Below are 72,089 nucleotides of genomic sequence, written 5' to 3'. Positions count from 1 at the left end.
GGCTATATATTTGGCGATCCAAATTGCTTTTTAAGTGCAAGGGACGATTTTTATCTCGACCCTTTTTACGTTACCTTAAAGTGAGTTAACTTACGTTTTATTTTAGCCATTAACGAAGATAATTTCCTTTGAGCCAAGGGTCGACATTTCGAGTACTTTACGTTCATCGACTTCGTATATTTTTTTATTACTGAAAATTATTTAATTAATTATTATGATTAGTGTATTTAAACTAAATTTTTATACAAGATAAAAAGTCAAAAAAGACAGAACACGACTAAAAAATGACTTTATAACATATAAGTGTGGGCGCAAATTGGAAGCGGGTCGATATACAACTCAAGGATTTTTAGTATCATTGTTTTTATTAGTTTCAATTTTGGCATCCGCAAATCTGCTCTTACTCTTTTCTTACAACATTTAGCAAATAACATTATGTTTTAGTTATAAAGGTCAAGGAAAAGAAAATGGCTCTATCGACCAAAGTACAGTTTTATATTTCAATCTTTTACTCCTTTGAAGCAAAAGATAGTTAATATCAACGTTGTCCATTGTTCTTTGTCATACAAAGATAGTCATAAAAATGGAAATCTGAATAAACGGACACTTTGTACAGTCTAGATTGGATCTAAATCTATTTCCGGGCTATTTCTTTATAATATCTTGTTTCATGTCAAAGTTCACATCTTTCGTCGTTTTTACAATATTAAATGTATTACAGATTGAGATAAATAGGTCTTATTTGTATTTTTTGTATCTTGCAAATGACTTAGGTGTAACTTGATATAATAAAAGTATGTCACTATTGGTGGTTGATATTATAGAGTACTAGCTTTCGTCCGTGACTACGTCCGCGTGGTGTTAAAAAAATGAAAAGTAAGTAGACTATGTGTTCTGCCAGACTATCTTCTACATGTATGCCAAATTTCATCGAGATCCGTTCAGTAGCTTAGGCTACAGACTTTAACAACTATATATCCATCTAAACATTCGCATTTATAATATTAGTAATATAAAGTAATTTATTTTCAACTGTTTTGTTCTGAGTATTTAAGATCCTGTATGTGTAATTGTGTGGTAAAGGTATGTCTTCTTTTGCAGGCTCTGAGTGGACATTCCGGCCACGTTCTTTCACTGTACAATTGGGGTGGTGCGATGTTTGTATCCGGTAGCCAGGACAAGTCTGTGCGCTTTTGGGATTTGCGTACTGGTGGATGCGTTAACATCATCGCACCGCCAACTGGGCTTGCCAGTAAGGTAAGAATATGTGGTTTTAATGATTTTTATGTATTAATGTACTTTTGTAAAATGATTTAGAATGCGTGGGAACAACCTTAGAATATCCGTAAAGTAGAATGTCAATTTATGGTTTCCTCTTGTACCAGTGATAAACTAGCGACTTGATATTTATTGATTTTTTTGTTTATGCAATGTCTAAGTTTCAAAATTAATAATTAAATAAACACCTCATTTCCCAAGTCACTACTTAAAATAAACTACTTTATTGAACTTTATTAACTTTCTCGCAAATCCAACTGATTAGAGATTTAAGTATTTTTTTTGTAATCGGATCAACACTTTACCTACAAATGTCAAATGGTTATTGTCCTAAACGACCTACTAAACGAAGATGTAGGCTCACAGCTAACTACGAGCCGTCATAAGATTACAATCCCTAGTAATACATAGATGATGTCTCGGGGTTCAATATTGTTCAGGGTTCAATCTTGTTCAGGGTTCAATCTTATTCAGGGTTCAACCTTGTTCACGGTTCAATCTGATTCAGGTCTCAATCTTGTTCTGGGTTCAATCTAATGCAGGATTCAATCTAATTCAGAGAACAATCTTTTAGGGTTCAATCTAATTCAGAGTTCAAACAATCTTGTACAGGGTTCTGCGGTGGCATCACTAGCTGTAGACCCTAGTGGTCGTCTGCTTGTGTGCGGTCACGATGATGGTTCGTGCGCACTGCATGATGTCCGCGGCTCCAGAGCACTTCAACGCTTCTCTCCGCACTCTGGTGACGTCAGAAGTGTTCGTCTCTCGCCTGGCGCTTATTACTTACTTACTGCCGGGTATGATGGTCGAGTTGTGCTCACAGATCTACAAGGTACGTATTCTACTAGCTTTTTACCGCGATTCCGTCCGTGTGGAATAAAAAAACAAAAGTGAGTAGCCTACGTATTGTTCCAGATTATCCTCTACATTTATGCCAAATTTCACCGAGATCTGTTCAGCCGTTAACGCTACAAACTAAAAAACATCCATCCATCCATCCATCTATCTGAACTTTCGCATTTATAATATTAATAAGATAAATCGATTTTAACCTCCTTTTTTGGGGTTCAGAATATTCATAGATATCGACAGACCCCAAGTTGGAGAATAAATAATTAACTTGATTCATATCCAACGTTATTTTCAACGTTAATATCTATGCGATAATTTTTTTCTTTCATTTGTTATCTTCATATATCTTTATTTACTTATTTAATACGAAATATATTTTACAAGATTTGTATAAAAATTAAAATAAAGTAATAACTGTAATTATAATAATTAGTTTTTTTTTATAATTACGGTTATAACTTTATTTTTATGAAAATCATGTTAAATATGTTATATATGTCGGTTGAGCTATCACGATATCAGAATGGCTACTAGTCGAGATGACATGTGGCGGCCATGGGACAGTCGGATTGCAGGGACACATTCACAATGCTCCTCAGTCAGGATATCATCCATCTACCAACCTCATATCGTTCAAACAATGTTCTCACAATGATCCCTATTTTCAGAATCATCTAAGTTCTTTTAAAAGTCGCTCGGCGGCGCTCGTGTTCTAATTGTGACTTAAATTTAAATTGATTTCTTCTTCTTATTGCGACATATATTAAATCAGTAACTAAAGATATATGAAGATATACAAGGTAATACGATTTTGTAAGTTTTTTTTTTTAATTTTAAATACTGATTTTTTTGTTATTCAGGTGATCTAACGTGCGCGATGCCAAGTGTACCAGTCGCTCGACATCCTGATAAGGTGATATCAGCTAGATGGCATCCGGATGACTTCTCATTCCTGTCCACGTCAGCGGACAGGACCGCCGTACTTTGGACCATACCACCAGTGTAAGAGCACGCACTTAGAGCTCTATATAATTTGGTCCTTATTCCAATTTAACTTGATGTTACTTTAAGACACTTTAATTATAATCTCATAAATTACTGATAAATGTATTGATATCTCAAAATATATAACTATGATAAATAAATCCTTAATATAGAGACGAGTAGAGGACTTAAGGCCTCCGAAGTTTTTTGACTTGCATGTTTTAAAAAAATAATTTTTTTTTAACTAATTCGATGTATGAAATGTTTGGCTATGTTGAATTTTAAACATAATAAAATCTTCATAACATATCCCAATTTTAACGAAATTTATACACACAAGGTGTGTTACTAATGTTACAAATCCAAAAGTTTGGATAGATATATATTAAAGTTTGTAGCCTAAACTATTTTATTTCAATGAAATTTGACATATATTTATATAGTCTGGAACACACAGGCTACTTGCTTTAATTTTTTTAATGCCAAGCTGACGAATTTATACAAGTAATTTTAAATCATTTTGGTTAGTTTTCATCAATCATTTGGTTGTATTTATTTCATTTAACATTTTTAAATCACGTCTAGATTTTTTTTTTATAACATAAGGTGGCAAACGAGCAAGTGGCCACCTGAGTTTATCTGACACACCTGAGAGATACCTTTGGTTTACCTTTAAAATATTTCTCGTATTATTTCCGAACTATTTAACAATTTACTTTTAATTATTTCCTTATTAATCATGTGAAAGTTTTAAGTTATAATTTTTTTCGAACAAAATATAATTGAGTGATATCACTTAGGGCCTGTCCCACCACTGGCTGATAGAGGCTCAGATAGCTTAAAAATGACATCACTGTTAGTTTGAGTGCTAAAATCGTACATCTCATATTTTTGACCTACTTCCCAAAAGAAGGAGGTACTCTATTCGTCGATATGTTTTTTTTTCTTTTTCATCATGTGTGTTACGGCAAAACTCCGCCGCTAGTGGACCGATTTTGATAACTCTTTTTTTATCCGAAAGATAATGCTTGCAGGTGGGTCCCATTTTTTTTGTTTGATTTTTGGAGTCAAAGACTACGACGTAGTTAAATAGTTTAGCTCAAAATCGCGCGACGAAATTTTGAGTCATTTTTGCTTTCTTTTATAGGTTTGATTGTTATCAGACTATTAACAATTTGGTGGGACAGGCCCTTAATAACTTAGTTAAGGCGTTCCCGCGTGCTTCATATAGTGGAAACACTTAAATATACTTATTTAGATTAAATAATATTTAACTCGAATCTTTGAATATGTAACTGACTTTTTTTGGAATATTTTTTAGAAAATAATTACGAAATGAAATCTTATAGTTCTAATTTGGCTAAAAGCACGAAAATCTTGTAAATATATATTTTTTAATTTGGATAAAATTTGTAAGACTTGAAGTTTTTAACTTTTCAGTTGTTACCTCCTGATATAATATCTGGGGGTTTTGAGTCAAGACTCTTTGTAATTTATTTTTATTCCAAACTTGTATTGATTGCAGTATATAAGTAACTTGCATGTTAAAAATAAATTATTCAGATAAAGTATGAATTAGGTAACCATTAGATAGGTTATTTTTATTGTACTTCATATTAAAAAAATATCGATGTTATGGATTTTATGGCTTGTAATTTTTATTGTTTAGAATCTAGACTTTATAATAAACACTATCGATATCGCTAATATTTTATATTAAAGTAAATTGCACTAAATAACTAAATTACTTTAAGCATAGTAAATACTTAAATTCTGAACAATTTAAATTATAAATCGGCAAAATCTTATAAAGCTTTACGTAATTTTTTCAAACTTAACGCTTAGTAATTTTTATATATATAAAATTTTACATTTTAATATACGTAATTGATATACTTGCTTAGTTTATTATGCCGCTTTTCAAACTGTTCTATAAAAATAAATAAATATACGCATATATATTGAAACATATATTTGTTGGTGGAAAAGACGGGGAATAGTAGTGTAGTTTAGTCACTCAGAGACAATAGTCACTAAGGGTGTTCGTTAATACATTGAAGTATAAAATACATACTCAGGGACTCACTTAGTGACTATACTGGGTGCGAAATTTAGAGTATTAATATTAATGTAATGATAGTAATAGCTGAGAAAAAAAAACAACTTGATACATGAAAATCTTTTTTTCGATAATATTGTCACAACTTTGAAATAGTCATAATACTAGTTAAATAAGATTACACGCAGTTAAATTTAAGTTAAATTTGTCTTTTATTATCGTAGGCTTTCACTGTTGGAAGATTATAAAAATGTATTCTCAGAGGTAAATAATAATCAGTGAAAACCCACTTTATGTTGATCAAAGTTTTTCTACCCCATTAAATACTGGCTTTAATGTTTTAATTTTTATATTCCATGTCTAATTTTTTTTGTTTATTAAACTTTTTTAAGGATAAGAATATTACTTAATAAGATATAGGTACATGTTAAATGCAATTAAGTGTAAGGCTTCGCACAAATATAACTTGGAAATACTTCGTTTTGTTAGCAATTAATATATAACTTAAAATCATTATATTTGTGCTAAGTGTTCGTATGCACTATGTTCTGCATGTATTAAATATTACATATTCTATGTATTTCCTTTTTGATTTATGTGTTTAAAATGTAAGCCAAGAATCGCTTGCGTACGTCGTTGGTATTAATCGAGATCTTAATTAAACCGAATTTCGTTAATATGTATTATTAAAGATTAAAATATTTATTATTGAAATCGTGCCTTATTTTTTCTACCCTTTCGTCAACTTAGCCCTAAAAATTAAGTGATTACGAAAATATCGAACTCTCTCCAAATTATACTTCATACTAATATTATAAATGCGAGAGCTTAGATGGATGGATGTTTATTAGAGTATGTAGCCTAAACGGCTTAACGGATTTCGATGAAATTTGACATAGATGTAGAGTATGTCTGGAAGAACACATAGGCTACTTTTGATTTTTTTAATTCCACACGGACCGAGTCGCGGGTAAAAGTTAGTTTGAAATAATCATAAGACGCAGTAAACAATGGTCTATAAGTAAAGTAAACTACCGGCCGTATGTTTGTACAGTTAGAACCTTAAAAGCTATAGTTTCAACATTTTTAAACGAAACTTAATAATAATCTACACAGCGCATGTGACAAGGAGAACGTTAGTTATGAGTGTGGAAGGGTACATCGGTAGAGGTAGACGTAGAAAGAGATGGATGGATTGTGTAAAAGGTGACATGATCAAAAAGGGAGTGATGACTGAGATGACGTACGATAGAGTTATGTGGAGGACAAAAACCTGTTGCGCCGACCCTACGGGAGTAGGATAAGGGGATGATGATGATGACAGCGCAGCTTATAAATGTGTCTGTACGAAAAAAGTTGTTTAGTGATACACGACTGGTTCCTTTTTATTATGTTCCTGTTTGCACTCACTGGTATCGTGTATAATTAGTTATTTGTACGAAGAGGCGTAGTTTGTCTCGAATGTATGAATGTAATGAACAAGGCATTTTTTTCTGAAGTGGCACACCGTAGATTTCCACTGTACATTAGCAAATATCTTACAATTTGTCGATGATGTTATGAGTACGTTAGCGCAACTGCCACGCAAAAAATCAAGATACACTGCTCTGATAGTTTTATTTCCTTTTCTAGAGGAAATTGCAATTTTATGTGTAACGTAGTAGAAACAAAGTGTAAAAACGAATTGGACGGATATTATAATTTTGACCACGACACGAGTAATTAGGACATTTTTTTAAAAATGAATCGCCTGTTATTTTTTATTCTGCAATATTTGCAGAAAATAAAAACAACAGGCGTCCTTTGACTACAGTTTCATTCAACAATACAGTGTAAAATGTAAGTTATTGGAATAGTAGTGTTAACCCACAAGCTTTAAAATGGAATATTTCCATACCATGCCACTATATTACACTGAACAATTGGCATCTATTGCATTCTTCCCATACTAAAGTACAACTTGAGGTTACAATTGTTTAAATTACATAAAAATTTCCTTTATTGTAACGTTGTGAAAAAACCTGGTTCATCGCATATTGAAAGATTATTTCATTCGGCCATTTTTCGTTATTCGTGAACATTACTATGAGTTTATGAAATGCTAAACGTACATTACATAATAACTGTATTTGACAATATCAATTTCAGTTATTATATAATATCCTAACATTTAACTAAGGAGCTATGGCAAAGTTTGTCGTGGACTATAGTAAGAAATGTTAAAATAAAATTTAATAATTTATTTTCATCCTAAAAAAACAAACCGATACAAAAAAACAACAAGACTTCAATAATTTACTTATATCCAACCTTTGTAATAATTTAATTACAATTTTAATAAAGAGGTACGATTTGTACTTTTGTATGTATTGAAATAACTCAAATTAAGTTATCACCAGTAACAATTTTTTTCTAACTTTCTTAGTTCCACGCGAACGATGTCGTGAGCAACAGCTAGTATGTAATTGTAGTGTAAAGTCAGTATCTTAAATGTAACCTTCTTTAGTATAAATTCAGAACCTGAATTTTAAAAGAATGAATACTTTATTTGAAATAAGACGTATGTCGTTAAAATGGCAAGTTATGTCATGTGTTATCACATTTACGACGTTGGTATAAATATTCGATAATAAAGAATAACGAATTGAAAGAAAAAGTCGTTTCGATAAGTGTTATTAAAACCCAATATTACGTGTTTTTATATAGTTTAAAGGTAAATTCAGTTATTGTTCTTTGAAGTTGACCATCTTTGTAAAAAAGATATTTATAAAGTTTGTTGTGTTATTCAAAAACTGAATATTCAATGCTCAAGGATGCGTTATTCTCAACAAAGGCATGTAAGTAGCTTTGAAATAATTTGTTAATGTAGATGAATTTTGTAAATATCTCCGTTTTTAGATAAAAATGTGTATAATGATATTACTTTACTGACTATGAGTATATCTTAAGAAAGTCGTGATAAATTAAGTTACACGTCAAATATCCAGATTGGAGAGGTCACGTATACATTTACTGTTCTTTGCTTTACGCTTGTCATGTGAACATGACCCGAGGGAGCCTTCGTTTGCGAAAGATTTATTCGATAGAACAGGAAAATATATCTCATTTGATTCAGGCAGAAACTTTTCTTGGCAATACCTATCCTAGGACTTTTTCTTTAGATTTAAATTGAATAGATTGTCTAGAACATAGAATTACAACATTTGAATTGATTGATCGTTGTTACTATGTATTTTGACGTCTTAACAATGAACTTTAGAGATATATAAGAACGCAGTCGACTTACGCAGTTTCTTTATCAAGCGCAGACATGGCGGGTAAAAATTATAAAGAAAGGAAAAATGAAACACGATTTAAAAGCATAATTCTCCAATTGACTAATTGATGGTAGAATGTTTAGTATGTAACGTTCTAATGTTACGAAATTTATATGTATTTTTAAACTCATATAGATTCAAATAGGAGGAATCATTGCACGGAATTTGTAGAAACGCCGGCGGGACTGTCTAACTTGAAAGATGTAATATTAAAGTTTCTAGTTTCATATCAAAAGACAAATCTATACAAAATGTTGTACACTTATACTGAAATATTTGATGGTCAATGTATTATACAATACCACAGAAAGTTCTTCTTTAAATGACTTAGGTGATACTTTTAATTGATAATCTATCGATATGAGAACAGTCGAGCTATTATCTCTCTTTTACGATTCTCTTAACAATCGGTAAACTTCTAGTTCAATAAAAATGGTTAATGACATTTCTTATTACCCCGTAAATATAAGCACACAGACAGAAACTGAATTTAATTAACGGAGGTGAAACATTTTTATTCGAAATGTTTAAATGTATGTGATTAGCGTCATCTGACATTTACAAACAAACTGTTATACTTCATACTAATATTATAAATATTAAGCCGAAAATGAAAAACTATTAAAATATTTGGATTTGGCTCACGAGATTACCGCCATGTGGCGTGTGAAATCGACTACCATTATTCCGATAGTCGTTTCGGCACACGGGCTGATAGCGAAGAGCTTCGACCAACACCTCAAGAAGCTCTCGCTAGACAGTTGGATTAAGGGCCCGATTCAAAAGGCGGTTATTTTAGAAACCGCACGACTAGTGAGGAGGTTCCTGTCTCTGCAGCCCTGACCACTGGTTGCTTGGGTCATCGGATTCCGCAGCCGGTGGACTTCTATTTTTTTTATATAATATGTTTTTTTTTTTATATAAAATGTATTATATATAAAAATAAGAGAATAAAGATATGAGATCTTATAAATATTATAAAGTTTAGATGGATTTATGTTTGTTAGAGTTTGTAGCCTAATCGGCTGAAAGGATTTTGATGAAATTTGGTATGTAGAGGATAGTCTGGAAGAATACATAGGCTACTCACTATTGTATTTTGTAATTCCACACGAACGGAGTCACGCATCACTTAGATTTTCTTGAAAATATAAATACAAAACATGTCTCGATGTATGTTTTAAAACCGTCAAAATACATGTACAAATTGTTCAAAACAATAAACTATATTTCCTTATGTCTGTAAACTTTAGGACTTACGCTAATTTATGCTCGTGACATCATCTAATAAATTTAACATTTTATTTAAGATTTTTTGCATGTAATAAACATTGAACCTCACAAATAACGCGGTATCAAATTTTACTTACACTCAGTTTATTACTAAGTTTAATTTTGTACCACCGTTTATTTGTAAGGCTGTTAGTCTATAGTACTGTGATAATGTAGTGTTTTTATAAATCGGTTCAGAAAATTTTAAGTTTATTCGTTACATTATAATACTAAAAAAGATAATATGAGTGTAGTTATATACTCGCACGTATTTAGTCTCCGAAGCTAACATCAGTAACAAGTACATTACAGTTATGATTAATGATGTGAAGCTTATTTGCTTCGTCATCGTTATTGTTCGCCCCAAAGTCAATTCGTAGATAGAACAAAAAATACTGCACTTTACATAGTATTCAATTTTGTTAAACAGCAAAGTGGTTGAGCTTCCAAATATCTGTAAGATGCTAAAGCTTAACTAAATATGTGCTTTATTTTAAAAGCGCAATAGTCCTCTATTGCGCTTGTACAGTAAAAAAATTTACAGATCTCCCTATCGATTCGTTGTTAAATAAATTGGAAAAGGGACAAAGGATTGAAATAGATCTAGATAAGATGTTTTTGTATGAGTTTCTGCAGTGAAAACACTGTTAGAAAAAATGTTTGTCTTCCCAATATTAAATGTAATTAAGGTTAAAAACCAGTGAGTTGGCGCAAACTTTAAAAAGGTCACGTACGGATCTCGTGTCGAAAATTGCTAATTTTATTACAGCGTAAATAATGTTATTAAGATAGGACTTCGTTAGCGTTACGTAAATGTTGTCGTTTAATAATTTGTTATTGGAATATTTTGGTAGAAAAATAACCTTGATATTCACAACTTGTCGACATAGCTTGTCTGGCTGCGATAAATACAAATAAATCACATTTTTCTTTGTCTGTCGCCTTTTATATATGATCAAATATTATTAACTGTGTATGTTGAAGTGACCTCTTTATCTCACCTAGTTTTATTATAATACTTCATATAAAGCAGTGTTATTTGGTCATTTGCTCAGTAAGTATTCGTTCTCTACGAAATACTTATATTTGATATAGGGAAAATGTCACGTGGTTGCTTACAAATAGAATCGCTCAATACATGAAGCTTATATTCAACAAGCGTATAAAAATCAATATTGTAGAAATACGATCCTAAAATTCGCTACGAAAGCTCACAGCGGGATGGCGCAGAGGAAGCGTGCTGGGCCCATAACCCAGAGGTCCGTGGATCGAAACCATGTCCCGCTAAACCCCTTTTTTGTTTTTAAATTTTCACTAAAATTAATCTTTTATGATAAACAAAATTTCTATCGTTTTATTTTATATATTACCTTATATAAGTTTAATTTTTTTTCCAAAAAGTTATCATTAACATCAACCAAGCAAGCTAAGCTGAACCATATTAGGTAAGTCCATGTAACTGGATTTACGTAGCACCGCTACGTATTGTCGTAGCCGCTGCATTCACTCTATTTAGACGTTTCTTTTTAAATATTGATTTAACTTAAAGATTGATTTAACAATTATAAAAGGTGATTAAATAAAAACAAAGAAAATATTTATTGAAAATATGGAAACGTATCTTTGTTTTTTATGAACAAGAATAAAATAGCATTTTAGTAGAATAGGGATTGTGAAATAAAATATGTTAGAAATAAAGATTAAATTTTTTGCGCTCTATAGGAATATGTAAGCTTCGTGACTACTAAAATATGATAAATAGTACGTAATGCATGTTTAGCGAAATCGTGAAAAGCATACGGATTTCGTGTTTGTATACGATTTATTGTTATTAAAAAGTCATACAACAGTTTTATTATCTTGAATATCTGTTGATTCAGACTGTGTATAAAAGTTTATTTGACCTCTGTGAAGGGCAACTGTGCGATAACTGTTTGTTACGTAACATTAGATTGCGGGGTGAATTGCTAATGAAAGGACCGTGTTTTTTTGCTGAAATGAAATTGTATTTTTTTGGAGTTAGTCAGTTTTATATCTTTTCAAACGGGATAAATAGAAAAATAAAGGTATCACTTGACGGACTACCAACTATTGTTTATTGACCAACTTCCCAAAAGAAGGAGGTACTTAATTCGTCTGTATGTTTTTTTTTTTTTTTTCTATGTGTGTGAAGGCATAACTCCGCCGCTAGTGGACCTATTTGGATAATTCTTTTTTAATAATTTTAAATATAGTAGAAATTCCCTAGTTTTACGTTAAAGAGTCTGAAGCGTATTTTGCATAGTTTATCATTACAAAGGTTAAAGGTGCAATTCTTTGCCATTTGAATTTTTTTTTTCTCTAAAACAGATTAATCAGAATATGTTAACTCTCTTATGTTTTACAATCTTTTACAATCTCAGCAGTTATCGTGGCACAATACATGAGTTTTGCCTTCACAAAAAATACAATCAATTACTATTAGATTTCTAGTTATGTTCTAGTGACTGTGTTCTTGACACAAATTAAGTTGCAAAAAAGATAAACGCAGTATCTTATGAGATTAAAATAAGAACGTGTGTCCGCGTTAGGTCAAGGTGATCTACGACAACACTTACTGATTTTCATGAAACTTTTCCCGATAGATATCCGATGAATACGGAAAACATTATAGGCTATTTAATTCCACAAAGCTGTGTCTCATAGCTTAAGTAGTGAAAGATAAGTGATTACTTATAGACTTAGATTATGAATTTGGTCACCTGTTATTTAATGCAACTACCGGGTTAAGAAGGCTTATAATAGACAATTAAGAATTCAAATATAATCCATCTTTTGTGATTATGGTGCACACAATGCACTTGCCTTGGTGTAAAGTGCTTTGTATTATATGAAGAGGCTTTATATTGATGAATAGGATTAATCTTATAATACTAAAAGGCTTTATTGTATAGTGACAGACCTGTTATCACGTTATATTTGATCTTTCCTAATATCAGTACCCGTAAATTGTATATTGTATCAATTTGATTATGAGGTGGGTTTTGACCTGTTTTAGACATTTTTAACTAACCTTTTTACTTACTAATATTATAAATGCGAAAGTTTGGATGGATGAATGTTTGTTAGAGTTTGTAGACTAAACTGGTGAGCGGATGATGAAATTTTCCACTGATGTAGAACATGGTCTGGAAGAATACATAGGCTAATTACTAAGTTTTTAAATTAAGTATGTTAATAAAAAAGGTTATATTTCACGTCTTACTTATAATATATAATGATTAAGTGTCAATCGATTTGAAAAAACAAACCTTAGGCCTACATCGTCAGAACTACGGCGTAGCAATTTCGTAGCTGCAAGCTACAAAGATTCATGCAATACAAAAAACACTATGAAGTCAATCGAAAAGCTTTTTCAATTGTCTATTAGTGACGAAAAAAATAATGTTTTAATGCAGTCTTTATTTTGTTTTAGTCTCAGCAAGTTAAAATTAAAGCATTTTATTTCTTAAAATGATTAACTTTGTAAAAAAAAGAAAAAAGTGGGTATTAGCGGAGCGTGGTTTCGATCCACGGACCTCTGGGTTATGGGCCCAGCACGCTTCCTCTGCGCCACCCCGCTGTGTGCTTTCCTATTTAATTTTACGATTGTATTGGGACGTTATTGATTAAATGCCTACGTGGCGTACTGTTTTATCCTAGCAGCCATGATAAAACAGACCTTTTTAGGGAACAGATATTTAGTATTTTGAATTGTCTCTAATTTTTAATGTTACAGCATGTTATAAATTTTATTCATACCACCTTACTGTCGTAATCTTCTGTGATCAATTCGTAGCATAATCAAACGTAGCACTGCTACGTGTTAAAAACTAACAGTAATTATTAAAAACATACGACTTAACAGAATTTCATATTGTTGATAAAGTGAATAAAATTTTATATAATCTCTAGAGTTTTGTATGTTGTAGCTAAGAACTTTAGTAATGTTAATAACTTTTTATCAGCGCTTTAATGCGTTTAATAAATTTTAATATTGTCTCTATTATTGCTTATGTGCAATATTCATTTTATAATATACAAGTACATTGTGTTAACGTTTCTCGTTAAGGCACATACAATTTACAGCATTAATTATTATTTCACACTAATACAATTTACGGATAAATTGGAAATTAAACTCTGGGGAAGCGTGAAATTAATTTTAGCACTATTCATGTTAAAACATTTGTTTATAGATAAACGCTATTGAATTTACAAATTAAATTACAAATTATAAATAAACTATTTCTGATAAAAAAATTTTTTCGTCGATACATTTTTATGTTATTGTTTTTCCTGTGCGAAATAATCGCAACGAGATGGAGCTCTGAGAAGGAAATTACAAGCCAATCTTAGGTTTGTCAAATTTCCTTTTATTGCGCTTCGAAGCTTTTTTTATGTATTGAAAAAAAATCAAACAGTTTTAGGATTTCATGGCATTAGAAAAATTAAATTTGTGCCATGATAAATTTATAAATCAAATGAATGTGAAGTTTTAATTACTTTTCTATACATAGACGGAAATAGGAATTAGTGTCTGCGGAAGTGGAAGTACTCACCTACTTCTCTTTCTTCTTTATGGTAACGCATTGAAAACTTACGATCGCTATTTTAGCGAAATGCTGATTGTCACTTTTTACGAGGAAAGATATTTCGATAATTTTGTACGATTAAACTATGATACTTTATGCACTTTTTTATTATTTAGTAGTTCAGGCTTATATTTTATTGAGCTTTTCAATAGCTACCGATAGAAAGCGCTTTTAACTTTAACGTAACTATGTATCACGTACACAGATGGCGCGTAAAATTATTTATTGCTTAACTTGTCAGAATAATGGCTTTAAATGTTGGAAGCATAATATCAAGCTTAACCTATTTTATTGATGCAAAATTTGTATTGTAATGCTATTCACGAGATATTTTTTAATTGGAAGCTTATATATAATGTAAGATAGTGTATCAAAGATGTTTAGAATTTCAGTAAATAAATGTTTCATCTCTATTTACCACAATAGAAAGTCGCTTTTAATTTATTAAAGATTTTTTGTAAGGAACGTATTAAATCATATATTAGTTTGGCGATTTCCTGCTGCGAGCTACCACCTTCTGTATTCTTGTAGTGTTCTTGACATCGTAGATGCCTATAGAGGGAGAATATGTTGTTTTAACAGCTCTTTGTATACTTCGCTACGTGACGGAAAAATATAATCATATTAAAATACATGAAGAAAAAAACAATATTTGTAAAATAACAATAATATGTAGCAAAGGTTTTCTTAATTTAAATAACTTAGAGTTTACAGTAAGAATTTAAAAAAAAAACTTCTATAACGTAAGTTAGTTAAAAAATTAGTAAAAATCAATAATTATTTTCGAAAAAATGACAAAATAGCGGGGCGTGGTTTCGATCCACGGACCTCCGGGTTATGGGCCCAGCACGCTTCCACTGCGCCACCCCGCTACTTAACTTCGTAGCAAAAACTGCTACGGTATCTCGTAGCACCATCATATTTTCGATTATAACTCGTTTAATATCATTAAATTAAAATTGTCGTTTATCATTTTAGAGTTATAATCCATTGGCGAATCGATGTTCATCCTTAGTTTTTATTAAATTTTGTTTTAAAGATTTATTTTAACATGACGATGTGTTTTTAAATGATTTTACTAATATGAAACTATAACTGTATCGGTACTCTATCCAATAGGTTTCATTTTACTAATAAAAATTGTTTGTTTTGTGTAAATAGACTATGATACGAATATTGAAAGTTAGTAGAATTGTATTTACTTTTTCTACATATTCATGTATGAACGGAAATTAAAATCTCGTTTATGGATCCAGATGAGATTGCTTGTGATTTTCCCAGAATAACAACGATTGTATTATCATTGAATATAAATATGTATGATTTGACAGTTCATAGTTCTTAATTACCTCCGCTTGTTATGTCACTGAGTCCATTTCGTATTTCCACGTAAACTGTCAATCAAGTTCTTGTTAGTGTCAGTTAAGGGCAATAAAGATGAGTTCGATCTTCTCGTACATTTTTAACCCTTTTCTTGGTAGTGTATCTGTAGAGATACATCAATTTTTTTTTCTAAACACTTTAGGTCATCAAGGTTAAGTGCTATGAATATTATTTTGATATTTGAAAAAATAAAATTCTGCCAAGTTAAGGGTTAATTGAATGTCATCGGATTTTCGGATATCGAAGTTGGAAATTATGGTCGGTCAAATTATGAGATCCGCTGTAAAATAGTATTTGAGTGGCGTAGCTTCCGAATTGAAAATGCAATCGAGGAAATGAAAATCATCTCGATTTTTAATTTACATCACTCACTGGCCACGGCGGGTCGTAAATGTCAGAAAAATGATTTCGATTAATCAAGCGAATATGAAATGCATTTCACCTCTCAGGACTCCACGTCGTATCTGACATATGACTTCCAATTTTTTTGTAGGAGATTTTCAAATTGAAATTAATTATTTTGATTTTTCGTTGATTTCATTCCCTGTTGAGATCGAGTATACCTTATGTTAAAAAAAAATTCTTCAAAAATAAACAATTTTTTGAAAAAAAAAAAATCTTACCTTTCAGACAAAAGCAGGGTTTCAATTAGAACATCGCTTATAGTTAGAAAGGTTCTAGTCATGTCTTTACTAAATTTCCGTCGTACTAAGAAAACACGATGCCTTTGAAAATGAATACTTCAGTATTTTTAAACGGTTAATGAAATCTCAAAGTATCTTAGATCATCGTCTTAAAGCCATTATTAGATTTACCGCCTTTATGCAGCTAGCCGTTTTTCTTTGTAGCTCTACTTACTGAGAATAAGGTTTCAAAAGCTTAATTAAATTGAATCTTGCACAGTTTGCAGAAAGTAAAGGCTAAAGGTTATCGCGCATTCCACTCTTTGTTCACCCGCCGCTATAGTAATATACAGTTTATAAACTCTTCAGTGGTATGAGATGTACTTAAATATATTTTTCTGATGTTTTTGAGTTACGACTTTAGGTATGTATATGGATTGTTGAAAAATACTAAAGTAACTGTTAGAAACAAATCAAAACAAACAATCCGCAACACCAGAGGAACTACAGATGCGTTGCCGGCCTTTGAGGAAATTGTAGGCTCGCTTCTTGAAGGACCCTAAGTCGTATTGGTTTGGAAATACCGCCGAGGACAGACCGTTCCACAACGCGGTGTGCGGGGCAGAAAGTTCCGCGAAAACCGCACGGTTGTGGAATGTCAGCCATCAACATGGTGAGGATGAGGATGTGTTTCAGGAGGCTGGGCATTCTCTTATCTATTATCTTATGTAATTATGATGAAAACCATCATCGTTATCATTACCTTCGTCATCATCACCCTGTGTCAATCCACAGGAAAAGGTTTTCTTGAATGCTTACTCAGACGACGAGTTCGACATTAAAATTTTATAAGCACCGAAATAAGATCGATACGCTATAGTAACACTCAACAATTTGACCTTTTCAACATTTAAAATGAAAAGCGAAGATTTTCTTGTATATTCACTGTATTGAAATAATTTTGTTAATGAAAGATCTGCATAAAACAAAGTTTAATTAAACACAGATTGCTGTTCGTTTGTCTAGAAACTGTGGAACTGAATAAATATTTTGTTTAGAAATAGACGAGATGCGATTGTAAGAATAACTGAAAGGTCTGCATTTAGTTTTTCTTTTGTTTTTGAAAAACAATATTCATTTAACATTTTATAAAATAAAACTACTACTTTTACATAAAGTAGCATTATAGTGGTTCTTTTAATTATCGTAGTGCGTTAAAAATTTCTTGTAATTCCGTTCATTTTTCACGCAAAGCTATTTCAGTTAACATCCCGGCAGGTTATTTAATGAATTTATTTCCTCTGAGCGTCTTTCAGTGCTTAGTAATGATAAAATGTAACTAAAATTCCTATACTAAAAAGTTACATTGTATTTTCTATTTGCAATACAATATTAATAAAAAAAAATATAATTATCATCATTATTATCAGGAGTAGGTCGTCCACTCCTGAACGTATGTCTCCTATCGATTACCACAAGACTAATGTACATTTATTATTTTATCATCAATATTAATCATTGTTTACCTAAAAATGTATGTGCATGTGTGGATATACATATGTATGTATGTATATATATCCACATTTAAAAAAGAGAAAAAAAATAGCCGTTAATAGGTGCCAAGGTTGCTGCTTCAGCAAAGGCAGCAGGTGCTACTAGGGCCCCCTCGGGGGTATAAAAAAAATAAAATAAAAAAATGTACATTAATAATTATAATAAAACAAAAAAATATACATCTACATATAAATTTAAGATATTAATTGCATTGTGACAGTTAAAAACACGATGAGTGACTTAGAAATGTATTACCGACAAGCATACAAAACATTGAATTTTATTTACATACATGTTAAACTTTCTGGAAATATTCTAGCCAAAAATCCGGTTATGTTACACGGTTCGTTTGTTCCGATTCTTGATATTGTTTTATTCAGAACCAAACAATAGCGCTTTTGATTGACAACATAACAGACGAATAAACACTAATTGGTATTGAATATTCGATGCGTCTATAGTTTCAAATGTAAAAGAACATGTAATTTTATTTGCGTTTATTTCGGATTATTGAACATGTATTTTGTAGAGCATAGTCTGAAAGAACACATAGGCTACTTTTTATTCGGGGAATAGCTACGATTCCCGTGGAATTCATTATTTTCCTTTTTTAATGTTAACTCGATCATTCTGCAACACTTTAACATATCTTATTGAAACTTGGTACAGATGTAAAACAAAGTCTGGAGTACACATGGGATAAGGTTAATCCTCGAGAAATGTCCGGTTCCCGAGGGATACGTAGTTTTTTGTTATTTATATAGTACATATGTTTTCTGATATCACGCGGACGAAGTCGCGAGCAACAGCTAGTTAAATAATAAATTATATCAAGTAAACTAGGATCTTTTAACTGCTACTCTTGAATTAAAATTTTGATATTAACATTTTTGCTTCGCATACTGTATGAAGTCTACGGCGTAGAGATGTAGATGGCGTTACTAGTTTAGGAATTGCTACGGGGACATTCTGTCATTGTATTTATTACAAGATTTAATTTGACTGTTTTTGTTATGTTTCATAAACAATTTTGCATTTGAAATCTTTGGTGTTAAATTTTTATCAATTTAAACTGTGAATAGTAACTCTGATAACTGTAGGAAATAGCCAAAGGATGTTACTTATCAATTTAAATAAAAATTGTTGCAAAATAAGCCGGCATAGTCGTATTTGTGATTTATTTTGATATTTATGGTTATCTAATTTAATAGCTACGCATTAGATTTGCGGTTTACATCGTTTTCCACGGAATAGATTAGTTTAAAACTTTAAAGAGATACAGAATCAGAACTTAAGTTCAATCTTTTGTGATCAACTACAGTCCACTAATTTTAATTAAGTAAAAGATTCTTGTTAATTAAGTAAAGTGGACCAAAGAAATGTACATTACATCAATTCTTGTAGCCTATATTCCTATTTGTTGAATGATGTCGCAATTGAAAATACTCGTAGCTCCATCTATAGTTACGGACATGACACGAATGAACTTTGATATGTGCGATATTTATTAGTATAGCGGAAGGTATGCGGTTTAGAAAACTATTTGATGTATTGAAAGAATTCTGTTGATTATTGTATGCAGTTGGACTTCTCGCATTTAGATCCTTCAGAAGGCAGAAAAAAGCTTTTGATCTCAAGTTTGTTTCCACTTTACTTTTCATAGAAAATCATAACATCATTGTAAATAGTATTTGTAGATTTAATAGACATGATTTTATTCGATAATGTTTTTAACTGAATTTATATGTAGTTTATTATTTCATATGTATGACATTATATATAATGTTTTCTTGCATCTTTCTAGATTTAAGTAATCCTCATTGAATTAGTTCGTCGCAGCTCGTCATTCTGTTAATTGCTGTTGTTCGAATCCACAAACAAAATGGATTACAACTATGAAGCGGTGAATACGTCCCTCTAAAATTTGCATATTTACATTTTTATTACATTCGTTATTTATGTGTGGAGGTCCGAGTTTTATTGCTTGTCTTTTATGCGCTTTGTTATTCAATACGAAAGACCTTTTATGGTAAATTATATTATACGCAGTTATATTTATTAGTAAGACCTCTTTTAGAGTTTTAAACCAATTTTTGGTTTGCTGATGACTTCGTCAGTGCAGTGTTAAAAGTCTTCTACCTTTTGTTTCTTTTGTTATAAGGTAAGGGTTGATTAACGTCTTTGTTAAATATTGTATAACTGATAAATATACAAGTTACCTTGGTAAAAGAACATCTTAAGTAAATAAAACTATGAATTTATAATACAAAAGCTACTAAAATACAATATGAGACTGTAATAGACAAGAGCCTTTTCAACTTTATAATGAAAGTACTGTCTATTCAAAATTAAATTACTACTAGATATTTCTAAAACACTAATTTCGTTATGAGCAGCCATGTTACATGTTTTCATTAGAGACGATAACAAGGGAGTAAGGTAATATTAATATAGTTTCATAATCTGCGAAGCAATATGCGAGTTTACACGAGCTTAGAGATAATTGATGGTTCCTTTATTCAAGTAATAATTTCCGTCCTACGTTAGTTATAATTTTCCTTGTTCTAGACTTTGTATTTTAATAAGTATACCGTTAAGTGCATACAACATTATAGTCAACCAAAAAATATTGACTACAATTCGCTTTTATTGTTAATGTTTTTTTACAAGTTGACCCTGATGTTTCAGCGCTTTGTTAAAATCTTTTGTTTTTAAATTACTTCCTGACCTTTGTCTTACATGTTTGCTTAACGTCGAAAGCACCGACTTTATTTCGTGTCGAGCAAATATTTTATTCGTATTTTAAAATAGTGGGTATGTTTTTTTTATTTTTAACACACCACACCGAAACATTACTGCTATATTTTTATTTGTAAATTATGTTTATGTTAAGCTAATATACGAGTATTAAATCATTCTATATTTTTTTCCCGCTTCAAGCAGTACTGATAATCGATTTTTTTTTCACTATACAAACCCGTTGTCGACGATTTAATTGTGGAAACAAAGAAAAGGGATATTCTTATTGACAAAAGAAACACAATATTAATCTTATATCCGAATCAGAAACATCATATCTCAGTGTTTGAGATTTAGATTCGATATTCACAAATTTGTTCGCTTCACATATTAATATGTACGTGAAGCATTATTTTCTTATGGTATTATGTGCTGTACCTCACTCCAACTAGAGTTGGTTACAGCGGAAAAAAATTATTTTCAAACTTGTTTTACCATCGAACTCTAAGTTCAATGCCACAAATGGGGAGAAGTGAATAGCCACGGAGAGGTTCGGAGCTTCGTTAATTTCACATAGCGAAACGATACCACGTCTTAATGTACAAGTAGCTCCATCTAGCGAGCTATTGAGGTTGGGCTGAATTCGTCTGAAATAAAGCTTTTATTACATTTAACAATATAAAGGATATTGAAGCTAAAATATTTTGAAATATTAATTTGATTTAATAATATATTTTATTTTTAACATTGGAAATTAGTTTTATAAGTGTTATTGTTAGATATTGTAAATTGATGTTTATTACGCCGGGAAATAGAGTTCACTTACTCTACCTACTGTGTACTTTACAAAAACGTCGTAGCTAGTTCGTAGCATGTTTAAACTGTTGTTGTTTTAACGCGAATTTTAACATATTAAATATTCATGTTATTTGTAAAATTTTTATGTTGCTTAAAATTGTATTATTATCACAATAAATGTTTTCGGATTTTATGAAAGCACAGGCTTGTATTTCACTGAGACAACTAGATGGCGGTAGCAGTCAGTTTTCATGAAATGATATCCTGTTATTACCGAGTTATATCGTATTATGAAGGCAAGACATAGACAATCATTTGTTTAATTATTTTTTTGCAAAACAGATTATGTACAATGATGTAATAAATAGTTATTGAGATATGACGAGTCAGTGAATATTATATTAATTTAATAAACCATTAATTAAATCTTATAACATAAAATAAAAAGTATACTCATATTTAAGCTTATTAGCTGTCGCCCGCGTCTTTGTCCGCGGTAAATTACAAAAAAAAATAGCCTAATTCGTCTTTCGGGATACGCTATGCCACATTTTATCGACACCAATTCAGCCGTTTAGGCGGTATACTCTAACAAACATATATCTAAACTCTCCCATTTATAATATTAGTAAAGTCAATACCTTGCTAAATTGAAATGTCTATGGTAGCAAATTCAATCTGCGGTAGAGGATGGATTATTCTACCAAGTGAGTACGTAGTGATTGACAATTTACGATTAACCGGTTCCACTGGCGTAAAAGTACAGAAACGTTATGTTCTCTCTGTCATTTACAAAAGAATATAGGGATGTAAATACTTCGAAATTTGTTTTTATTTATACAATGTTTTTTTTCAGCCACTATTTGTACGCAAAAACTAGACACATATAATAAAAATATTCTAGTTATTATCGTTTTTGCAATGGAAACTTGTAAAGAAATTTGTTTTAAATGGTTTTAAAAGAACGTGATATTATTGTCCATCAGAAAGCCATTCAATTTCTACCTTAACTCCGATTGACATGTAATAACTTTCATGTAGATTGACGTGAAAATGCGGTTTTGCTGTAATTTATCAGTGCCATATATGTGGTTTATGAAGTTATTGTGTTTAAACTATAATCAGAATGCAATAGGACTCAACACTTGTTTATTATTTTAGTACTTATGAGGCTACAATAGTGTTCATCTTAACCTCTCTTATTCTATGTTCTATCAATATCGTAGTACCTATATTTGATATATAGGTGACAGTCTTAATACCACGCGATATAAACGTATTTTTAAACTTATCTGATAATTTTCTATGCCAAAGATGCAGTAGCAGTGTAAGTCACTTTATAATATCAGAATCGTAGCGCGCTACAAAAGTCTACGGTACAGTTGTGCTTATTACTCGTAGCAGTCGACGTCGTAGCAATTTGGAACGAACTGCAATAGCATTAAGGTTACGAATACTTTAACTAGCATTTAATAGTAAGGTTATAATTTTCTAAAACTTAACAATGTTATGTTAACGTAGTATTTAAGCAAATCTACGGTAAAGTTGAGACAAGCTTAATAACTATTCGATATCGTAGCACTAAGAGCGTATAATGGTTGTAGTCGAATTTCCGGAACTTAAAAGTAAAGTAAAGTAACGTAAAGTTGTTATTCATATTTATTCATAAGTGACAGAGATTAGTTGGTTTTATTAAGTTATTAATCTTACTAGCTTACTCACTTATAAATGCGATAGTTTAGATGGATGGATGTTTTTCAGAGTTTGTAGCTTAAACGGCTGAACGGATCTAGATGAAATTTTGCAGAAATGTAGAGCATAGCCTAGAAGAAAACATAGGCCACTTGCTTTTGCTTTTTTTAATACCACTCGGACGGAGTCGCGTGCAACAGCTAGTTGTTTGTAATTTCAAATATTCTGAATTTAATTTTATAATTGAATATACCTTCAAGAGCTTTTACATTATTTTGATATTCGATGCTATATTTATAAACTATGTTTTTAATAGCAATTTAAATATGGATTTACCACATATAGGTTGCGATGCGGATTTTGACCTAATTACTGTATTTCCAGAAAACCTTTTATCAACGATAATACACGGTTTATATAATATGTGGTATTGTTTTCATTTCCATGTAAATTAAGTTTTTAATGTTTCATGTTTTTATTGTTGTGTAAGTAATTAATTGGAATATGATCTATAGTTGTTTTTAAGCACGCACTTTGTTGTTACACAATAACTGTACAGTTTTTAGAGTTACTATAAAGATTTATCTAAGACGAAGACGCCAAGGGTACACCGATTTAGAAGAGAATATGTCAATGCTGACCGTCATAATGTCAGATAGCTAGGTAGAGAGTAAGAGAGTATTCCTATACTAATGTTATAAAGAGGAAATGTTTGTATTTTTAATAAATTAAAGCTAGGCTACTTTATCGCTAAGTAACATCATATTTTTCATACTAATATTATAAATGCGAAAGTTTAGATGGATAGATGTTTGTTAGAGTTTGTAGCCTATACGGCTGAGCGGATTTCGAAGAAATTTAGCATTGACATAGAGGATAGTCTGGAAGAACACATAGGCTACTCAGTTTTGTTTTTTATTTAATTCCACAAGGACAGAGTCACGGGCGAAAGCTGTATATTTAAAATCTATGTTTTTTTTAATTTCTAGCGAAGTCGAGAGCAACGGCTAGTTTATTAATAAAGGTTAACATTAAGATATAGATACCCTTAAAATAAAGTAAAAACCTTTTTTAACCTGCTTTATTTTATTTACTTAACTTTAGGTCTACACATACATTTTGTATGTTCGTTGCTTTATTTTAATCAACAACGTTATAATTTACACACTTCGATTTGAAACATTAGGTGAACGTGAGAAGACTCAATATTGAATGTACTGTTCATACTTTGGTACAGGATAAGGGGAGTTATGACGTCACTAAGTAAGAACAGTTCGAAATTTCACCGCTATGTAGCGTAGCTCCGTGGCGCAGTGGAGGCGCGTCACGATTTCAAAGCTGGGGTCCGCGAGAGATACTGTCCAAAACGATGGCACCCTCATTGTTTCGGACATATCTCTCTTTTTTTCTTTTTTTACAGATTATAATTAGATAGGATATTATAAAAAAGTGCGAAAAGTCGATATTGAATGTATTTTCATCCTTATGATATAGGATATATAAAAATTTGTGACGTCACTAAGTAAGAACAGTTCAAAATTTCACCGCTATGTAGCGTAGCTCCGTGGCGCAGTGGAGGCTCGTCACGATTCCAAAGCTGGTGTCCGCGAGAGATACTGTCCAAAACGATGGCACATCATTGTTTCGGACATATCTCTCTTTTTGTCTTTTTTTCTTTTTTTACAGATTTTAATTAGACAGAATACTAAGAAAAAGTGTGAAAAGTCGATATTGAATGTAAATTCATCCTCATGATAAAGAATATATAAAATTTGTGACGTCACTAAGTAAGAACAGTTCGAAATTTCACCGCTATGTAGTTAGCCTCCGTGGCGCAGGGGAGGCGCGTCACGATTCCAAAGCTAGGGTCCGCGAGAGATACTGTCCAAAACGATGGCACCCTCATTGTTTCGGACATATCTCTCTTTTTGTCTTTTTTTGTTTTAAAATTAACAACAATGATTATTCTTTATTTGAATATTTTTTTATTTTATTTATTAAGCTGTCTGGTTGCGTCTTTGTCACTTTTTAGTTTAAAATTTGGATTATAATAATATAATAATAGTGTAGTATTGTAACGCATGCCGGTTCAGTAAAAATTAAAAGACACAACAATCTATGTACCTTAAATAATTCCACTTTCTACACTTTTGATTCCATAAGAGTTTTGAAAATAGATCCTATTTTAAATATGCCTATGTTTTATTTGAGTATGCTAAATTGGCTTACATTTTCAGAAAAATTCCCGCTTTCCTTACTACAATAAATTTAGGTCATTTCGTCAGAATCTGGGATATTAATAATTGCATATTTGTACTACGTAATAAAACGAATTTTGAATGCACGCCACGTTACAATTAAATTTAATTAAATGACTATAACCAGTTGCTACGGGAAGTTAATGAAGTGTATTTTCACTTGTTAAAACAAAGCGAAACTTACATAAAGGCTTGCAATTGACACGGCCTTTTTCCATGTTCTTTGTGTAAAATCATTGAGTGGTAAATATATTATTATAAAATATGTTGTTTGTCGCCGATAGGTGGCGGACTACGTCATGGATAGCGAAATAATTATTTATTTACATATTTAATTATAATTATGTTAATATGTTAAATAACTATGTTTAGCAGATGTGTAATTTACTCTAGAAAATGTGTAGATGTCTTTTTTTTATAATATGAGGTTGTAAATGGAAAGCGACCGCTGCCCATCAACATCCGCAATTGCAGATGCGTTGCTTACCCTTAATTGACGGAGAAGGAGACGCACATAAAGAGGACATTTCCCCTTCCTATGCGTCTCCTCCACTGTCAAATCCACTTTTCCTTCTCATCCTTTTCTCTTAAGAAAAGGGTGGAAAGAGAAAGGGACTAAAATTAGGTCTACATCTACAATAATGTTCAGAAATATTATTGTAAATATAAAAACATTTGTTTATCGTAAACAATTATTCCACTTAAACACTAATACCTTCTTCAGACATTTTTCTATTTGTAAAAGCTTTGAAGTATTATAATCCTACAGGTAGGCGTTCAGAACGTTCTTCTCGTCTAGACGATTTATATTGAAATTAAAATACTTGACTTTTTATGCTAATACTGCGTTGTTTGATTTCCACGAATATTTTCTATAGTGTCTATAAAAGATGAATGATTTATTTTATTTGTTCCTTTAGTTCAAGGAAAACATTCACAATTTTATTCTATACTTCACTAGATTCTATAAAGGAATATTAATTATATTCCACAAAACGATGTCTCTGCTATCAGCTAGTTCAAGATAAAATGGGAAGATATTCTAAAATAGTTCTGATTATGAACAACTGTTTTCAAGTGCCAATGAACCTCGACACCTCGTACAGTATTTTGCGCTGTACTTAGCGTATTAATCTAAAATTTGCCGTTGAAAATGAAACCTTATATTTTTTGTAATAGAATTGAATTTACCTTGTTTGTAGTAAAAGAAATAAATTTTGACTAGTGCTAATAAAATCTACTAATGCGCTTTCTAATTACGTTTTACGATTTCTTAATTACTTTGGTTTTGATTTTTGTTTTAAATCTTGTTAAATTACCTTACATTTGTGTTTTTTCTTTATTGTCTAGAAGTAGATATTGATTATGTTTTTTTCTTACAATGCATATCCCAAGAACATATAAATATTACCTGTTTTTAACTATAATAAAGCAGTAAGCAACAGAATTTCAATTCCGTGTTTTGTTGTCGTATTACGGAAAATGTCCTTTTCAAGTAAAGGCGTAAAGGCATTGATTTATTGTGTTAGTCTTACTCTCTCATTACAAAGCTTGATGCAATCAATGAGGCTGAGAGGGCATTGAACTTTAAAACTCACGTGATTTATTCAATGTGTCCGTGTCACATATAAATTACGATTGCATCAGTATAAAACAGGTAGTGCTCAAGAGTACGTAATGCACAGGGTGTTCGAAATAAAAAGTTAACCCATGATTAACTTAACAAAGTATTTTTTTTGTGAATGTAATTTTTTACTTTAGACAAACAAAGGTCTCGTTAATAAATTATTATTGTGTATTTCAAACTCCGAAACGCTTGTATAAAAATATTGATATCTATATCCACTCTTTGTCAAAGACCTAAAACGTTTAATACAAGTGTTATAATGGAATTCACGTAATGGTTGATTTATTTTATTTTAAACTAGCTGTTGCCCGCGACTTCGTCCACTCAATATTAATATTAAAAAGTAGTCTATAATATGCCGGTCTATGTCCACTACCCTTCAGTGTATATCCGGACGAAATCGGTTAGCCGTTTCGGAGATTACCCGGAACAAACACGGCTTGCGGACAGACAAATAAAAATGAAATAAATTTAATTATCGTTATCAGTAACGCAAGTATAGAAGATAGACAAAGAAATTTAGATTAAAGAAAAATTTAAAAGCAACCTTATTATGGACTTCAGTGAATTTGACGCAACAACAAAATGTTGGTTTATACCAAAGGAAAACTTGTACTAAAGGATTATCAACTTCAATATTCAACAAGTTCAGAGCAATAGCAATTCAAATTTCACTTGGTCTGAAGTACTAGAATTGTTCAACTTCAATATTCTGGTTAATATTATCTTACTAACATTATATTACAAATGGAAAGCTGAAAATGAAAAATTACCAAAATATTTAGATCTGGATCACGAGGTTACCGCCATGGCGTATGAAATCGACTACTATTATTCCGATAGTCGTTTCAGTGCACGGGCTAATAAAAAAGAGCTTCGACCAACATCATGAAGCTCTCGCTGGACAGTCGGATTATGGGCCCGATTCAAAAGACGGTTATTTTAAAAACCGCACGCATAGTGAGGAGGTTCCTGTCTCTGCAGCCCTGACCACTGGTTGCTTGTGTCATCGGATTCCGCAGCCGGTGGTGCTCTATTTTTTATATAATTCGTTTTATTACATTTTTATACAAATCTTGTTAAATATATTATTTGAAGAATAAGAAATAAAGATATATGTGGTTATAAATGGAAATGTGTAACTGGATGGATATATTTTTGATAGAGTTTGCTGCCATATTAAATTTATTCGTTACTTATTCGTCGTCTTTTAATGATAGTTAACATGAATTATTTTTTAAAGTTATGTGAAGTATAATAGAGTGTACACGTTGATGAGGTTTAGAAATCTAAACCAGTTGAAATAATGCCACGGGCCCTGATCAACACTTCATGCATTTGAAACATAGCCTGGGATTGTAGGATTCAATCATTCAAATATACTCTTCACACATATATAGATATATGTGTGAAGAGTATATTTGAATGATATATATATATATATATAGATATAGATATATATATATATGTATGCGTAAAACGTCGAGGTAAAATTTTATAGATAACTAGCTTTCGCCCGCGACTCCATCCGCGTGGTATTAAAAAAATCAAAACCAAGTAGCCTATGTGTTCTTCCAGACTATCCAATCCAATCCAATCAGCATTTTAGGCTACAAACTCTAACAAACATCCATCCATTCAAACTTACACATTTATAATATTAGTATGATTCTTTGGAAATGCAATTCTTAATAGAATATATGGAAATAATATAAAGTGTCATAGCTATACAATACACTATTTTTGAAGCGTTCCAAGTATGTCCGGTATTTGTTTGAAAAGTATGTTCCAGGTATACCAGGAACATGGCCTACATTTCAGGTACGAGGATTTTCATGTCAACATAATGGTACGTATAATTAACACGTTTTCTCGAAATCTGGCTTTGTTAGTTATTTGTATAGGGGTGCTCCTGAATGCAAGTGAATGCAAGCGGGAAATATTTATAGGAACATCTCATACAAAATCATTTAAAATTAATTAAATTCGATTTCGAATATGTCCATATTTTGACAGGAACTCATTTTTAAACAAAGGTATATACAGGAAATTTTCTGACTTTATTTGATGCAAAACTTGTTCTTTTTTCTTTAATCATTTTAAATTTACAGTCGTAGTTCACACCACAGAAAAATAGGTTTTCAATATCTTTTGACAGAACTAACCACTATCTCTTGTACCTGGACAGATAAGTTTGTAGGACTATAGACGACGGAAAGACGCTTTATTTGAGATGAACTTGAAAATCGCAACGGGATTGCAGACGTACTAAGACAAGGTAATCTATATTATAGGCGATCCTATTATAATTCCGTCAGTCAGGTTGACAGTTGACATTTAGGTTATGTTTGAGACGGCGCGCCATACTGTAGATGATACAAGATGCCTTAATCAATATGTCATCGATACACGCGCCTGTCTATCTGCAGTGATAGACGTGATGTGCACATTAACCAAATGTGTTGTGATGATATGTACTTTAGGGTAGTGTAAACTCTCACTGCACTATAATCTAGTGTGTATAACAAAAGTCAACCAATCCGCAGTGGGCTAGTGTGGTTGACTATGGCCTAGTTACCCCTCATTAGGGTAGGCTCCGAGCCTCTAAGTGGAGACGTATAGTTAGCTGGTAATGATAAATAAATAATCATGTATTTAAAAAGAATGAATATAAAACAAGGTTTATTGCAGTGGTAAAAAATGAATTGTATTTTATTGTTATAAGCACGTAAAAATCAATGAATAGCCATGTCAATATTTTACATGAATTAGTGTACCACTTATCGATATTTTCTTAAATACATTATTTTACAACTTTTTAGATCTTAGCAATATATCTAATGGATATTATTATAAGAAATGCTCTATCTATTAGTAATTAACAGTTTGCGATTTCAATTACGATTTGTATAAATTCCACACAGAAAGGCGTTGGTAAAAGTGCCGAGTCAAATTGAATCATTATGAAATTCTGAAAATTCTCCAATCGACAATTTTCAGTACAGCATTTTCAATATAACGAGGAGTTAGATTGAAAGCTATTTATAAAGTGAAATATCGCTGGAATAGTATCATAAAGTATCTTCTTAGTTTTTTATTAGCAATTAATATTAAAACTGCCCACAGTACTTAAGTACTCCAAGGAAATCTAACCGTGTGTTTACATTGTTTAAAGTATAAAAAAATATTTTTGTCTCTTTTTTTCAAAGAGAATGTGAGGGATACGTGAGGTTGAATGTTTTTGATATAAACAGTGAGTCCGCAACATCTTTTACACGAATTTGTCGGGTCATTCGATGCAATATGATGACCACACAGGCATAGTCTAAAAGAAAGCAATTCTGCGTTTCCCTTGATTTGTGTGTGCTTCATTTAACTTGTATAAAACACAAAGCATAGTAAATACTGACAAAAGAAAAAAATAATTAGTGTAATAAAATCTTACACCATTATTGTTCTTAATTCTATCAATGTTTAAGAACCTTCATTTCATTTTTATGAATATACTCTGAAATTAACTACTTACATACATTTTGAGAAAGATTAACTTTGTTTTAAGAAGCTTCGTACAACGACTTGAAGAGAACATTGTATGAAATAATATTTCAAGCCACTTTACTTAATATGAAGAACGGAGAAATATATAATCCTATTTACTGTATGCATGACTTTACCTATTTTATTTACTCCTAGTAACAAGGCTAACGCGGGAACTCGGAGACGACTGGGCTTTTCAATAATTCATTCCTCTTTTTTCACTTTTTAATAATTAATTAGCAGAATTTTTATAACATCTCTTAGTTAATGTTAAAATCTCAGAAGCTGGAGAATCATGTACAGTCTGATTAAATAAACTATTCTATAAATTTAATTTAAAGAAAATCTTTCGCTACTGTGGTCTATTTTGAGAACTTAAGCCCTCCGTACAAAAGGCAACGTGAATCTCTAAAAGTAATATCCTTGCGTCGCGAGAATCGCGAGAATGCTGTATCGTCGTAGCGAGTACACTATTCCGTTAGTACGGGAATAGTAAGTACTCAGCTGAGCCGTTCACGGCTTAATACAAAATGTCAACTGTATAGATAGCTCCGCCATCTTCAAAATCGCAGCGACTGAGGACCTTGACAAACAGGTTGATGGTGACAGGCTTTGGCGATGTCAGATCGAAATGTCTGCTACGTACTGCTGCGACGTACGAACCTCCATAACTAAGCCCCTTCGTACACAAGACAATGCAAATTTGCGCCTCTAGTTTCTAAGCGACTTACGCAATACAATCTCATAGGGTTTTGTCCACAGGTACGGGACGCCGACACGACATTGTATTCCCTAAGCAACTTAGAGACTAAATCACGGGTTTGCGTTGCCTTGTGTACAAAGGGGCTAAGACATTGTATTGCGTTGCTAAGCGACTAATAACGGTTTTGTAAAATTTCACCTTAAAGTCGGACTTAAATTATTTTATGGTTTCAAAACAAGCTTTATTGAAAGATTTCCTCATTGTCTACATAAGGACTCTGAGTTGTAGATTTTATCGCTGATATCAGATACAAAAATTTAAAGCCTAAGACTAATCTAGCTTACTCTATCGTATGCCTACAAACGACAAGAAAAGTTGTAATTTTAATTAAGCTTTTTAACGTAAACAAAAGATATACAGGTCTTTATTAAGATTGCTATTTCGATACGCCAACGCACAAAGCGTAGCGCTCAAAGGAATATCCCCTTTCGATAAATTGCACTTCGCGTGTATGTTCGTTATTACTGTTTCAATCTGACATCTAATACTCGGGTACTGCGAGGATATTCGTAAACTGTAGTACAGAATATTCTATATGAACGATTATGGTTAATTTTGTGATTATAGCTGTATCACTGTTTGGATATATCACAGGAAATGTAATAATTGAAGTTCACATTCCCTTCCCATCCTTTTCTTATAATAAAAAGGCTGGGAATGTGAACGCGAACCTTATATTTATTTTTACCTTTTCTCGATACAGCATACTTTAGTTCGCAATTTCATTATATTTAAATGAAAACGGACTGGAGTTTTAAATTTAATTTTGTGGCCATTCGTTTAAACTGGCAAAAGTAGGTTAGTACTTTTTGTATTCATTGAATCCGCTTTTATTATTTTTGTTTCATAAAGTATTAGGTAGTATTGTTAAAATATATAGGCAGCTCTAAGTTAACATTAAAGAAACGTCGATATATATGATTGGGATACACCAAAAAAGGGAAGATATATAAAATAAATATACCCACTATATTTTGACTTAACATAATTTGGTTAATTTACAATATACAAGACTAGTTTTCGCTTGTGACTCCGTTGCTTGGAATTAAAAAAAGTAAGCCTATGCGTCCTTTGAGAGTTTGCTCTACATCTGCATCAAATTTCATTGAGATATATTGCTGAATTTAGGTAGTGAGTGAGTTTAGGCAGCAAACTCTAACATCCATCTATACGTTTTTGTAAAGTTAGTAACATTGAAGAAATCTCGGTAATGTGTAAATCAATTACATTAGTCTCTTGTTTGTCGCTGTACAGTTAAAGTATTGCTTGTGTCTTTTGAGAGAAACTTAAGTCTCTCACAAAGACTGTCTTTGTCTTCATGTAGAAGAAATGTCTGTACATTTTAATGTAATTTAATTAAGATGGAACACACTAGGGTTATCTATTGCTCTCACTGTTAAAGGAAAAAATCGTGATGCAACTTGCGCATTGGCGAAGATGTTCATAGATATGTGCAGTCAACCAACCCGCACTGGGCCAGCGTGGTTAAATGTGTTCTTGCGCCAACTTGTAGGCTCCATCTCCGGCTCCTCGTCGAATGCTCAATGACGACTTCCACTATCGAAAGCTCCTTTGATGATGTAATGTTAATCAATATTTATGACATCTTAGACAATTTATAGCACCTGTTACATTAAAAGTGTACGTCCTGTCAAGAAAAGTGCGGGACAGGCTGAAAACCAGCTCCGCTTGGCTTAGGTCATGCGGTACACGCTGAGCCTGTACCGCCCATTGTTGTCGATTTAACTTTTTTTTATTTAGCTCATAAGAAACTGTTTTTGTGACAACAATAAAAGTCTTTTTATTTGTTATTTATTTAAAAGTTTAGTGCAATTTGACGCTGTTAAAAAGCAAATGCTGTTTCATAACTAAATTCAAAAAATGTGTATTTTTTGACGTAACAATTTGAGAAAAATCGTTCTTTAACTTTAACTTTAAATTCACCAACTTGCCTATTCAAAATTAGCTACTGTTCAAGTTATTTTTATTGCGATACACAATTTCTTGTATGCAAATTGCAGTTTCGAAGTTTACTTTATGTAAATACAGCGCCTTTGTAAATTTAATCAAACGTTATAAAGTTTTCCTCCCCGAGTGCTCGAACTAATGAGCCTAATTATAACATACAAGGATCATCGACATGAAAGTTTACTCGAAGTCAATTAATTTCCTTTTGAGACCACCAATTAGTTCGATAAGAATTGGCTATCAATATTTTCAATATTAAAAATATTCACCGTGCATAAATTTATAACCTATATAGCCTCTCACTCCTCCTCCTCCTCCTCCTCCTCCTCTCACTCCTCTCACTCCTCTTTTCACTCTCGCTTGTGTTAAGGAGAAAATTAGTACCGTGCTGTAGAATTGGCGCAACACTAGATTATCTGCATAAACGTCACGTCCCTAGCTGATAGCTGTAAATGTCATGAGAAGGATTGATATTCGCGCGCATTCCTCACTCTCTCTAGTGCAGTGTTAAAATTAATATCGCTAGTTATAATTAGATTAATTGTTGAAAACTTGTAACGTATAAGGTGGGTATTATTAAAACATTGCTCCTAGAGATCATGGCGCTTACTGCAGACTAGCAAGGTCATCTGATAACAGACGTTCTCCTCCAGTATTCAAATCTTAAATCTATACTTATATTATAAAGAGGAAATTTTGTATTTTTAGATTTGTGTATGTATTCGTTTTACATAAAAACTACTGGGTGATTATTTAAATTCTTTTACCACCTGAAAGGTAGTTCATCTGTGCGTAACGAAGGTCATATATTTTTAATTTTACGCGGACAAAGTCGCGAATAACAGCTAGGCTTAAATGTTGTAATTGAATGTTTTATTTTTTCTTTTAAAAGAACATTCTACGAACATAATAGAGATTAATTAATAAGGGCGAGCCCTTTAAGAGTATAGCGTAGTCTGTTCTTGCTATACTCTGTGTCAAATTTCATCGACATCCGTTCAACGGTTTAGGCGGCAAACTAACTATATATCCATTTAAACTTTATTACTATATAGCTAAGATTGTTTTACGTATATTTAGATGATCACTTAGTATGTACATAGTTATAAAATTACTTTAGAAATGTTTGTTATCTATAGTAATATTCTAAAGAGGAAAGATTTGTATTTTCGTATGTATTGAAATAACTCAAAAACTACTGGGTCGATTTTATAAATTCTTTGACCTTTAGAAAGGTAATTTATCTGCGAGTAACATAGGCTACATTTTTTTTATTAATTTTTAAGTTCACGCGGGTGAAGTCGCGAGAAACAGCTAGTTATTAGTATGGCAATAACTTTTGAGTAGTGTGGAAATCTAAGTACTATTGGCAATTTTAGGTCAGGACTTTATAGTTAATACTTACTATCCAAGTCTAGTTCGTTTCCTTTAGTTATATCAAAAGACGTTTATTCCAAAGCTCTTTAAAACATATTATAAAAGTTAGCTAAAACTCTCGACGATCAAGTCTCATTTAAACTTCAGAGTTAACAACTTGTGTAACTTTTAACGTTGGAAAATTTATTGCATAGTGAATTTTCTAGATGTGTAAGGTTTTAATACTTTTATAATTGTTTTCTTGTGTTTTCTCTTAGGATAATAGTTTCATTTAAATAGAAAATTAATTATTCAGAATTTCAATAATGAGTAGAGTTTACACTTATCGAGTACGAGTATTTTTGTGTCGTAAAAGTTAGGTTTTCTGTGTAATCTTAATTTGTATTTTCCCTGTCGAGTGAGGAGGTATTTTGAAATGAAACAAATGCAATTTACCGTCTCGAAACGGCCTACGCTATATTTAAATAATTTAAACACTACATTTTTTTTTAATTATCATTCGTTAATATCTGAACAATACAATATTTTCTAATTATATATGATAAAAGTATCTACCCACTAATACATCGATATATTTGAAAACTACGGAACGATTGAACAACTCTTCTACTCTACGAAATAACAGGAATATAATGTTAAAAGTGACTATATCTACGATACATTATTTGAATTTTAAACTTTTTTTTAAATCTTATCGCTTCATTCGCGTAACATCTAGATTTCAAAACATCCTATAATATGATATTAAAATTGTAACTTGAAATTGATTGAAAATTCTCTACCCACTACGATATAATTTTAAAACGCCTTAAATGTTAATATGATCACCCATAATCGAAGGTGAGCGACAAAAGCATGAATGCGACGCGAATCTAAAATATGACATTGTTGTTATATGTGACAAGAACTTCGCAATAGATCGCGCATGGATCCTAATGTATCGCGTTGCGTCGCATCCCGTCGCTCACCTAGGACGTTGGGTTAAAAACCTTATCTCTACTGCCTAATTATAGGCGAATTCAAAATGTAAGATTAAAATAGCTTTTTTTTGTATTTTTTTAAATTTGCGTCAATAAATCTTATACAAGCTAAGGGGAATCGTTAATCCTTTAACGTTTGCAGGGACCACTCAAGCGGAAAGAATCGAACATTTATAATAATGGTTAAAATTTTAACTCTTAGTACAGTACAAGATAATAGGGCTTGTCGTATTCTGTCCTGCCGTTAACTAGTTGGTGATACCGTTGCTGTTTTAATTATTGGGTATCGCGACACCCACAATCAAAGGAAAAGTCCAACGGCCAATTCGGGGCTCAAATGTAACTAAAAAGTTACTTAATGGACCCCCAATCATTTTCAATCCCGAGTCTAATATTAAACCCTTTGACAGGCTACCTTTACAAACGACTAAGCTTTCATTACCCAGTTCTGTTAGGAAGGTTTACACGTACATTCCTTTGTTCAGATGCATCCGAACTACTGAAGCTAACAAAACTCATTTCAAAATAAGTTATTACATAATTATGTATTTTATAATAACTTATTTTCAACATTCTTTACCATTTTCTGATACCTGTAGCATTTTATCGAATCTGTATGAATGATATCTGTTGTGAGAAAAATGAATCGCCCGAAATATTGTATGATGCATGATTGTCAAATATGATGACATATGTGATAAAAATAATGAAGGCTAGTTTTGATATCGAAATGAACTTTGCCTATATGTATATTTAAACTAAAAGAAAACAAAAATGTATATCATATTTTAGTTATAAATATATTGATTTTAAATCCGAATATTTGATATATAAATATATGTTTTTTATTTTATAATAGGTATAATAAAAAAATAATTTCATGAAGAAGTACAGTAACAATGTAGAGTATAAATTTTGAATTCTTTTTTAATTTTGTTAAAATATTGATTATTCTAAAGCGCTCTTTATATATCTAAAATTGCCTAATTTGTACGTTTTTGAATCTATTTTTCGGTTTTTATTATTTTAATGAAAAGGAAAAATGGATAGAAACTTTTTTTTTTAATTTTGATATTTCTTATTTTACTAAAATTGGCTTGGCCTAAACATTTCTCAAAATAATTTTGACTTGCTTCTTACAAAAATATACAATTTTAGGGTTTTACAAATCGTTTCATCATGCTTGGAAAAAATATCGATTTTTTGTCCCATTGGCTTTTTTATTTTTTTTTTATAAAAATTTTGACAAGAACGAATTGAAATCATACTTTTAACCTTCGTATACTCGCGCATTCGTCTGACAGAGCGACAAATGGATCATCCGATTTTTTTTGAAGTTAAAGACGAGTCTGAGGTCTTGAGCAGCTTGTTAATATGTTGTTAGGTTTTGTTTAGTGTGCTGTTGTCAAGTGACCTTTAATCTGTAAGACTGCGTGATCTAACTATTTAGGGCAAATAACTAATATTGAATTCCGGTGATTAGTTTAATGGTTACAAGATTTGAGTACTTTTTGCTTAGTTTTAGTTTTTGAGGTCGTGAGTGCTGACGGTAGAATTGAAAAATGTACAATTACATATTAGGAATATATAAAGTAAACCCTCCCCTAGAGAATACAAAAATGTAAAAAATTATATATATTATAGTTATATAAAAATGAATACAAATGTATACCCCCTCGATCATTTCCCTTCCCCGCTAAATAAACGGCTGGCGAAACCCATGTTTTGTATAATAGAATCACATAGAGATGAAATCTCAGTCTGCGACGTCATGCTCGAATATATGAAGGTTTGTTCTTAACGTTCCAAATGATTTTATAATTTTCAATTTAACCAACTTAATATCAAATAATTGAGACCATTAAACGATATTTTTTCTTTCTGTTTGGATTTGCTTCTGTCCGTTGTGTATTTTTGTTAATACCGCATGAAGATGGGAAAATTCACAATTTTTGTGAGCGAAATCAGGACCCGAACCGCAAGAAAGAGAGCTTTAGGTACGATTGCTCAATTTTTTTCTGATGTTACATGACTTTTTCAGAAAGACATTAAAAAATATTAAATAAACAATTAAAATAACTAAAGATGATGGTAAATATTGATGGTTTTAATTTTGATGGATGATAATTTTTGAATGAATAATGGAAAGATAACATTATTTTGATCTTAATCCTTGCTCTGGCTACAGATACGAATCCTTGGTGTCAGTGTCGGCGGGCGGTACGCCGGCTGCGGACATCTTGCGGCGTTCGAGACGCGCGCGAGATACCGGCCGGTAGTACTGCTCGCTGCGACGCCGTCATCGTTCTGGCGCAGGCGTTTCCGACTCCAGCTCCATCCATAACGAGCTGATCACACGTGCTTCTACACCAAATAGAGAGACTTTCTTAATTCGTATACTTTAACACGTTCTATGCCAAGTCCCCGTTAACCTCAAAGGGGCATTGAACTGGTCAACTTGATACCCCTTAAAATATTTATGCAAAATCAACAGGACATCTCGATTGTCTTTAGTATAAATGTACCGAAAATTGTGGAGAAATAATTTTTTCCCAAAATTGGTCAACAGCTGGTATCTATTGTCTTTTTTGATCAACCTACAGTTTAGGCAACAATTATATGAAAAAAAAATTGAATTTACCTAATCTTGGTATGTTTAAATACTGATATAATCTCACGTCAACTAACTTACCAGGTTTTTCTTCAACAGTTGGCGGTGCTTCAGTAGCTTCTTCAATGCAACTATTTGCATCTGGGAATTGTACGTGTTTTTTTACATGCGATCGAGATGTTTTTGGAAATGTGGAAGCTGCGAACAATAATATGTCATTTAACAATTGATACAATAAAATTATTCAAACATTATGTTAATTACTTTTATAATTTATAAATTGTCAAACGTCAATGTTGCGTGTCATATATTTAAAGTTTCCTATTAAAAGAAAAGTATAAAGCTTTGCAAGAAAAAGTTGTTGCAAAAGATTTACAAAAATGTCGCTTTGTTTGTGCAAGATGTGTCTAGAATAAGACAGTTATTTATATATATCCATCCGCTGATCGCTGATATGATAAAATAAATATTAACCATAATGTGAATTTTATAACATACCATTCTTTGCTTGGACCTCGGAATGTTCCTCGAGATCACAGCGACTTGGGGCTGGTCTGCCAGCAGATCGACGACGGCCACTTGGTGCCGAACTCGTGGTGGTGGTGTGTTGGGCCGTCGCCGTGTATTGGACGCTGGCGAGCTATACATTAAAAAAAGATTAAAAGTATTCAACTCTTTTTCCACAAAACAACATTTAACTAAGTACGGACGGGCAAGCTGGTTATACTACTGTTTATTTTTATAAAATTGCATTGAATGGAAAACATCAAACACAGTTATGGAGACTGAGATTCGAACTCATTCTTCAAAATAGGTTTGGTCTCTAGGTTCTCACAACGTAGTTTACATAACAAACCCCTAAAGGCGAATTCACATACCCCTAATTATCCTCTTAGTCATAAATTAACCTTAGTCACTTCAGTTTTAGAAACAAATTGAAATTTAAAAAATGTACTTTCTTCGGATAAGAGATAACCATTTTCAAAAACATGGAAATTGTCCTTTATACCAGTTATCTAAGTCGGGCTAAAAGAGTAAGTTATGGCGATCATTACAAAAAATAAGAGACGCGGCTTAAGAAGGAAGAGTACACTCATGTATACATTTTTTATAATGTATCAGTATACATGCTGAATTTAATTTCGTCTACACTTGAATACGTTAAGGATTCTCCTTATTCAATTAAACCAGACTTTTTGTTAGTAATGGCTGCATTATGAAAAAAAAAATCTCGGTTTTCCTCAGCTTGTAAATATTAGAACTTAATATTATCGTTGACTGATTAGTGCCAGTAAGTTAAATACTTTAAATTAGGTCACTACTTAAAGACTATTTACTTAATTTTCCTTAAATATCGTATTTAATTTTTTTTATTTTCATTCAAAATTACTATTTTTATTACAGCTGAAATAAAGCCAGTGCATTAATTGTAATTTATTCTTAGAACCATTATAAGGGTTCTCTAATCGTACGAAAATATTTGTCTCTAACAATTATTTCACCAGTGAAACAAATTCTTCTTTTTGCCCGACTTAAATGTTGCCCGTCCGTAATCTATTAGACAATTCTACGATTATTATAAATACAGTACTACGACTGGATTCAATTCATTTTTCACTTTAATCGATCTCGTAGCAGCTTCACTGAAATGTGCAAGACTTTTATTTGACAGTTTTGCACAAGAGAAAGAAGTGGTCATTTGAAAGTTATAGACTGAAAAATGGAGTTAAAAGTTGGAATTCAGAATTACTTTTTTGCACATCATTATACAAGTAAGATGAAGTTCGTTATCAAATTCGATTTTTCAAATTTATTTTATTTATTGTTTTTTTTTTGTTACAAAACTTTGTTGGTATTAAATATTTAGTAAACATTATTTTTGGTTGAAAGTTATAGTGGTAAAGCTTTTCGTATCCAACAGATTAACAAATACAACTTTTTTTTTTTTAATTTTTAAAACCTGTTAACAGGAGCTACAGAGATTGATTAAATATTAAATTCAATTCGCCATGTATTTTTACTATACGACCCTCTTTGCAAACTAGTCAGAAAACTTTTCTGTTATTATTATTTCTTTTTTATTATAATTAAATACTAGACAATTATTTCTTTTAATTTAAATTTTCATTTATTGTACATTTATTACTATTAATAATATAAAAATCGTTGTAAACTTAAAGTGTCCTGGTAAATTTTTCCTTAGTTTATTTCCGAGGTTTTTTAAGGGTATTGTAATATACGCATCGAGGGTCGTATAATCTAAATCCAATCACTAAGTACCTAACTATATACAACTGTAAATGCAAATAAAATAGTAAATAGTATTTCCACATTCAATGAAGTAAAAACAAAAATTGAGTAAGTAGTAAATAGCAAAATTATATTAAGGATATATATGTATATATCACGTCTTAATATACATATATATATTTATTTTATATATACCCATATGTGTATTCATATATAGATATATATAAAATTTAAATCAATCCAACATAGTCTAGATTTTGCCAATTAGTAAATATTACATTACATTATGTAGTATCTTAGAATTCTGTACTGTCCTGTCAGTTGGATTAATCTAAAAAAAATAAAACATCAAGATGATTTGTAATTAGCCTTCCTTACGAGAGAGACGTCTCTCTTGTTCGGTGGCGCTTTCTAAAGATGTACTATGAAAACGAGAAATTACACATATTAGAACATGTTATTAAAATCACCTATCTATATTATATAAATTTAAGGGACAAATGTTACAAGAATTTTTAATAAAAGGATCAATTAACACAGGCAATTTACAAATGACATCAGACTATCGTCTGTCATATTATGATTTCACTATCTTTTAGTCGTTAACGAGCTTACGAGAGTGCTGGAAAATTAATTATTGTTGTTGACAAGTTTTACTTTTTATCAAGACTTGTTTTTAACTCATTGAACGTGACTTAAGTATGTAATATTATACAAAAACTAATCCGTCTTATTATAAAGATATCTTTAACAAGATTATTTTGATTAACGTTATTTGACTAATTGTTTAATATAACTGTGAAAGTTGAAGATGTAAGAAGGTGTCTTCGTATCTCCCTAATAAATCTAGATAAAATGGCGCAGTAGTAAAACATGGTTAGGAAGAAATCGGCAAAGGCTTTTTTAAATTCCGCGCTCTTGAAGTCTCAAAAAGTAGTGTCTAAGAAATCTTCTCTTGTAATATTTAAATATTTATAATACGCAAAAACTTGATTATTAATGTTAAATGGGCATATGTGTATGTAAAGCTTTGTAACTACAAAAGCTAAATATGCAATGATTTAAAAAATTGCAAAATGCCATGTGAAATAGTTAAATAATATAAAAATATTACATATGCCTCCTTATACTCGTAATTAATTGAAATGTATTAGATGTCTTTAAATGCTCTAAAACGTAATCGTCTTCAAAGTTCAAAAATACTTCATGTTTAGAAAGTAGTAAACAATCCTTATTATTTTTTTATAAGAAGACGGATAGGTTTACCCAAGAGCGTGCGCACACCTTTGACTGTACTATCGCCCAACAGTTGTGCGATTGTCGATTGTTACGCAGCCCATTCAATTGTTTATTTACTTATTCTATTTTTAATTTTATTTTTATGTTGATCTTAAATTGCACAACTAAAGATCGAATAGTGTGCGCACCTCTATGCTCAGGAATCAAAGCGGTACTAAACAGTTATGCGATAGTTTGGTCAAAGGAATGCGCACGCTGTTATAGTTTGTCTATTTAAGGGTTGGTTAGTTTAATAAATCACGCATATAAAGTATCGAATACAATTAGTATAATGATAAATTTTCGGTTTCATCTCAAAAGTATCTAACTAAAATTATTATTTACTTATTAATTAAATTAAGGGACATATTCATATATACACATGTAGTGATAGCGATGAGAATGTTAGTAACGAATTCCATTTAAATTAAACACAACAGTATTGATAATAAGTATTCATTAAATCTGTCTTTGGTCTGTATTTCACATTATTGATTTGACTCAGAGTAACCGAATGAAAAAACAGATATAACTCTGAATCTATCCATTTCAACTTCTATGAGAGCAAAAATTGAAAATCTAAAAAGACTCGAACCTAATTTAACACAACCCATCCCTAGTATGTCAAATAAATCGTCGAATTTATCATTCTTATTAAGAGCGTGCGCACACTATTGACTAAACTATCATATGGAGGTACATAGATCTTTTAGCGTCCCGCGATTTTGTGAAAATAAAAATGTCAATTGAGCGTAAAGGTAATAGTGACTTGTCTGTTTACTTCGCGTCAATTCTTTATGCGATTTGTGTGGTTTTTTAATGTTATTCCAAAAAACATTAATGAAAGTATTGGAAAGTAGAATAAGAGAGTTTTTTTTAATTGAGAGACATTTTTATCACTGAGAATAAGTAGCGGGTTCAGTAATTACATTTGGAAATTTGGATCATCTTGTTTCTATTGCAACGATGTGTTCCCATTTGTTAATTCAGAAAATTCCCCAACTCCCAAGGGGACGCATGCATAATTTGTTTAGTTTTGTAATTTCAAATTGCTTTATCTAAATTGACATAAGTATTTCGATGATTTGTTTTTTTACCCATTCATTTCAAATTGCAGTGACCGAATCCATAGTTGTAACGTATTTTGTGCAACTGGAAGTATCGCTTTCATGACATAAAATCCACAGGTTTTTTAGTTTTTAACCTATATGTTTACTTTTGTTCTAAGGAAATTATTGTGTTTACTTTGAAATATAACAAGAAACAGGCTGTCGAACGATTTTATAACGCATCGTCGACCCTCTGCACTGGATACACCCTTTAGTTTTTACTATGCGTTGATTGTAAGCAAAAACCATTGACATTTCTATTACTCTCTAGATAAGCACTAAGTAAGACAATTTCCATTATGTTAAGGCAACTCTTTCCCTTACTGTCTAAAGAGCATTGCTGAAAGTTTGCTACAAAAGTTCTGTAACTATAGAGTCTTCTCCCCGACAAACGAAGTCAAGAGCATTTCCTTGTTACATTGTAAATTTGAGATTTTGTTTTCAAAAGGAAAGAATTTCCCTTTAATGTGTAAATTTTATCTTGCTGGTAACCCTAAATGCTCAGAAGCGACCCCTTGTCAACGTCAAAAAGATGTAACAATATTATTGTGGGATTTTACAACTGTTGTGATGTTGTCGATTGTTTCGCAGCCAATTCAAGTGCTTAGTTGCACAACTAAAAATCGGGTAGTGCGCACCTCTACATAAGCTCATAGGAAGCGAGACTAAACAGTTGTGCGATATTTTAGTCATAAGGTGTGCGCACGCTCTTAGACAAACTATAACTAACGCTTCATTGCTAAATTTTTAAGATAGGTTGTATCAATATTCACCCGGTCGTTGGTGTCGAAAGCTGCGGTGCCGCGGCCAGCGAGGTATTCCTGGAACTGGGAAATGACGCAGAACATCGTGTAAACCTGTACGGACAAAAAAAGTTATCACACCCACAAAATTAAAGATGGACAGTTGTAACTAACAACATGTTCATAAGTTTTCTTATTACTAAAAAGAAAATTTTAATTCATTTTACGCGCATAACTTAGTGTACTGAAACATTGTTGTTTCCAAACTCTAGACGCATCACTATTTAATTACCCTACGAGAGAAATTAATAGCCCTTTACTAGACAACAGGCAGTAAAAACGCTGAAAATACAACAGAATCCGATTCAATTTGAAAACCGGAAGTAATTTGTAACCGAGTTTAAAACTTGATTTCCTTGAGATAGGAGAACGATCTCGAGCCTTATTTAACTTTTTTATAAACTGAATATTTTCTTTATGAAGTGTATTAAAAAAATCATCTGGACCAATGCAAGAGGCATTATTAACACTTACACACACACACACACACACACACACATTTAATAATTACTTTGGGATAGAAAGGACTCACAAGACAGGACACACATGTATTCTATGCAGCCGTAATAGTAGCATGAACAAGATTAAATTGTATGGAGTGTAGACAGGACATATGCAGGGTTGCGGTCACGCTTCCATCAAGCAGACAATATCCAATCTACTATAGGCATATTGGAAAGTGAATATGACTAGAATCAATAAGGAGACTAATTTTGTTGAATAAAGGCTGTTTCCATTGATATTAATAATATGAATAGCTAAATCTATTACGTGGTAGTGAGTTTGAGTCGAGCCGTTTAATTAATTTGTGAATATCCTAGCAACTACAAGACTAGAGCATAATAAAGAGCGTAACAAGTTTTAACAGACTTATTATGTTTTTTCATTCTAGGAAAAAATATGAGTGTCTAGACTGATTGTATTTTTTCAACTTCTATTTCTATATATAAAGACTTCATTATGTGTTTGCATGATGTTTTTCGCCCTTGAAAATGTACTACAAAGGCTTAAAGAAATTCATGCTCAGTGTAGACTCTTCAACAACACATGTTTAGTTATCATATTTTTGTCATATCTAAGTGTTAATATGCTTGGATATAAATGCGTTCCGTCTATCTACCGGCTAGTCTAAGTATTCTCAACTTTTAAACTGTTCAAACAGATAGTTTCAAAGTTATGCGCGTCGAGTATGCCTTTGCCGACGACCTTTGTTTACCACTGCGAGAAAAGTGATGCAAAAACACGACATAAAGTATTATAAATATTGTAATAAAAAATTATAATGCACAATAAAATATTATCCACAATAACCCCCTAAATCGGTGATAACGTAAACTTAATCTATATTAATATTATAAAGAGGAAAGATTTATATTTTTGTATGTATAGATATAACGCAAAAACTACTGAGCCGATTTTATAAATTCTTTCACCGTTAGAAAGGTAATTTATCTGTGAGTAAAATAGGCTATATTTTTTAAGTAATAAAATACTATATACTTACGTTCAAGACGATGATGAAAAAGTCCAGGGTGAACAGGAAAGCAGTGATAGGATTGAAATTGAACTGTCGAAGAAAAATTCCCATTAATAAATATGCCTTTAAAAAAAAAATATCTTTTAGAAACCCTTAAAGTTCTAAAAATCGAAGTAAAATTCCGAATATCATTTTCTATTTGTTCCACAATTTATGTAACAATTGACATGAGATGGAAAAAATTGGGGCCGCGAGTTTATCTTCTGGATGAGGAATTAGGTCGCGTTTGTCGATTCACCGCATTTACAACTTCATAGTTTACCATATGTACAAATAATATCAACAATAATTTCTAGTTAAAAAAGTAAAAAAATCTTCATTGTCATATTTCGGAACTGTATATTAGAATAATATCCTTAATATTTTCAAGATATAAAGACGATTTTATTGTAAATATTTATAAATGTAAGAGTAATAAAAAACATATTTTAAGTACAAATTTGGTCACAGCATTAGAAAGCTAAACAAATTACGATATCTTTATTCAAGGCACGACGAAAACATTTACTTAAAAAGGAAGTATTTTTTTATTACTTTTATTGAATTTTACTACAAAAAATTTGCCCTTATTTTATTTTTCTATTGAAAATTACAGTTTCAAGTATGTGTCTACTAATTTTGCTTACTTTTACAAACTCACGGCCTTGACTATTTTTTTATATTTCTGAAACTGTAATTACATTTGCAGCAAAACGAAATTCTGCTTATTTAGACTTGTCCAAGGATTATTTACAGTCGATTTCAATGGAAGTGATAAATCATATTTAAAAATGGAACTAGATGACAATTTTATTTATAGTCTATGGATTTTAGAAAATCTGAATATTTATCTCTTTTAAGACCTTATGTAATTCTTATTGTTGTATGTATCAATTTATTAAGTGACATATCGCATCTTTAATGTTGTATAACCAAAGTCACATGGTCGAACGCACCACCGCCTTATTCTGTTGGTATTTCGGGCGCTTGACCGGAGGCAGCCTCTATCGATTTTATTATTTATTTTTGAAGTGAATGTAGGTTGTTAACGATTTCGAATTATGTGCCCTTTTGTAATTGATACTATTTTAAAAACTGGCATATGTTTATACATTTTTTAAAAATAATTGGTTGAAATGTGAAATTTAACTAAATTGATAGTCTGTCTTACTTTGTATGTATAGCACAGAGATGAAACTTACGGTCTGAAGGTAGAAGAGGTAACCCAGATTGATAACTTCGACGAGGGTCTCCAGAGCCATAGAGACGATCCAGGGGAGGAGCAGGAACTTCTTGTCCTGTAACATGTGTCTAATTTAGTTTTATAGCTCGTCCATAACAAAAGCTATAGACCGCCAAAATGGTACTGAAACGCATGGTGAGAATATTTTCCCTAAATTAAAATGGAAGCTTATTTGAAAGCTTTTTTTTATTTTGGAAGCTTTGTAGCTGCATGATACTAAAACACATGTATTTTTTCGACTGTAGTCGTACGAAAAACCAGATACATATGATTTTTGAATCGAGCCGTGTTCTTTATAACCTTTCTATGAAGCTACATTTTTTCTTGTGATTAAAATTGATGTTGTTAACTTTAATAAATAAATAAATTTTCTTGGTTAATCCTTATAGAAACTTTAAAAAAAAAATCACTTGTCTTTATTTTAAAAGAACACTAAACTGTGAGGTATCAAAGTTTAAATGTACCTTCAGACATTATAGGTATATAGGTCTGATTATCTTTAAAGAAAAATACATAAGTTTGTGTCGACACAACAAAGAGGTCAGCATGTTAACAAGCGATGGTGTGAGCATAGTGCCGTCGACATTAAATAATACCTCTTTTGTATAGAAACCAGTTCACTGGTTAAATACAAAATGTCTTTTTTTTATCAAGCGTATCGCGAAAACTTGGTACCTTTAAGGAAATAACACCAATGGGTGGATATTAAATTAAAAACAATTAAAAGTATTGTGAATAAGTTCATAAAAGTATTATTTATTGAATATAAAAAAATAGTTTTAGCTAATGGGTGAGTCCTATAATATAAGACGATCTTTATAAATTAATAAAATTATAAAAAATAAAAAATGTATATATGTAATGTATGTAAATTTTGTAGTAAATAATTTTGAATGTAGATACGATTAAATGTTGTGAAACACAAATCGAAAGCTTTGGAATTCGTTCGATCGTGCTCAAAGGACTTCCTGACAAACCAATGCACAGTGCAATGTTCCGGCTGTTGTTTACAATTCGAGGAAGGCTGGCAATAACACGTGTACAACACCGTATATTTATATTAACAGTCAAATGATTTTATTTACCTTTCCATATACCAAAGCTACTGCAATTCCAAAGTGGAAAGATTTGTATTTTATTTATGTATTAAATAAGTTTAAAATTTCTGGTCCGATTTCAAAAATTCTTTCATTATTAAAAAGCTACGTTATCAGTGAGAACATACGCAATGTTTTTTTATTATTTTTTAATTTCACGCGGACGGAATCGTGAGCAACAGGTATCGTTAATAAATTAATTTTATTGATAACAAGAGTTTACAAATATGCCTCGTTTTTGGTAAAGAAAATTAAGTTACCCAGTAATAGAACAATGTGATATAGCGTGCTTTACTAAAAACAAGTCATCTCGCTCATTATCTTTGAAAGAACAAAGATAGTAATATGTTATTGAAGAGAACATAAGTTTTTGACATTGTGACTGTCAAATAACGTTTCACTGAAATGGGTAGGAAATAAAATCCTTCGACTGTACTCACCGTGTAAACGCCAACGATCATGAGGATGCAGGAAATGAGTCCCAGAGTACTGCAAGCCAGCAGCGTGATGTTCAAGGAAACGGTGACTGTAACAAAATAATTCAAAATTCACGTACACTGTAACAATTGATTCTTAAAGATGAAGTCTTGAATGTGAAGTTTCCCAAATTCCTTCGAAAGACGTCTCGCTTCTGTAAACAGTACTAACATTTAGGTAACAAAAAGTGTGCTAATGCCTCAAAGGCTCGTATCCAATTATACGCTAATGCTAAATTGCCATCCGTCACATAATACAACTAATAAATAAAAATAATCATAAACTTTCTATCTACGTAAATGTTATAGAAGTAATAAATTAAAACAGCCATGCCCGTAAGAAAGCTAAAACAGAAATTTAATCAGTTAAAGTAATCACAGAACATACGCCAGTATTTCAAATATCAAAGTCTAATAACATTTTAAAAAATTTCAATTAAAAAGTGAAACAAACACCAGGCGTAGTTCAGCGATTCATTTTAAATAAAATGAAGCATTTTGAAGCTAAAAACTGAAACTCGACAATGAACTCTTTCATTAAATGCAAATTCAGTTGAACATGCCCATTGTCAGTTTATTTGCAAAGCTCGGTACAGCAAACATACACTAGCATGCTGTACATATTGTGAATATGATATACTAACTATATGAATAAAGATATTATGATCCAACAACACAGAAGCAATGGTTTGAAAACATTATTTCGTAGTCGTTCGTAAGGTCTCTATAAAGACGTTTGGTCAGTCTTGTTGATTGGTCTGAGTCCCTTCGTGTAGATTTAGTACACTAAGTGATTAAATCTACACTCAGGGTCTAACCATAAAGATTTAGCGTTAAATACATTGTAGCTTAAATATACGTCAACCCTTTTATCGCACGTTGATATTAGACGTTACCGTGATTAGCGGCAGGCGTGTGTTTGTTAAATCATGGTTATTGAAACATTATGCATACGCCTGAGATACTATCTTGACAAATAATTAAGTACCTATTTCGAAAGCAGAGTGGTGATACATGTAGAAAAATAATATAACCACGTTGACGTCAATAATATCAATCAGCAACAAAGAGTTAAAACACGTGTTAAACTATAGTTTTAAAAAAAGTAAACGTTGATATACGTTTGGGCGTATAAAGTTACTGTTTCTAAATAACTCTGAGTGTCATAAAATACGCACTTAGTAGCAAATTTCTAAGATTATAATTTGGAATAGCTTCATTACCTTGGAGTTTAGATATACTTACGACAGATCCGCTTTGTCCAAGTTAAGTTGTTTTAAATTCATTGTATCATGCATCCAAGGTATGTTAACGTAATTTCATCCAATTATGATAACGTAAAATTATAGCAACAAATAAGTTTGTTGTTTTAACATGTAACTGTTTGAACCATCTGCCTATTCGATGTTGCTTGTGTTTTAGAAGTTAAAATTAGTTTTTCCTCAAATCCTGTGCGCGATAATTGAGTCCTGTTAGTCTGTAACTTTAGATTGGTGAATAGACAGATTTAAAGAATTGTATGTGCTTAGATTAACAATTATGTCGTTAAAGATATATTGAAAAAGTATATTATGACTCCTATTCGTATTGTCGCTACTGTGACTGCATTTAAACCTCTACTTACCATATACATACCTAAGATAGGCTATACACGGTCTATATCCAATAAAGACAGCTTCAAGCGGTTGTGGATGGGCGATCAGCATTTAACGATCACCATACCCGAACCGCTGAATGGGGCTGAACGTACGCTGACCCCATTATCAGTCCGTGTATGGCCGCCCTTATCTGACTTTTACCTGAATTCTTAATCTAGTCAAGTATGTCTCCTTTAATTTTCCTTTATCGACTAATGTAAATAATAAGCAAAATGTGCGGCATAATACTGAAATGACATATAAATTTGAAACAGTCTTTCTAATGATAAAGCCTGGTTCAAACTTCAAATTATCTTAAAACATCGACGTCTGACAGATTGTAAGACGCTTACGAATCGAGGTGTTTAAGGTCACTTTCAGTATTAGATTTGTAGTCAATTTGGAGTTTTCGATATAATTCTGTTCTTTAATGAATCTTTATTAAACATGTTACCTAATTCAATGATATCGAAAGAATGTTAATGGTAAATTCCAAGGTATAATAAATATGGAAAATGATACCGTTTGAACCCTGCCATCAAAAGCGAACCTGAATCGATAATAAGCAGAACACGAAAGAACTTAGCAAAAACGAAACATTTGCTTCGCTTTTGCTAAGTCTAACAGCTACACAATATTGATGTAGACATTGGGTTCGTTTCGGTTAAGGTTAGCTTTAGCGGCTCATATAATAGGTACTTACACACCGTTGCATGTTCTGTATTATTTTATATATAACAATATATTTTGAGCACACAGATCATTTTATGACATGCATGCAGAATGATTGCATGGTATATTCTCATCATGTTCATGAAAATATATATGGCCGTATTTCAAAATGTATCTATGTTGTACTACGCGTATGAAATAATGTGTGAAGTAAAGCAGATAGATTATGAAAATCAATATATGAATGGTACAAGTAGAAATATGTCATCCTTAATATGTTTTATAGTAAAATATAAAAGAACATACCTAGGGGATATTTTAGGAATGAGCGCCGGATGTAGCTGGGACTCCTCTTCTCTATATACCACAAGAGCGCAGTCAGGCGGAGCATTTCGCCGAAGGTGACATTCGCCGCATCTTTGGTGTAGTACAGAACTGGGAAAATTTCACTTAAATTTGTATCTGCACTTGAGCGAATGACACAGTGAAAAATAAAGAAGTTGGCGTGTCAAAGCGTTACTTACTGATGTCCAGAACGATTTATGGAGCCCACGATATTATAATTTTTGAAAAGATCTAGCCCTTATTAAACTTGAATGTCCAATAATAAAATAACCCTGATTCGATAATAATAGTTAAAATACGCGTCTTTTATTTACAATGATAATTCTAATCGTAATGTATACCAATTGTGTAATCGATACTTGGGTACAAAACACGTCAACTTCGAGTCTTTATCAATCGACGATTCTTGTCGTTTGATGAAGGCTGGACAGAGAAAGAAACAGGCAAGTTGATATTTTATAATCATTCATGTTCATAAATTTAAAATCTCTTTACGTATTATACTTAGGATTTACTGTAGTTTTTTATGTAAACATGACTCTTAAGTCACTTAGTAAAACAATAGTCGACTTCGTCTCAGTAGGAGAAACAACCCTATAAGAGATCTTGTTTGCAACGATCCTGGTCCAACGTTATCAGAGAACATTTGAAAAGAATTCAAAATGATGATTGAAAGATTATTTAAAAAGGTCAGGGAGATATGTTGATAATATGTAAAAGAGGAATTGAAACATTGCCTTCTACCGTTACCGTAAAAATACGAGTACTCTTTTCAAATAAGAATGTGAAGGTGTATTTTCTAATATTCAGAGTTCAACCAACATACCTTCATATCTAAGGAATTACCGTTTCATTGAGAAGACATGAATAACGACCAAGTAAATGTAAAATAATCTGACACTTCCAAAGAGAGTAGTTTCTGATAGACCGTGGGATATGCTCTTAAAGACGTAGAAAAGGAAAATTCCTTGAATTACAAATTGATCTGAGACTGAGAAGTGGTAACTCAATTCGAAGAAGCAATTAGTTCTGACTATTTCTAGTTAATATTCTTGAGAAAACAGAATTATGAACATAATTCCTTCATAAAAGGAAGATGCCTTTTCATATATAAATATGAATACTAAGAAAACAAGCTAATTGGCGTATCCATTTTAAGTAGCCACTCTAAGAGAGAAATGTTGTTTCCTAAAGATTTTCACCATAATATCTTTCGTGGAAAATGCTCAAACGACTACATTTTCCGAAAAATATCCTTCCATTTTATCACAAAAAATAATTTTATAATGAATTTTCGTTAATGTTTCTTATGTCTCTTAAGTATAAATAACATAAACTATAAATTTAAAAGTACGATGAGATAAATAAATTATGAATAGTTTCAACATAGTAGATAAATCATTAAAATATGATAGGATGTTGTACGAATCAAATATTTTTTTTTAAATGAATAAAAAACGTTTGATGTCGAATGAAAATTTTTAATAAGAATTATTTTAGAATAAGAAAAACTGAAACATATAGAAAAACCTAGCTTTAGAGCATTTTCTGGGTTTAAAAGATTGAAATCTTTGTAATTAGGACGGTCAAATTAAGCAAAATTAAGGGTCACGTTACAAAAAATTCGAATAGAGCTGAAAATTGGCAGAAATGTCGGATTACCATTTTGTGTGAACCCTGAAATATCTCTATCGGTCCCCTATTTTAGAATTATTCTTCCTTTGCATGTCTTAATTAAGCGGTCTAATAAATTTTTATATAAACCACTGGTTTAGATGTATAAAACTTAGTATGGATGATTCTGTGTTTCCAGTAAGCGTCAGCAAAGGAATTTATATAACTAATCTCCTAAAAATCTGTTCACTTTGATCCTTCCAAATATGGCATCTATGGGGACTCTTATGCGGTCACATGTAATGCTCCCAATTTTCAGCTGTATGCGAATTCTTGTAATTATACCTTCAATATTTAATTTGACCGGCTTTATACCAAGAAATAATACTGATGATGGTACAAAGAATGTGCCAAAAAGGGTAAAACTATAGATTCTAACAGTGTAGATACTATGTGAACATAACTAACAGATTGGTGACACAGAGACAGTGCCATAGACAAAATAAACAAGGTGAATTGGTGCTATGTGCAGAAAAAGAGAAAACCAGATTCATGCAGAACGAATATTTCATCATATTGTTTACAAAAGAATTTTGTTAACGAATTAATACGTAATTTACTCTTAGCTGATAAATCGATTCACCGGAATTTTAATCTGTAATAAAACAAAAGTCTATATAAAAATTAAAAAATAAACCTTTACATACCCAATGTAACCCTGTAACTTTAGTTAGTAAATGCAATAGTAACAAAACATATTAAAATAAGTAGAAAATCTCTTTCTTCAACCATTTTACATCATCATCGTCACATCGTCACACCTTCAAATAAAATAATATAAGAAGTAATTAAAGTATAGTATCTAAAAGTAACTTAGTTGTAAAGTATTAAAATAACGCACTATACTATAAGAATATACGTAAAAGATTATGGGAGCACTATTTAATCTATAAAAAAAACCAGTAAAGTTGTAAGACTGGGTGGGGGAATGATGTAAAAAATAATCTTGATCTCTGTTAATATAGAGGAGAAGTTAACGTCTATGGTATGATGATGATGAAAAAGATAAAGGTAAAAATAAGTTCTCATTTAATAAAAAAATAAAGCATATCAAGTACAATAGTACTCCCATTTTATTTTTCTTGGAGTTATTGTACATATTTTCTATGTAACTATAGCAATTTATCTAATTCCTACCGATAACAATAATCCTAGAATTCTAAATTCAGCTAAATTTAAAAATGATATTTGGATTCTATTTTTATTCAAAGAAATCTTTTCGAAGCTAGTTCGGCTACATAGTGTACTTTGACTTCGACGTTATGGTTCCAGTTAAATCCTCTTTTGTCGGAGACAAAAACCCACTTCGGGTTGCTGCGCCAGCGCAGTAAAATTGATGTGGTATTAAACAATACCTTTAAAAGACATATAGTGAATGAAAACATTAAAGTTTCACGAACTTTCTCTAGTTTCAACAACCAACTGAAAGCACAAATACAGTGAAAACCGTTAAACACTTTAACTCTTTCTTCACACTATGGAATACTCATTGAATTTGATTTAATTCCAACCGCCTTTTGCCATTGCATGGAATTTGATATTGCTAAAAGCAACTTGAAATCACTTTCTAATGGAGAGTTAGTTATAACTGGAAGCATTAATATGAATGTTAGCTAAGCTGTAATAGCTAAATTTCTAATTTACAAAGCGAAGGATGGACCTTTAATGTCCAAAAACGATAACGACTATGTCGAATATAAAATCACTGTACAATAAGATTCGAAAGAGACGTTACCATTGAAACGTTGTCAACACATTGATAAACTAAAAAGATTTTAACAACCACAGAGGAATGAAAGCATCAAACTGCTGAAAGGAGTTACACAGAAAATACCCCACTCATACTTTTTGATTTATCAATGTTTGTGTTATTCGTGCTCGTTTGTTAAACAATCTAATCTATAATCTTAAACTTCGATCAACAATAAAACTCAATCTAAATGTAAATTAAAAAAAAATAATACACAAAAAGGGTTGTTTCATTATCAAATACAAACTGTAACATTTTTAAAAAATAAAAGAAAATACGGTAAATATCTCAACAATTCAGTCATATAGGCTTATGGCGTGTAAGGCATAGACAGCTGAAATCTTCGATGTATTTATATAATGATTGCTCTTAGCAGCAAGCTCATTATCCTAGGTTTAGCGACAGACGTCATAAGATTGTACCAAATAATTGTAATTATAGCGCATGTTGTCATGTATTCTGATTTATGTATCGATTCTGTCGCATTTTATCATCGCTTTCGTAGCGTTTGTCGCTCACCTATTTTAATGAATTAGCGTGTTAATTGGTAATGGTAGTTTATACTACTATTAGCTGTGTAAATCCTTGAATCGATATTATTTGTTTAAACAATCTTATTGTTGATCGAAGTATGGTAACAACATGCTAATTCAAAAGTTAATAGCATTTCCCAAGCTGTGACGACCGGTTTAAATCTGTACTATACCTTAAGCCTCGGGAAGACTTTTGTACATGATTTGAATACTGCCGTTTCTTTTCTGTTATAATTTTCTCTAAAATGAATTATTAGATTAATTTATTTTTGACAGTTTCCCCCTTTTTTTGTTTAATTCCATTCCATGTGGAGCTTCTATTTTTGATGTTATTTTATAAGATTTCATAAGCCGAATAAGAACTTATTGAATAATACCGTATCGTGCATTAAGAAGATTTAAGAATTCGTAACACAAAGGCCTTTTGGTACAAGCTGATTGAGATTCGAACTCGAAAGCTTGTAATATGTAACTTAAATCTAGACATGAAAAATTAACTTTGTACTCACTCGGTGTGATCTTATCTGGTTGCAAAAAACTCTCCGACTCGGGCTGGCTCATCTGCCCGCTGAGGTAGCGATGCTCAACTTCGATAAAATGACCCATGGTGATAATGGTCACGGCAAAATATAGCTATAGACCAAATAAAATAATCATTACGAAAACTTCTCTTAAAGAAAGATTGTGTAATTTACTGATCTAGCTGTTCAACTTAGCTTCAAGTAACCGACTATAGAATATCACCGTCCTAAATAACATATATGTAACGGAAATAAAATAAATAAAATAGCCTTTAATTCAGATCTTATTACAAAGTTAAGGAAAGTATTTCTATACTACTATACAGTTACTTTATTACTCTAGGATTTGATTCTTTTTTATTTGTTTTAGTTTTGCCAATCGACATAGGTATGTAACGGAAATAGTAACTTTAAATTAAAAAGAAAAAACCGAGATTGAAAGTTTAAAAGTGAATTAGGTAAATGACAGTCTGTTTTTATTTAAATTACGTAGATTTATATAAAAAACACACTATCAAAGTAATTGTTACTTCTATGAAAATTAATTGTTTCTTTGTTCTTTGTTAAAGAAATACTACAAATGCCGATTCTTGTATTAGATGCTACAAATATTTAGGTCAAAGTCTTATACATATGGAGATGTAAGATATAAAGCAGTATGTTGTCTTTCGGCAAAGGGCGAAAATTAGTTACGGATGTATTTAATCCCGCACAAGCTTTACGGAATGTTTGTTTCCCTTGTATAAGAAACGTTTCTTGTAATTTCCTTTGTTTTTCTTATTTTATCTCGTAAATGAATATTATTTACCAAAATGTAAGACACAATATACTTTTTTAATGTGTAAACGGTAAAAAAACGATTCAATTTTAATGTGAATTGTTACATTAAATTTACCTCAAAACTTTAACAGAGGAATCCACGTCCGGATTACAAAGGCCTTTTAAAATCTAAATGTAGCTAAATGTAACGTGTGAATTTTTATCTCAAATTTAGTATCGCAATAAAAATATCTTCCATAGAGACTTACACATATACGTTTTCTCTATTTTCACCTTCATCCGAAAAGTATACAAAAGCTCTCAGCTTTCACTTTTGTACGAAAAAATCCCGAACACACAATTAATTTTACCTCTGTCTGTGTAATTTTATCCGTGATATAACAGATTGTTATAAATGGGAGTGTAACTTTTGTAGTTTATCTTAGCATGTGATTATTATGTATTACGTTCAACTTATTACTAATTTAATTTACTATTTACCCTACGACTATAAGGAAAACACGTTAAAATAATTCATCATACTTCTTATCATATAAATGTTACAAATGCGAAAGTTACGATGGATGTTTGTTTGAGTTTGTAGCCTTAACTTCTCAACGGATCTCTGTAAATTTGGCATAGATGTAGAGGAGTGTCTGGAAGAACACATAGGCTACTTAATTTCGTTTTTATTAATTCCACGCGGACGGAGTCACGGGCAAAAACTAGTATACATATTTGAAACCATACAATTTTAGAGCCACTATAGACTAGAGACTTTTAATCGGCCGATATTTTGATGTAACAGAGATGGGTCTTTTACGAAGTTCTTATTGATTATACATTTCAACAGGTAAATAATGTCGCTTTTCCAGACATTTATGACGCTATTATAAAGGTTATGTCTTGTTTAAATGCCTTTCAAATACTCGTATACTGATTTCGGAACGTTTTTACTTACTTAACTTTAAAGTATAACATGTATAAAGAAATAAAAAAGCTTACGTAATCGTTAAAGTGGTAATAACTTTATGGTTTTTTTAAACTCTTCTAGCCTTTTGTTTCCCATTGTAGACAATTTAAGTGACTTTCGTATCTCCTACGAGACGCGTATACCTTTTCACCTTTTTTTTTAAACGTGTACGAATTTATTTATCAATACTGAGTACGAATTGTCTTGTAAATTCAAATTATGATCTTGATGTTTTTTGTAACTTTGTATTAATTTAAAAATCTAGGACTGACGTTTGACTATAAGTCAGAAATACGCTGATGAAATTTGTTTCTAGTTCATAGATTTTAATAAACTCAATTTCAAAAGGCTTCTATACTCGAAATGTATTTATATCCCCTCACACTTAACATTTGACTGCGTAGACTGTTTACCTAGCTTTTTCTTCCCTAAAGTGACGCAAACTCGATCGATGTTAGTTGATCTAAGGCGTTCCCTACCAATGCTGCCAATCACTTTTACACTATAAATTTATATATCGGTCTAACTTACTTAGTACTTGTAAAAAAAGGAAACTTAGGCCAGATTATCACTAATTAACTTATTACAACCGCTACTAAAGCTAGGTTTCTGAAGTTCTCATGTGTTTTATCATTATCCATTCACTAGTGCAAGATCAACACAGTTTTGATTGAGTAAAACTCAAGTTCCGTAGTTCGGAATCTCATTTATAAATTTATGGAACCATGAGCACTATGTTATGGTTAAAAGTAGTTCGGAAACCGCCCATAAGTGTTTTAAATGCCAGTATATTATTGTTTATTGGCATGAATGTTTTTAGACAATAATCGAGAAAGATACTGATTTTTTTAAAATTATAAATGTGAAAGTTTAGATAGGATGTTGGAGAGTTTGTATCCTAAACGGCTTAACGGGTTTCGATGAAATTTGGGACAGATATAGAGGATATTCTGGAAGAACACATAGGCTATTCAGTGTTGTGTTTTTCAATACCACGCGGACGGAGTCACGGGCGAAAGCTAGAACGGAATAAAAAAGACATAGATCACGGCTCCAATAAATATTTTTGTTAACTTATATAGATAGAAACATTATTTAGACTTATAATGGTATGTAAATTGATTGACCTAAATCCATTAATTTCAATAGCGGTTTATTATAAATCGTTTGCCGTTCAACCTTATTTCTTTTTCGACAAAGCTTCGCGAAGAAATCGAAAATTATTTGCGTTCTTGGAGACCGTTGAATTAGTGGGAAAGAGAAAATTTTATTAGAACAAAGAATCGCTAAAAGCTTAGTTGACTGTGAGATTATATCTAGTAAAACGTATCTTCATAAGCATAACTACGAAATTTACGTGGATAAACGGACAATGAAAGATAGGGTAGTTTTAAAGACATTTTTAAATTTGTAGTCTTACTATAAATTTGGCGTTTAAACAAAGGTTTTTTTTACGGATTTTACCTTTGTTAGATAAAGGTTTAATTGTATTTTTTTTAAACTTTAATAATCGTAAAACAAATATCAATTAAGAGTTGAATCTAGTTAAAACTTTATTAAGATCTTTTACAAATTCCTGGAATTGACAAAAAAATGCTAAATCCGCACTACTCGTATAAGTTGTCAACTGAGATCGTAAATTACACAAATCCACAGGAATCGAAAGCTATGGATAGATTTGCCACACATTAAATGTGCGGTTCAACTATCACATATTTTCATTCCGCTCATTCTCTTTAGAAAAAAAAGGGACGACAAGTGTGTCGGCTGTGGAACTTCGCGGTAATATGCGGTATACGTTATCGTCAGTACTGCATACGTTGCCCTGTTAAAATTAACTACACGTGTAATTAATATGTAGAATAATGTATCAACCCCTTTTTACAACTGTCGACAAATCTGCTGATTTCTTCTTTTCACTTTAATAGTAAAAATTCCCAATAGATAAATAAATAAAAACAAAGAAAAATTAAATAAAAAGAGAGAAATAAAATTGTAGGTATCCTGTCCGTCTAGATAAATTAATGTTTGATTATTGAGATCGCTAGAAAAAACGCAGTCAAATAAAATATTAACCACTGGACTGTTATTTCTATGTCTTAATCCCCGTGAAATGGACTTTTAATTTTGTTTCGTAGTCCCTTTTTATAAATACCATGGTGTAAGTCCCTGATGCATAGCAGCCCCTACGCAGGCTCCTCCAACAGCAGCAAGACTTGATTAGCGGCATTTTGATGTTGTTGTGCCTAGAAATGAAAATTTATTAATAATTGTTAGTGTTGTTAAAACATGCATATGCACTCAGTATAGCATATGTGAATTTAATAATGTCTGTGGGTAGTTCAATGTTTAATTGCGGTCAAATAAATACAATATAAGTTAAATATAATATCAAAATTAATTTGGATACATTCGAAATCTGGAAATCTTATTTTTAAAATATAACAGCATCTGGGTTACTTCGTGTAATTTTCATAGTCTCAACATCTACCACAACATTTTCTTTACCAAAAAAACAAGGTTAGCAATAGTCTTGTTGTATAATTATATTACTCGCATCACTACCTTTCGAAGTTTCTTTGATATTATTCAGGAAAGTGGAAAGAGGTAACAAAAAAAAAACTTGCGAAACTTATTCCATTTTCATCAAACTAACATTTCATGATACGACGGAACAGAATCAGGGAGATAGAAATCTTTTCCTCCAACTTTCCTCGAAGGAAGGAAGTAATATAACAAGAAGCCATAAATTATAACATGATAAATACCTATTGTTTTTTTTTTCTTTTCGAAACCTTGAAAATATATCCTTTCAAAATATCTCAGAAATATTCTATCGCTTTTAAATGTGGGTATAAATAAGGTTAACGATAATCGCAGTAATGAAATAATTAAAATGTATGAAGGAACTAATATTCGGTGTTGTCGCTATACTCGTAGATCGCACATCATTGCCTCGTATCGCATTTCATTGTTTACCTAAAAAAAAAACTAACTTCTTATTTACAAAACGAAAACAAGCTTTAGTTAAAGTTAGGTATTTCGAAAAAAATCTGATTTTTTTGACGATTATTGAAATTACATCTACATACGTCTATAAATTATAACCATTTATAAGATTTGTCCAGCATGTCAAAGGATTTCATAACGCTGGACTGAGGGTAGTTGAACTCAATGTCGTTACTCTCATATTCCTTCGTCGCCGACATTTATTCTTATTTCAGACCGTCTGAATTTTGCATTACTTATTTCATAGTTTGATTAGACTCATCGGTGTTCCTAAATGTTTCTATATCAAAGCCAGTTGTGTGAAGCGATATTTTCTGTGCAATATTATCATAACAAGATAATTAGAACCAATCTGCAAAAATGCCACATTAGGACAAGAATAATTCTGGCAATAAGTTGGTCAAATCCCATTTTCGTCCTTTAACTTCCTTCCATTTTTGGTTTTCTTCCATTTTGTGCTATATTTGTACTCGTATTTAAAAATTTAACCATTTGTTTCAGTAGGATTTATAACTTGTAAATCGTTGTAGTTATATTTAATTTGTCAGTACATGTGTAACGTATTGTTTGGGTCTAAAAATAGGTCCAGTATTAGGGCTGTAGCTATAAGGGCTATCGTAAGTCAATTGTTATATTTTGGATATCATATTATATATAATGTAATTTGCTGCTCTTTTCAATGCCAGAAGAGATACTTCGATTACTTTGTCCAAATTCGAGAAAAAAGAATGGTTTCACGCTTAAATAATTGGGCGATACGATAAGTAAGTCTTAGAAAAGATGTTTTTTAATGATGCATGTTATTATTTTTGAAAAAGGTGCAAATTTTTCAATTATTTCTCGTTCGGGTAATCGAATGTCTGTATAGAAAAGAGTAAAAGTAAAGAGTAAAACATTAGATTGATTTGATTGTGAAAGAATGGACGCGACGGTAGCTATATTACAAGCAATAAAATCCTTAAAATTAAGGTTTGTGTTCGGAAAGAAGAAGTTGTATTGACCTATTCACGCCTACCCATTATCGCGGTATCTTAAGCGCCTTAAAGAGCAAATAAATTATCACTTGTAACATTTCTACTACGTGCTCAATAAGTAATTGATTTCTATGATTGTATCTCAAGTACTTATAATACATAATATTTTATGTAAAGAGAATTGATTCGTGAAAATTGATACACGATAAAAATTTCCATACGAATGCTGCAAAAGATATCAGGTGGAATTTTTATCTCACGTATAAGGTAAAGTGAGTGATATTTCTCGTAATTCTCCGTAGGAAATATACCTGGCGTTGCTAGCGTTGAATTGTTGATGTTCCCGCTAGACGAGAGCATTGAGTTTTATCGCTGAAATATTGATACATAATATACTAGCTTTTGCCCACTTCTTTGTTCGTGTTGATATTTTTGTAAAAGGAGTAGGCGTGTTTTCATTTTGTAAACTTACTGTTTTTTTAAGATATTTTTTTTTTATTTCATGATCAAGGATAATCATTTTAAATTTATCGAAAAAGTATCTTAAAGATATTGTTTAGTGAAAACCCTATTAACATTTTTTGTAAAAACAAAAGAGATCTTTAATTATTACATTTTAAAATTTTTGTCAGATTATATTACTTTTAAAATTTACTTAATCAATATTTTAACTTGCTGCGTAGATACAACCCTATTTCTCGACGTGCTTAACTATTTCAACAAGTGATTTATAGTGACGGAAAAATTGAATTATTATCCCTATATGCCCAATTCAAATAAACAAACGGATTATGTATGAACGTCTTAAACTCAACGAAAAGCTGTTTAACCGTTCTTAAAATACGTTCGCACGAGAATTCGAGAGTGCCGTAATATTTTGGTTTGTATAAATACTAACTTTTGTATAATATTTCTGTAAAGTTTTACTGACCAAAAAAATGCTCAGTATTTTGATGGCGTATAAAACGAAAAAAAAAAAACTGTTAATTACGTATTTCTGTATTATAAAAGATTCGTTAAATACGTTTTTTGTTTGGACACAAATATCTTAATTTGTCTCATCATCAGCCTTTATCTGCCCACTGCTGGATATAGGCCTTCCCCAATTCCAATGAGGAAGTTCTCTAATTTGTATTGCTTTGTTTTTTGCCTCAATCAAATTTGCTTTAATATTTATAGCGTACGTTTTAATACTTATAATCTCGTACTTATAAAGTCAGAAATAGGTGTTGTATTAGTAAATACCTTAGCGAAATAAATTGATAATTAACGATATAATTAACATAGTTGTATCGTAAATTGAACATGTAAATTATATCTTTAGATACTGGTTCGAAAGAATATAGGGGTCAAGATAAATAAACATAGTGAATATTTGTCTAGCTGGTAATGTTTGTTTTCATATCTAGGTGCGTTTTGTTTGTTTCCATGCCAATGGTATGCATACCAACCCTATTCTCAGCTTATTGCGCGTACTTCACTTTAAATAGGTCTAGATAAATGTTTTGTTTTTCTTCGTGACAAAAGAATACTTCAAAACAAGTCGTAATACTACACCATTGACACTGGTTGTTTTGATTTCAAAAGTGATTTCTATCTTTATTTTACATTTATTGTCATTTATTTACTCACTAATATTATGAATGCAAAAATTTAGATGGATAGACAGATGGATGAATGGACGTTTGTTAGAATTTGTAGCCTAAACGGCTCACCGGATTTCGATGAAATTTGGTATAAATGTAGATGTAATAGTCTGGAAGAACACATAGGCTACTCACTTTTGTTTTTTTTAATTCTACGCGACAGAGTCGCGGGCGAAAGCTAGTTTATTTATAAAATAAATACCGTACAAATTGTGATTTATCTGTTACAATATTTAACCAGTGAATTTCACCGCAACACGATCAATCAACTCTCGAATGAATGAACAACGTAAACGATTCTCAGCTTTTATCCCTCGTTTCTTAATATTTACCGTAATAATATATACTAAAGAAATGTTGAAATATAATATTTTTAACCAGACTAATAATTAAGAGTTTTTTTGACTCTTCAAAAGAAGCAGAGGGAGTACTCAATTCGTCTGTAATTCTTTTTATGTGTATTACACGGTATCTCTGGCTCCGGAGGACCGATTTTGAAAATCCTTTTTTTTATCCGAAATGTAGTGCTTGCAGGTGGGTCGCTTTTTTTTGTTTATTTTTTTTATTTGTTGTTCAATTTATTACATTTATAGATTTACAGAAACTTTTATTGGTTGACTTTCATTTATTTCATTAAAATCGATGCAGCTCGTATTAAATTTTATGAAGATTCTTCAATATTAAGATAGCTATGAATTCCAATGTCCAAACTCCAGAGACAATTGCGATGTTTTAGAGCTACTCCAAGATTATCTGAGATTAGGAAAACACGCTCGCGTCTATTCTCGTCCGATAGCTTTCTTACAGTGTTTGTCTACTTTGCTGTAATATCATATTTTAGAATGAAAGGCAGCGCAAAGATCAAATTATCGATGTTCTATCGTCAAATATTTACAAAAAATATTCATAGGAACAATTTTTTTTATTCAAGATTATAATCAAGTGCTGTCAATTTCACAGCCCATTCTCTTAATTTCTTTTTCTAGAATTGTCGCAAATTTTGTCTGTTGTTATTTCTGTGTTTCTAATTTATTTTTGTTCATCGAATCTATTCGCACTTACGCAATGAAAAATTAACATTATTCGTGTTTTTTTTATCCGAAACAATTTTCTAAAAGCTACCTTTTATCCTTAAGAAGGAAACCATTTATTTATCTCACCACAACGTTGAAAAACAGAAAACATTGCGGTTAGTGTATACGACATGGATGATTGATTTATTTTTTCCTCCAGACATCTATCTGTGGAGTTCATCTATAGCTCCCTGTCATATCTGACATCCCTCGAGGCAGCTCAGTACACTCGACTTATATTGACAAATAAGCTCTACTTAGTCAATATAAAATATTTTTCGAAGATGTTTGATTAATACTGGTCTGCTGAAGTTGATTTCTTCTTTACAGATGAAACATTTTTAACATTAACACTTTTAAGGGTAGATTAAGATTACGTTTTGTCTCTTAGACTTTCTTGTTTATTATCTCTTTCCATTTCCCTTTTTGTCTTTTCTCTACACGTATCTCGTTTGCCGTTTCCAACATTTTCGGTACTTTTAGATTATACATCCCAGTGTTTTTAGCAAGCGAGATTTAAAAGTATGTCTATATTTTTTCCTAGTTCAGGTATGATCATGTCCGCTCTGTGCCACTTAATTTATTTTTCCGGTCTCAATCTAACCTCGTTACTATCTTACCAAAGGATTACATTGTAGTAGTAGTAAAAGTACATTGATTAATTTGGATATTATATTTTTATAATCTCATTTATGCATTACATGCTTTGGGCTTTGAAAATGTAAAGATGCTTTCTATCAAGTTAAAGCTATAGCTTTTTCCATCAAGTTTTTCTATCGTACATTCATTATATACTGAAATTACGATTTTGTTAACGTGTAGAATTTTTCTGCTAACAAAATGAGAACATATTTGTTTAATCAGTATCCCGTTTTCATTAAGGTTTTTCTTAAAAGCTTTATAAATGAAAAATGAGTAAGGAAAGCATATTAATTATTAACGTTGACTTTATCTGCCATTAAACGCAAGGCAATATTTTATCGACTAGAGAGCTCAGAATGGAATTGCTTGAAAATTACTTGGCTTAATGGATGCCTAGATACGATTATAGCTATTTGTCGTTCATTTTCTATCATGCCGATAATAAAACCATACTGGTTTATTATTAAAGTTAATAATTCACTTTGTCTCCCTCTTATCGGTCATACGTTTTCAGGAAAATAAATTTCCAATAGAATTATTTTGCACGATATGTGTTGTCTTATACTCTTGTAAAGCGCGGGCACACCTTTGACTAATATCAGATAACTGTTTAGTCGCACTTTGATTTCTATGATTTTATTTGTGGGCACAGTATTCGATTTTTAATTGTGCAACTAAACAGTTCAATTGTCTGCGAAATAATCGACAATCGCACTTCAGCCGCTCTTAGTGTCCATAATTTTGTTCCATAATGTCCTAATATTTATTTGAATTTCGAAAACTGTATCTTTGCTCGTTTCCGTAAAATATTATTACGTTCAATTTTGTGACGGTATAATTTAACTATTTCAAATCTAATCAAGATGTTGTCTTTTGATTCGGCCTACATTTCTAAGTCATTCTGTATCATTCTTCAAGGTTTGAATTCTAAGTTATGAAGGTCTTTTATTTTATTTGTGTTCTACCCCCTTTGGTATTGTCGCAAATTATAAAATTGACTTAGATTTTCTTTTTAACTGGCATCACATTTCGCATCCTTATTCTCTTTGGATCAAATTAAGGTTTAAGTCCGATCTTGGTTAGAATCCATTTTGAAATTGTGACTTAATAAAAGTGTCCTTATTCCAAATTTATCAATTTATTTGTGAGAAGCAGTTGATTTCACCTCTTTCAGTCCGTTTTCTTAGACCAGATTCGCGTTTTATCTTCAAAATCTCTTTATCTTTCGCCCTATTTGGTCATTCGCAAGCTGGATATTTCATCAGTCTAGTCTTGTCGTCAATTATTTCTTAGGTTTTGTCTTCATTAATGTTAGTAATAAAATCAGAAATGTCAATTCAAAACAACCTGCCTCCTATTTTGTAGACCGCAAATCATTTGTAACTGTTAAGAGATACCTAACATTAATTGCGTAAACGCATGATATAAAATGAGGGTACCCACAACAAAGGCCTTCTATTCAAGATCTCAACAAATAACATTTATTTAACCATTTTCTCAGTTAGGGAAAAGGGATCGTAGTCGAAAGTCATTTATATCCCGTTAGAGATGTCCTCTTCGTTTTATTATCGTGTTAAGTTTGTCGATACTTTAAATGTAGTAATTCATTTGATGTCTATTCTATGGATGCTGATTTTTTTAATTCATTGTCGAATTCAAAAAATTACACGAAGTAAACCATTTATGCTGTTCTAATAATACCAAAAATTATATTGCGAACTCAAATTAATTGATTCGGATCGCAACAAATGATTATTGTAAAATATCTGCATAATAGTTTAACAAGTCAGTCTTCTTAATCTAAAAAATCATAAAAACGCACAGCAGAACAAAGCTCAAATGAGTTAAGAAAAGCTAACCTTTGCCGATTCAAAACGCAAAACCGAACTATCTAAAAAGGAGGGTAGAAATACACATCTTGAACGCCGTAGAAAAATGTTGAACTACCTTCAATATTTTTTGTTAATAATAATGCCGCTCACCTATAAAGCTGTACAAATACAATAACAAGCTATTAATGAATGTCATAGCTCATTCATAAAGTAGAAAGCAGTGTACAATCGCAAACAAAAGTGTCTTACACTCTTGCGCATCTATCTTCCAAGCGTCGAAGAAATGTCATTACTACCCTACTTCTTGTAAGAACTTTAAAATGATTCGTAATTGTACCCGTATTGTCACTTGATCAGTACAAGGTACAATGCAGAACAGTGCATTCAAAAATGCAAAATTAGGCAAATTAGCTCCTTCAATTTGATATTCTCTCGATTTTTGTAGTAAATGTGTAAGTCTTTGAGCTATTCTTTAAAAAACACACTTTTTAATCATTAAATTTCGCTGAAAAAGTTTGGTCCAATTTGGCGTCATATGCTTATTGCCTATTATGCGCACAGCTCTTTATATACACCAAAAATATACAAAACCTGGAAAATGTACCAAAAATATATTCCCAAAGTATAAAAATAAAATGTTTTTTAAAGTACTTTATCTACTTTATTAATAATCCTCACATTTTATTCAAGTCCTTTGTTTAAAATGTAAAATTACTAGATGAAAACATTTTTAAAAAAATCTTTGGGAAAATATTTTTACAGACAAAATATTTTCAACAGCTTCAATGGAAATGGTTTTTAAAAGAAACTACGCAAACTTTTTTCTTCAATCCTTTATTTAATTTAATTCTGCAAATAATAAAATCTTCATAGACGTCGCAGCAGCAGCTCAGCTAAAAAAAGGGAACCAAAAAATATGCAAAATAAAACTTAAATTTTTCATCTGAACATAAAACATATTTCGATTCTTGTAAAAATTTACGGTCTTTTAAATTTTATCATTTTCCGATCAAATGTTTACGATAATTAGGAATTTATGACTTAATAGGTTGTCTGAAAACGTATAAATAATGACAGAAAACCAAACATCTTACACGTTTTGAGCGCGGACAACAAAAGCTAAAAAATACTGTGTCAAGTTTGAAATAAAAAGACAAAGTAACCTCTTTGTTTGTATTAACATAAAAGCTTTGATAGCTTTAGTAATTAGGATAAGAGAGAATTAAAATTTTACACGGTGTTTTTATTGCAGAAAGAATCCAAGAAGTAATAATTTTTAAAGACTTGAAAATTATACGGTTACTGAAAACTTTTACGGCTTCCGGATTTTTATTTAAGTAACAAGTTTTGACTAAATAAAAATAAATGTCTCTTAATTTTTTTTTTAAATTACCAAAAAAAAATAATTGAAAAAGCGGAAATTAATTCACAACTTAAAAAAAACGCTTTACTTACCTTTTGTGGTCAACCTCTTGCCTCGAAAGTCTGGTCCCAGGTCATCACACACTCACTGGTAAGTTAAGTAAAGTTTTGACACTTGTCACAATTTTTCGCGTGCCTCAGTTTCAGTTGGGCAGAAACTGAGGCGGGCGGGTGTTGGGCCGCGCGCGACTTTCCGGGGCCAGACTTCGTTCGGAGAGAACCGTCCAACTAGGACGGCGTTCCGCGAGGGACTGATCTCTCCTCGGTTGCTTCGCCTTATATTGCTTCGCTAGCGACCTGCGCAGTTTTACTGCCATGCCACCCTTCGCCACCCTACGCCACCTTACTCATCCTCTTACAAGTAAGCTCGCCTCTCCGTTACGCCTTTTTACCCCACCTGCGTTATAATATGATCATTAGTATTGAGCTTATTTTCCTTTATATTCATAACAGCGGAACAAGTTAAATCAGATTTTTTTCTTATGTTTAATCCTAATATTTCTCAGGGACTAGTAGCTACAGTATTAAGTGACTCTTTTTCAAAAAAAGTCCGCTCATAGATTTTTTTAAATCTTTTCTAATGAAGTCAAATATTTTACAGAGTTACACCAAAGTTTAACGCATCATATTGAAGTAAATCTAAGTTTCCTAAAAGTAATACTAAATTTTGTTTTTAGCACAAATATTATAAACAACTAGATTTTGCACGATTCTCCATCCCCTTGCCGCTTGCCGTTCTGCCGCTTAAGCCGCAAGTTCTAACAAAAATCTGAATGGATCTGTCCATCTAAAACAAACGTAAAAGTTTACAATATTAGTAAGATATCTTTCTGTAAGTTTTTATGAATGAGATAAGAAATAAGATAATTGAATTTTCAAAACTTAAAACTGTTACCCTTGAATTATGGAAATGTTAAAGAGAATAAAATTAATTCGTCTGGCGAGAGGCGGGACTCTGAATCTTATGAAATATTAAATACTTTTTAATAGAAATATCATCTTTCTGTGCGTTCCCTTCACGTCGCATAAAGATAGGCAACGCGCTGGCTATTGTGGATGTCTATCGCCAGCGTTCACTTCGCTATTAAGGCGAATTTAGATGGCCCTTTACTTAATGTCATATAATGTTAGCGATATTTTTATACGACATATAAATATTGATATTAAGAAAAAAAACGACAATGATTCTAAAATAAAATTGACTTCATCTTTACAAAATGTGTTGAGTAAAATATTCCGTAAATGAACGTCCTGAGAAAACCGACTCCAATTTAAAGTTAAATTGGCCAATCAGGTTTAACTGTGTACCATAAGAAATAATTTATAGGGTTGACGACCGAAATAGAGATCATCAACTTCCATATATGAAAAGGAAATTTAAATAGGTAAAAGCGTTTTTAATAACAAGGCCACGCTTTAACTCCAAATTGCATTAAAACTTTAACGTCTGACAGATTGTAAGCGACGCTCACGGTGCGAAGTGTTTTCAGCCGTGAGACAATTGTTAAATTAAATGCACGGAGTGTGACTGAGGTAGCCATCCCTACACATCACTGTAAGGAGCGTAATGGCGTATTTGATTAGAATAATGGCGTCAGTAATTTTTCATGTAACTAACTAATACAATTTTTGCAAAGTAACTTTGTTCCCCAGCGATTTTAAATGGAGTTAAATTTATGTGCTGCGATGACGAAAGTCTGTTGCTTCGAATCTTTCCTTAGGGACTGAGAATATTACAAACAAAAGCTTAAAAATAGAAAACGTGTTTCTTGAAAAATATGTCGATAATGATATATTACGAAAATTGATTATTCTCAGTCACCAAGACAACTGATATTATAATGAAGGCTTTTATATAGCTGTAATCTAGCGATTAAATACTGCGTTGAATTACAATTAGACGAACGTAAACACTGGAAGCACTATTTGTGACGTTTCTCCAATATTATAAATTTAGATGGATGGACGTTTTGTTGGTGTTTGCATCTAAACGATTAAACGGATGTTGATAAAATTTGGTATAGATGTAAAGCATAGTCTAGAAGAATACCTAAACAACTCACTTTTGTTTTTTTTAATCCCAATTTCATTAAAATGTTAATGTTATTTTCATTATCAGTAACGCAAATACGCGAAATCTAGAATTTCACTTTCGATATTACATACAAATACTCCAATTTTATTGTTTGTATCGATATTGATATAGTTTATATTGAAACATGAAAAGTATATTAATCATAACGTTAAGATATTTGTTTGCTTTCACGATCTTAATCTCCTTAGGAAAGAAAACACGAGCTTCACAATTTACGAAAACACGTTTTCCAAAGATTAAATACTTAGTGCGAAATACTGCTTAAAAATGAAATTTATTTTCTATTTGTTGATCATAATATTTTGCTTTAAACCTAATATAATTTCATAGAAAGAAGATAATACTTTAATCCAATTAGGTAATGTTTTTACTAAGTTCTTGTGATCCAAGTTGCTTCTATTTGAATATTTCAGTCTCGAGATCTTATTTCAATATTTGTCAACAAATTAATGAGGTAGCATCAAGTGCCAGAGATTGAAAGTTCAGACGAATCGGGACGTGATAAATAAAGTATTTTCACATAAACATAGCTATTGTTTTTTTATTTAATTTTATTACATTATTAAAAAAAAAAACGAAAAAAAAACAACGTAGTCTATCCAGTTTAAAACTAATAGACGATAAAAATACAAGAATTTATTTATTCATTAAACCTATTTTAATGAGACAAATACTTATAATTTACTGCAACTAAAGATAACATTTTTATTAAAACGTTATAAGCTTTAGGTAAGGCGAGTATAAAGTATCTTCTGAAACTTTTGTCGCAATTGGATTACAAGGGAAGTTTTAATTATACATTCTGTCATTCTTGAAGCGGCTTTTTCTCGAACAGGCGAGTCAGATAGCGAGCGTAGGCGGCTCGGAGGTTAACGCACACTTAACTTGTAATCTACAGGTCTTGGGTTCGAATCCTACCATGTACTAATGTGATATTTTAATTTCAAATATACATAATTTACTTTACGTTACTGTGATGGTGACATTGTGAAGCAACTTGCAAATATCGTCGAAGATATTCAAAAATATTTGTGTATTTGACCAACCCGCAGTGGGCCAGCCAGGTTGATTATGGCGTCATCTCGCACTTGGGGTAGGCTCCGAGTCCTTCTTTGGGGATGTAGAGAGATTGATAAGGTAGAACACCGATGATGTTAGATTTACGATTTTCTACTTTAAAATGTTTCTCTTCTTACCACTTTAAGCCTGAACTAGATACTTTTTGAATCATTTCATAGATTGACATTCATGCCCACAATTTAATAGAAGTTTTTTTTATCGATCAAATCTATAAAAAAAAACTGAACGTACTAGTTGTAAGTTCAACATATTTACTAAGTTTAACGTGAAGCGTTGATCGTTCTATATAGATAAATCATAATTAACTAACATCATTACGTTCAAGCTATTAAATGCTGTTATAAAATACGTGTAGAGCCGGTATATTTATGACCGAAAGGTGGGCTGGGCGTTGGCAAATGTATGCGTGTGGGTCTCATCCTTCGCATATAAACTACGTAGATAGACTCGCAAATCGGGAGTGGAAAGGCTCCAAGGGAATTGCTTTCTTCCTCTATCAAATAGGAGCTATCTCGGGCAGGATATTATGATCAGTCACATTATGCGTATGTGCAACACAGTGCATTGTTTTCTATTTATTGAATGTTGATTTCAATCGATGTTTGTTCGTTATGTAGACGTTCCCATCCTTTCATTATGTAGCCTGAAAATGACAAAAGCTTACTGATAATCAGTTTATTGAAACTTAGTGATTTGAATTTTAAACTTGAATCGAACCCAGCAAAATTGTTTTTTTATAATTAGTTGGTTTAACATCTTTTTAATATTAAAAACAGACTCGCTAATCATCTTAATTGTATATATTAAACCTTTTATGCAAACCGTTTTGCTATCGCCCACACGAACCTTGAGTTTAAATTGCCCCTACGCTCAACAAAACATAATTTCCCTCTGTTATTTCAAAGGAAATAAATCTCGTTATCTAGCTTGTTACAAAGGTTATTTCTGTTCCAGATTTTTCTATAAAAATTAACCGCGCACTTTGCTGCAAGTGAAGGCAAGGTTAGCCCGCGCGGCGCGTGTAACGGCGATTCTCTGAGAAAATATTAAAAAACCTTTTTATTACCCACCAAGAAAAATGTACTGGAAAATTACACGCTATTAAGCAAATAAATTATAATTGCCTTGTTCCTCTATTGTGGTTGAGATGTGGATTGTAAGAGATATAATAGAAAATTAATTATTATGAATGCAGCACACGATAGGTTCGTATAAAGGTGAACCTTGCTGGCATAAACCAAGTTCATAGTAGACAAATTTACAGTTTTATGACACTCACAGTAATGCCAACAGGTTAGATAAGTTGCGTCATGAAAAACCTATCGTGTGTGGTTGGCATAATTTAAAATACTACAGTATTAATGTACTCCGTCTTAAAAAAATTTAATCTAAATT

General features: G+C 31.5%; 2 protein-coding genes and 1 non-coding gene across 4 annotated transcripts in view; 1 reads left to right on the top strand and 2 right to left on the bottom strand.

Annotated features, from left to right (window-relative positions):
• The window catches only part of LOC106109506 (WD repeat-containing protein 47), a 30,065-nt gene extending 26,722 nt beyond the window's left edge, over positions 1 to 3,343 (top strand). The window contains exons 8-10 of the mRNA XM_013291025.1: positions 1,102 to 1,257; positions 1,891 to 2,110; positions 2,991 to 3,343. Of these exons, the coding sequence (XP_013146479.1) occupies positions 1,102 to 1,257; positions 1,891 to 2,110; positions 2,991 to 3,136 (522 nt within the window). The 3' untranslated portion in view covers positions 3,137 to 3,343. The remainder of the gene's footprint in view (positions 1 to 1,101; positions 1,258 to 1,890; positions 2,111 to 2,990) is intronic.
• An 11,832-nt stretch (positions 3,344 to 15,175) lies between these two features.
• Positions 15,176 to 15,247, bottom strand: Trnam-cau. Its single transcript has one exon. It is a non-coding gene; the product is annotated as a tRNA-Met (tRNA).
• Positions 15,248 to 36,783: 21,536 nt separating this feature from the next.
• LOC106109494 lies at positions 36,784 to 67,736 on the bottom strand. 2 transcript variants are annotated; one of them, XM_013291013.1, is made up of 10 exons: positions 67,553 to 67,736; positions 59,077 to 59,167; positions 55,178 to 55,301; positions 48,022 to 48,107; positions 46,444 to 46,539; positions 45,230 to 45,292; positions 43,696 to 43,779; positions 38,784 to 38,925; positions 38,367 to 38,483; positions 36,784 to 38,038 (listed from the first exon to the last, which is right to left on the bottom strand). In XM_013291013.1, the coding sequence occupies exons 2-10, from the start codon at positions 59,149 to 59,151 to the stop codon at positions 37,974 to 37,976; spliced, it is 852 nt and encodes a 283-aa protein (XP_013146467.1). In that variant the 5' UTR covers positions 59,152 to 59,167; positions 67,553 to 67,736; the 3' UTR covers positions 36,784 to 37,973. The 2 variants fall into 2 exon arrangements, with proteins under 2 accessions (XP_013146467.1, XP_013146468.1); XM_013291014.1 differs by lacking the exon at positions 36,784 to 38,038 and having other exon boundaries at positions 38,207 to 38,483.
• Positions 67,737 to 72,089: the final 4,353 nt, after the last annotated feature.

This window comes from Papilio polytes, unplaced genomic scaffold (genome assembly GCF_000836215.1).
Source record: "Papilio polytes unplaced genomic scaffold, Ppol_1.0 DF821288.1, whole genome shotgun sequence".
Lineage (NCBI taxonomy): Eukaryota > Metazoa > Arthropoda > Insecta > Lepidoptera > Papilionidae > Papilio > Papilio polytes.
Note: the sequence above shows the minus strand (reverse complement) of the source record. Positions and strands in the feature narration are given on the sequence as shown.

What these genes read in the sequence shown, in the direction of transcription:
- LOC106109494 (XM_013291014.1), bottom strand. Translation starts at nt 59,151, where the DNA reads ATGCCGCTAATCAAGTCTTGCTGCTGTTGGAGGAGCCTGCGTAGGGGC. An exon ending in ACCTCTTCTACCTTCAGACC is followed by an intron (nt 45,293 to 46,443) that starts GTAAGTTTCATC and finishes TTTCTTCGACAG; the next exon opens with TTCAATTTCAATCCTATCAC. An exon ending in TTTTCATCATCGTCTTGAAC is followed by an intron (nt 43,780 to 45,229) that starts GTAAGTATATAG and finishes TTGTCCGTACAG; the next exon opens with GTTTACACGATGTTCTGCGT.